This window comes from Bombina bombina, chromosome 5 (genome assembly GCF_027579735.1).
Source record: "Bombina bombina isolate aBomBom1 chromosome 5, aBomBom1.pri, whole genome shotgun sequence".
In the NCBI taxonomy this organism is placed as follows: Eukaryota; Metazoa; Chordata; class Amphibia; order Anura; family Bombinatoridae; genus Bombina; species Bombina bombina.
Window position 1 is genome coordinate 89,151,637 of NC_069503.1, and position 72,089 is coordinate 89,223,725.

Genomic DNA, 72,089 nt, shown 5'->3' on the forward strand with positions numbered 1-72,089 from the left:
CGGGATGCAGCGAAGGCAAACGTTGCATTAAAAAAAAAAAATGGCCACAATGAGTATAAAAAAAACAACAACCACACGCAATGAAAAAAACACCTAACTGCCCGCAATAAGTATTTATAAAATAAACCTAACCACCCGCACAAAGTATTAAGAAAAAAAACAACAACTACCTAATAAAATTATTAACCCCTAAATCCGCAAACTCCAACATCGCAAATTACCTAATACATCTATTAACCCCTAATCTGCCAACCCCCACAACGCATTAAACCTAATTTTCCTATTAACTCCTACACCGCCAACCCCCACAACGCAAAAAACGAATTTAATGAGTAAGCCCCGTAACTTAACACCCCCTACATTAACCTCTTAACTACAATAAAAAATAAATTACTACATTACAATAAAAAATACAATAAAATTACATTACATTAATGTAATTACAGAAAATAAAAAAACGCTAACATTACAGAAAATAATAAACAACACTATCCAAAATAAAAAAAATAAACCTAATCCCTATGAAAATAAAAAAGCCCTCCAAAATAAACCCCCCCACTAATCTAATGCTAAACTACTAATAGCCCTTAAAAGGGCTAGCTCTTTTACATTACAAATCAACCAAGTCCCCCCTAACAGTAAAATCCCCCCAACCACCAACCCCCCAAAATAAAAAAAACTAACACTACTAAACCTAATCTACCATTGCCATGAAAAGGGCATTTGTATGGACATTGCCCTTAAAAGGGCATTCAGCTCTTTTTCACTGCCCTTAAAAGGGCATTCAACTCTTTTGAGATTTGTCCCCAAAAAAAGCTAATTTTAAAAAAAAACAAAAAAAACAACTAACACTAAAGCCCCAAATAGGTACTCATGATTTTAGAAGTCCGACGAAGAATGTCTTCTTCCAGGCAGGTCCATCATCTTCATCCACAGCGAAGGTGGCGAGGAGCGGAGGTCCGGAGCGGTCTTCCCAGAAGTGGCGATCCTCTGCGGCAGTCATCGGCGGCGGTCCTCCGCAAAGGCGTGGCGGTTCCTCTTCATGCGATTGTCCGCCGCACACTGAAAAAAGAATTCAAGGTACCCAATATTTATTGGGGTACCTTGAATTCCTATTGGTTGAAATGTTCAAAATCAGCTAACAGGATGAGAGCTACTGAAATCTTATTGACTGATTTGAACAGCCAATAGGATTTCAGTAGCTCTCATTCTATTGGCTGTTTTGCAAAATTCAGGAGCCAATAGAATGAGAGCTATTGAAATCTTATTGGCTGATTTGAACAGCCAATAGGATTTTAGTAGCTCTAATCCTATTTGCTGTTTTGAAAAATTCAGCCAATAGGAATGCAAGGTACCCCAAATTGATTGCGGTACCTTGCATTCAATATTCAGTATACCACGGACATCGGATGAAGACTAGAGGAGCCTCCATGTCGCCGAGGACCGCTGCTGCCGAGGACCGCTGACTACGCCACAAATGAACACCGCCAAGGATCGCCACCTCTGGGAAGACCCCTTCAGACCTCTGCTCCGCGCTGCCTTCACTGTGGATGAAGATGATGGAACCGTCTGGAAGAAGACCTTCTCCGCCGGACTTCTGAAACCGTGAGTACCTATTTGGGGCTTTTTTTGTTACTTTTTTTTTCTTTTTTGGGGGGGTTGTTTTTTTAGATTAGGGATTTTGGGGGGCAAATCTCAAAAGAGCTGAATGCCCATACAAATGACCTTTTCAGGGTAATGGGTAGATTAGGTTTATTAGTGTTAGTTTTTTTTTATTTGGGGGGGTTTGGTGGGTGGGGGGTTTTACTGTTAAGGGGGACTATGTTTATTTTTAATGTAAAAGAGCTGTTAAACTTAGAGCAATGCCCTACAAAAAGCCATTTTAAGGGCTATTGGTAGTTTAATATTAGATTAGGAGGTGTTTTTATTTTGGGGGGGATTTTTTTATTTTAATAGGGGTATTAGTTTAGGTTTAATTTTATTATTTTTGATAGCTTTATTTTTTCTGTATTTCTATTTTTATTTTTTGTAGCTTTAGGGGGTTGTATTTTCAACCCATAGACTGCCCTCTGGGCAGGTTTATCAACTAGTTAATTTTAATTGTAATCAAAATAACATAGAATTATTCAGTGCAGAGATTAATAAAAGGGACATGAAACCCAAACATTTTCTTTCATGATTCAGATAGAGAATATAATTTTAAAAAAGTCCCCAATTTGCTTCTATTATTGAATTTGCTTTGTTCTCGTTTGCTGAAGAGATATGTAGATAGGTAGCGTGCATGTGTGTAGAGCACAACATGACAGGAAATGGTGCTGCTATCTAGTGCTCTTACTAATATATAATAGTGTTGCAAATCTGCTGCCGTATAGTGTTACAGACACGTGCACACTCCTGAGCTTTCCTTTCAGCTCTTCAACAAAGGATAGCAGGAAAACAAAAGAAATGGCAATAAAAGTAAATTGGAAAGTTGTTTAAAATGGTATGTTCCATCTGAAAGAACCATTTTAGGTTTTATGTCCCTTTGATAGTATTAGATGAGTGAAAAAGCTGCAAATCAATTGCTGTCTCTGGCGATGCCGAATAAATGATCTCTCATGATTTACTATGTTTTTATCAGGGAGCTAACATTCTGATTCCAGTAATAAAATAACGTCCGCGCTAACAGGAGGCTTAGCGCTCGGCTCCCAGAACCTGCACTAAAGCTGGCGCAGATCCTGGGAACCAAAAGCATTAAAGGGACACTGTACCCAAAAATTTTCTTTCGTGATTCAGACTGAGCATAAAATTTTAAGCAACTTTCTAATTTACTCCTATTATCAAATTTTCTTCATTCTCTTGGTATCTTTATTAGAAATGCAAGAATGTAAGTTTAGATGCCGGCCCATTTTTGGTGAACAACCTGGGTTGTCCTTGCCGATTGGTGGATACATTCATCCACCAATAAAGTCCAGAGTACTCAAACCAAAAAAAAGCTTAGATACCTTCTTTTTCAAATAATGATAGCAAGAGAACGAAGAAAAATTGATAATAGGAGTAAATTAGAAAGTTGCTTAAAATTGCATGCTCTTTCTGAATTACAAAAGAAAAAATTTGGATACAGTGTCCCTTTAAGCCAGGTGTAAGCACGTCCGAGGCAAGAAGAGTATCAGATTAGCGCACTCTAGAGCACACTAAAGTGCGTATTTGTAGCTACACCTGTAGCTTCGATAATTTACATTCATTTAACCAAAACGACTGTAAATGTTTAACAAAAAATTCCTTTTCGTTTTGATTTAAACAAAATAAAAACCAAATAGTTGAGGCAACGAATGTTCGGGAAAACAAATTTCCTTGAATATCCAAAATGAAAATATCATCTGAAACTACATTTTCTGGCCTCAACCTGTCTACAATATAATGCAAATTCTAACAAACAGAAATCTACACGCCTGTTTTTTGTGGGGTTTTTTGTTTGTTTTTTATAGATAATAAGTGTAAAATACTAGATTCAAGGGGGCCAATTTATCAAGAAGTTATGAAGCAGCGGTCTAAAAAACCTCTGCTCCATAACTTGTCCGCCTGCTCTGAGGCCGCGGACAGAAATCAACCCTATCGAATACGATTCGGTTGATTGACACCCCCTGCTAGCGGCCGCAAATCTGCAGGGGCAGCATTGCACCATCAGTTCACAAGAACTGCTGGTGCAATGATGAATGCCGACAGCGTATGCTGTCAGCATTTATCGATGTGCAGCGGACATTGTGCGCTACATCGTATTATGTCCGCTCGCACTATAGTAAATCTACCCGCAGGATTATTAGACAAAATGTCAGTGATTTGGGATTTTATATACAGTATCTTCATTCATGTATATGTAAATAAATGTTACACTTCTGGTGGGAGCCTCTTGTATTTTGCATGTTAAAAGTAGTGTGTGTGTCTACATACATATTTATGTATTTATATGTGTATATATGTATTTACAGAGTATAGCAGTTAATATTGGTATGCATGTATGTATATATACTGTATATTTACATGTTTGTACATAAGTATTTATGTATTTATATGTGTATATATGTATTTACAAAGTATAGCAGTTAATATTGGTATGCATGTATGTATATATACTGTATATTTACATGTTTGTACATAAGTATTTATGTATTTATATGTGTATATATGTATTTACAAAGTATAGCAGTTAATATTGGTATGCATGTATGTATATATACTGTATATTTACATGTTTGTACATAAGTATTTATGTATTTATATGTGTATATATGTATTTACAAAGTATAGCAGTTAATATTGGTATGCATGTATGTATATATACTATGTATATATACTGTATATTTACATGTTTGTACATAAGTATTTATGTATTTATATGTGTATATATGTATTTACAAAGTATAGCAGTTAATATTGGTATGCATGTATGTATATATACTGTATATTTACATGTTTGTACATAATTATTTATGTATTTATATGTGTATATATGTAGTTACAGACAAACAGTTAATTGCAGAGTATAGCAATTAATATGTGAATGTATATATATATATATATATATATATGAATGTACATACATATTAATGTATTTATATACTTATACATGTATTTAAAGACATAGGGATAGCATGCAAAGAGAAAACACACCAGCGCCTGAAATAGGCTGTTATACCCAAGGACCACAGAGTCAATATATAGATAAAGAAAAATATATATTTATTACTGGATTAATATGGGACAAAAATAAAAGAATTTAGATATCCTCCCTATATCTAAACGACTAAAATAGAAACAGGTTGGCCAACCTTTAAAACTAATATTTAAACAATTGATAAGAGTGTCTATAAGTTCATATATAAAACATATGTAAAAGCTATGTATAAAAGTTATCTAAGCATAAAGGAATGAATTTAAAGGGAATGAAATTTAGCAACACATAGCGATAAACCGTGATATAACATATAACTAAATATAGAGTAAAAATAGCTAAACAATCGATTCTGTGCACAGAACACTAACAGACCTAATAAAAATAATAATATATAACATCAACTTCTGATCGTGGGTTAATTCAATTCAGGATGAGAGTCTATAAGTCTGTATTGTTATTTGTTCAAGTAACAGATTACTTCAGTGAATGACAGACGGATTAAACCTGTTCGGTTCTTGTTAACCCGTATAAAGTGCAGCTGAAAGGTACCTTTTTTGTAGATTATCCAGTTATGGCAACAATGTATATCCTCTAATAGAGGCTAAGCAAGGGTGATCCTTCCAATTTCTCCGAAGAAAGCCGATCGTGAAGCCGGTTAGATCCTCTTGGCGTTCTCCCGCTGTGAACCTGCAGAGTGCGCGCCTTCTCCTGAAGGGGCTCTGATTGGTCCTGGCTATTTTGGGGGGAGTAACCGCTCCCGATCAGGATACCGGCTCTACGGCTACAGTGGTATGTGATGTCCAAGACGTCCTATGCGTCCAATGCAGTCTCCTTGGTTAAATTACCCAGAGTTAAATTCCAAACTCAAAGCTAAGTTACAAAAAATAAAAAAATAAGTTACAAACATTTTAAAAATATTACAACAATTTTAAGCTACTTACACCTAATCTAAGCCCCCTAATAAAATAACAAACCCCCCCAAAATAAAAAAATGCCCTACCCTATTCTAAATTAAATAAAGTTCAAAGCTCTTTTACCTTACCAGCCCTTAAAAGGGCCATTTGTGGGGGCATGCCCCAAAAAGTACAGCTCTTTTGCCTGTAAAAGAAAAATACAACCCCCCCAACATTAAAACCCACCACCCACATACCCCTAATTTAACCCAAACCCCCCTTACAAAAACCTAACACTAATCCCCTGAAGATCATCCTACCTTGTCTTCACTCAGCCGAGCAGCGATGGAACCGAAGTGGACATCCGGAGCGGAAGAAGTTAATCCTCCAAGCGGCGCTGAAGAAATCTTCCATCCGATGAAGTCATCATCCAGGCGGCGCTGAAGAAAAGTCTTCGATCCGGCCGATGTCATCTTCAAAGAGGTGCTGAAGAGGTCTTCTATCCGGGCGATGTCATCTTCCAAGCCGGGTCTTGAATCTTCCTCCCGCAGAACCTCCTTCTTCACCGACGGACTACGACGAATGAAGGCTCCTTTAAGGGACGTCATCCAAGATGGCGTCCCCTCAATTCCGATTGGCTGATAGGATTCTATCAGCCAATCGGAATTAAGGTAGGAAAAATCTGATTGGCTGATGGAATCAGCCAATCAGATTCAAGTTCAATCCGATTGGCTGATCCGATCAGCCAATCAGATTGAGCTCGCGTTCTATTGGCTGATCGGAACAGCCAATAGAATGCGAGCTCAATCTGATTGGCTGATTGGACTTGAATCTGATTGGCGGGAGGAAGATTCAAGACCCGGCTTGGAAGATGACATCGCCCGGATAGAAGACCTCTTCAGCGCCTCTTTGAAGATGACATCGGCCGGATCGAAAGACTTTTCTTCAGCGCCGTATTGGATGATGACTTCATCGGATGGAAGATTTCTTCAGCGCCGCTTGGAGGATTAACTTCTTCCGCTCCGGATGTCCACTTCGGTTCAATCGCTGCTCGGCTGAGTGAAGACAAGGTAGGATGATCTTCAGGGGATTAGTGTTAGGTTTTTGTAAGGGGGGTTTGGGTTAGATTAGGGGTATGTGGGTGGTGGGTTTTAATGTTGGGGGGGGTTGTTATTTTCTTTTACAGGCAAAAGAGCTGTACTTTTTGGGGCATGCCCCCACAAATGGCCCTTTTAAGGGCTGGTAAGGTAAAAGAGCTTTGAACTTTATTTAATTTAGAATAGGGTAGGGCATTTTTTTATTTTGGGGGGGTTTGTTATTTTATTAGGGGGCTTAGATTAGGTGTAAGTAGCTTAAAATTGTTGTAATATTTTTAAAATGTTTGTAACTTATTTTTTTATTTTTTGTAACTTAGCTTTTTTTATTTTTTTGTACTTTAGTTAGTTTATGTAATTGTATTTAATTGTAGTTATTTGTAGGTAGTTTATTTAATTAATTTAATGATAGTGTAGTATTAGGTTTAATTGTAACTTAGGTTAGGATTTATTTTACAGGTCATTTTGTATTTCTTTTAGCTAGGTAGTTATTAAATAGTTAATAACTATTTAATAACTATTCTAACTAGCTAAAATAAATACAAAGTTACCTGTAAAATAAATATAAATCCTAAGATAGCTACAATATAATTATTAATTATATTGTAGCTATATTAGGGTTTATTTTACAGGTAAGTATTTATTTTTAAATAGGAATAATTTATTAAAGTATAGTGTAGTGTTAGGTGTAATTGTAACTTAGGTTAGGATTTATTTTACAGGTAAATTTCAGTTTATTTTAGCTAGGTAAGCTATTAAATAGTTAATAACTATTTAATAGCTATTGTACCTAGTTAAAATAAATTGAAAGTTACCTGTAAAATTAAAATAAATCCTAAGATAGCTAGAATATAATAATTATTTATATTGTGGCTATATTAGGGTTTATTTTATAGGTAAGTATTTAGTTTTAAATAGGATTAATGTAGTTAATAATAAAAATATTATTTAGATTTATTTAATTAATATTTAAGTTAGGGGGGGCGTTAGGGTTAGACTTAGGTTTAGGGGTTAATAATTTTATTACAGTGGCGGCGGTGTAGTGGGGGGCAGGATAGGGGTTAATAAATTTATTATAGGGGGCGACAGTGTAGGGGAGGCAGATTATGGGTTAATAAATTTATTATAGGTGACGACGGTGTAGGGGGGCAGGATAGGGGTTAATAGGTTTAATATAGGTTGCGGCGGGTTCAGGGAGCGGCGGTTTAGGGGTTAAACTATTTATTTAGTTGCGGAGAGGTGCGGGATCAGCAGGATAGGGGTTAATAACTTTATTATAGAGGGCGACGGTGTAGGGGGGGCAGGATAGGGGTTACTAGGTATACTGTAGGTGGCAGCGGTGTCCGGGAGCGGCGGTTTAGGGGTTAATACATTTATAAGAGTTGCGGCAGGGTCTAGGAGCGGCGGTTTAGGGGTTAGTAACTTTATTGAGTTGCGGGAGGCTCCGGGGCGCCGGTATAGGGATAGAACAGTGTAGTTTAGTGTGAGTGCTTAGTGACAGGCTAGCAATAAAGCTGGGAAAAAGCCGAAGAGCAGCGAGATCGGATGAGTGATAACTGTCACAGTCCGCTGCTCATCGCCCCGCGGCTTTTTGACAGCTTTATTTGATAACTTAGGCATATTTTTTCAGGTCCGCGGCGGCGAAGGTAAGCGAGCTTAGGCGGGCGTATTGGGCCGGCGAAACCAGAAAAGTAGACGGCTTGATAACTACCCCCCATAGATTCAATATAACGATAGAGAGAAACACGAAGAGGACACAGTAGTGTCCTCTCCAAGGAAAGACAGGGATTTCAGCACTCCAATAAATAACTATTTATAAGAAATATAGAAAAAACATCTAAACAATTAATTAAGATCCCCAAATGCTTTACCATGGTAGCTGGAACCTTTTTTTTACTATATTGGTGCTACCCTCTGGTAGGGGTGTTGTTTATTAATACAAATGTGTAAATAAGTTTAACATGTTATTGATATTTCACATGTACTTTCTTTGTTTGTATGACTAGAAGTATTAGGCATAGATCCTCAGGTATTTTTCTCATGATAACACATTTCCAACTAGTTTGGGTTATCCTCTGAGGGAGGTGTTGCCAATACTATCTTGTTCTTTAGTTATTTTGCATGGATACCCTTTTTCTATCCATGGTAGCAGATTCCTGTGTAATCACAGGGCTACACACTGGTTGGAGTGTTGCTAAATAACTTTTTATTACCTCTATCTAAGGTTAATAACCTGCATCGTAAGTAACTATTGTGAGCTGGCCAGCTTTTTCTATGTGTTTTTTATACTTTGAAACACTTTATATTTAAATCTATTTGCACTTATAATAAAATTTATTAATTAACTCTATATGTGTGGTTTGATTTAGGGGACCTGGCCGCCGACTAGTTCACGCTGAAGTGGGGAACACCTATCTCCAATATATTTAATTAATTGTTTAGATGTTTTTTCTATATTTCTTATAAATAGTTATTTATTGGAGTGCTGAAATCCCTGTCTTTCCTTGGAGAGGACACTACTGTGTCCTCTTCATGTTTCTCTCTATTGGTATAGTGAATCTATATATATAGATACTTACATGTGTGTACATATGTATTTATATGCGTATATATTTATTTACAGATATACAGTCAATTGCAGAGTATAGCAGTTAATATGTGTGCGTGTATATGTGTATATGTGTATATATATATATATATACTTACATGTGTGTACATATGTATTTATATGCGTATATATGTATTTACAGACATACAGCTAATTGCAGAGTATAGTAGTTAATGTGTAAAAACATATTATTTATGCTAGAAAGATGAGTAAACAAACATATAATATAATTATTGCACAAACACTATGGGTCAGGTTACAAGTTGCGCGCTAACAGTTGTGCTTAAGAGAAATCAGGTTTATCGCGGCTGCGTGCATCGGAAGCAGCGCAGGTATTACAAGTTGAAAGTAAATACGAACGCTTAATCACAATAATTTAACACATGTTAGGGAAGCACAATCAGAGCTCTGGTTAACTGTTATGCTCGAATAAAAAGTGTCATAAAGCACATCAAAAATACATTTAAAAGTACAATTACACTCATAATAACACTGTCTAATATATATATATATATATATATATATATATATATATATATATATATATATATATATATATATATAGACTTCACAATAACAGCAAACAAACAGGATTTCTTTAAGTGAGTCAAATTTATTGACGTTTCGGGGAGAAAACTTCCCCTTCCTCAGAACAGGCACCTTTGTCCCAAAGGGTCTTAATACACAACTAGATTGGCACTGTTATTTGTAGTTAGCTAGCCTATCTACATATAGTTCCATATATTCCTTTATTTTATCATACATATAGATATATCTTACGCTAATAGGATTCTATAGTCTTCTCTATTCTATGTCTATATACTTATCACTGAAACATACAATTATATAACAGAGATATAGCAAGTTCAGGTTTCCTCTTTACCATGGATATATAACCTCTTTTCCTGTTCTTACAAACTCTAGGAGTATTACACTCAGGATAGTGATAGCTGCTATATGTATTCTGTATCGATAGACCCCATATAGTTTTTCTAAGTTTAGGTTATTATGACTCCACTTTTGATAATAGATATGTCATAGCCACAAATGTTTTTCTAATTAGCTTTAGGGCTAGTCATATAATATCTCTAGGGTCTGGTATATACTGCAAGTGTCATCCTATCTGATATATTCTGATTCTTATTTTTAACTTACACACTTACCATAATTCACATATAAGATATACACAACAAGATAGTAACTGTCAGGGTGCTTTAAGGTAATTGTAAAAAATGCAAAAAAGAAGCACTCACTGGTCCATCTCCAACTGTGACAAACGAATTTAATTTAGTTTTAGTGACGTTTCGGGACAACAACAGTCCGTTCCTCTGACAAGTTAACAATGTGCAAAATCAGCCTTTAAATAGGCCCCAGATAACACTCCCCTCAAATCAGCCAATCCAGGCCGAATAGTAATCGCACCCCTTCAGTGACCAATGAAAATCAGTGACAGATCTCTACATAGTTATACTGTGAACATATCAAACAAAAACCTAAATAAAATCATACCCAGAATAATCTCTCATAGAGGTGATCATGCTCAAATCAGATATATGTTGAATGGCATATTATCGAAATCATGTAAGAACAAAAAATAAGCAAAAAAGCAAAAAACTTAGTGTTAACCTAGTGGCCAATCAGCATCTGTATTGCATCTAGTTCTGACACGTCATGCAAAGCAACCATGGCTTACTCCCCCTGTCACTAAGGACGCCCGGAGGAACAACGAATCAGATCAACCCTCCTCAATGTAATAGAAATGTTCACTCGTCCGATCTGTAAATTGCCAACTGATCAAGACTATAAAATAAATCATTATTATCACAGACCAGCACCCTCCAATGTATCACATAAACCTATCAAGCTCTAATCCGTAAAAAATATTATAGGGATAAAAATTGTTTATAGCAATAGAGATTTATAACTGAGAGCCGACCTTGACTGTGCCTCCTTTTTAGCACCGCTAACCAAATGATAACACCAAAATGATGACACCAAAGTAGTGGCCGACAGAATACAACCAACAATACCGCATGCATGTATCACATAACATCAGTGGGTCATCACCACCCGTGGCTATTATGCCGATTCGGATATAAATAAACAAGGTGTCCATGGCAACCAGAATAATATGATAGGACGCTATTATGGAGTAGGCGTGTATAAAGGCGTGTCAACAGGATACACAAAACAAAACAAACATAGTGTAATTCATTAATTGGAAACATCATAACTAAATCCTACTAATTGAAATAATAAAAAATAAATAAAAGTAATGGACCATCTTGGAAGCGTACCTAGAGACAAAAACATCCGCACCATCCAGTGTAAAATAACCGCACCATCTGGTGTAAATAAATACTGCAACCAAGGCAACAGAGGTTTATAATGGTCACAAACAATGAATAAAGAAATTAATATAAAAATGACTCCACAGAATAATAAACCATAGCACTCGCATAACAACACAAAACTAATAATCCATGTATAAAGTGACACAATCTAAAACATCAAGGTAGCAAATAAAATAATTTAGATATATTACACACTGGACAAATACCAACCGTGCATAAGATAACCATTAACCCTTAAAGCACATAGTTCCAACACCAGAATGACATGAAATGGGCATTGAATGTACTGTCAGATGATAATCCCATATATCAAACCTCCATAGCAGGGCAAAGCCATAGAGAAATACAGTTTGTTCATATCAATAGGCCAGAATAAGCCCAATTACACAAACGTTAGTAGCCACCTTGTCATAATGTGAACAGTCAAAAGTAACACAAGGAGGGCTAGGAACTGCCAAATATATCAGAAGGAGGGTATGAAAACCCCCAGAGAGACTAAAGACTGGGTAACAACTATATATATAGAACAGGTGATAAGACATGTGTATTAAAAATTACAGAATATAACATTTAAAAACAATATTGGCACATTGAGGACTAGTAAAGACTAAATCTAAGATATATGACATGGTATTATACAATTTATTTTTTTAAGTTTACCAGAACATAAAGAGTTACATGTTAACAATTTAACTATAGAAGAAAAACAAGCTCTCCAAGAACTAACACAGTGGCCAGATACTCAGATTAAACAAAGTGATAAAGATAGCAACATTGTCCTGTGGCCTACCCCTATGTACATAGAAGAAGCTAAAAGACAACTTAACAATAATAAGAACTATCTTAACCTCTTCAGTAATCCTACAGAATGTTTTCTTAAGCAATACAATACACTTATTAGCTCAGCACTCTCTGAAGGTATAATTGATAATACATAGTTCAAATTCCTGGAGACTAAACAACCTAAAATAGCAACTCTATACCTATTACCCAAGATTCATAAAAACTTGTCATGTCCTCCGGGAAGACCAATTGTCTCGGGTATAGGATCTAACAGCAGGAGCGAGCTGCATTTAATGTTATTGCGCGGTCGGGCTGGGCTGTGACTAAACAGCTGGCTCGATGTGCTCTGAAGAAAAACCAGACCCGCTCAGTAGAGCACAGAGGGCGGGTCTGGAAAACCCTCTTAATTTATTAAAAATACCGGAGACGTTATATAATAAAAAACTTGCACTAATATAATGTTATATAATTCTGCCTATGTGCAGAATTATATAACATTATTTTTTTAGGTTTACTGGCCCTTTAAATATGTTAAAAAGCATCCAATTTGTCTTTGAAATGTTTGCATTTTTTTGTCTGATTGGCTGCTGCTTAACATGTGACTTCTCAGCATGTATTCTGGGAGATGTAGTTTAGTATTGAACTGACCTTTGTTCCTCCCATTTACTTCCTGACTGTGCAGCTACAGCTCCGTGGAGAAGGGTCTAGCTGCAGACTGGAGCTCCACTCTAGACAGGAAACATGTGATCTCCACTCAAAGCTTTTTTTTTTTTTTTTTTAAATCAACTTTAATGTAACAAACAACCTATAGACAATCATTCTGAAAATGAAACATTTTGCAGCTTTCTTGTTCTTCTTAATGTGCACTCACAGTGGTTACCTTATAAATGACAGTCAGCATAAACCACTGTGAGTGAACATTAAGAACAAGAAAGCTGCAAAATGTTTCGTTTTCAGAATGATTGTCTGTAGGTTGTTTGTTACATTAAAGTTGATTGAAAAAAAAAAAGCTTTGAGTGGAGGTCACATGTTTCCTGTCTATAGTCAGTGGAGGTCACATGTTTCCTGTCTAGAGTGGAGCTCCAGTCTGCAGCTAGACTACTTTGGTGAGTCAGGCTGTGTGTATTGTGTGATAAAACGTATTAGTGACTTTCTAGTCTGCTTTTTATTGTTCTTTTAATGCATGTTATTCATCTGCTTGTGCCAGGTAATGTAATAATAAGTGATGTTCAACTCTTTGTGTTAGTAAAGGGTTATTACACAGTGTGTAGTTCTCTGTGCTAGTGAAGGGTTAATACCCACTATAGATTTCATTGCTAGTGAAGGGGTTAATACCTACTGTGCAACTCTCTGAGCTAGTATAGGGTTAATAAACACTGGGCAGATCTCTGTGCTAGTGAAGGGGGTTAATATATAGTGGGCAGATTTTTGTGCTATTGAAGGGTTAATGCACACGGCTGCTTTTTGTGCTTAGTGAAGGGACTAATACAAGTTGCACATCACTGTGCTAATTAAGGGGTTAATTCACACTGGGCTGCTCTCTCTGCCTGGGAAGTAGGTTAATACACTGTGCTGCTCTCTGTGCTAGTGAAGGGTTAATACACAATGCGCAGCTCTCTGTGCTAGTGAAGGGTTAATACACAATGCGCAGCTCTCTGTGCTAGTGAAGGGTTAATACACAATGCGCAGCTCTCTGTGCTAGTGAAGGGTTAATACACACTGTGCTACTCTCTGTGCTAGTGAAGGGTTAATACACACTGTGCTGCTCTCTGTGCTAGTGAATGGTTAATATACACTGTTCTGCTCTGTGCCAGTGAAGGGTTAATACACACTGTGCTGCTCTCTGTGCTAGTGAAGGGTTAATACACACTGTGCTGCTCTCTGTGCTAGTGAAGGGTTAATACACAATGCGCAGCTCTCTGTGCTAGTGAAGGGTTAATACACTGTGCTGCTCTCTGTGCTAGTGAAGGGTTAATACACAATGCGCAGCTCTCTGTGCTAGTGAAGGGTTAATACACACTGTGCTGCTCTCTGTGCTAGTGAAGGGTTAATACACACTGTGCTGCTCTCTGTGCTAGTGAAGGGTTAATACACAATGTGCAGCTCTCTGTGCTAGTGAAGGGTTAATACACACTGTGCAGCTCTCTGTGCTAGTGAAGGGTTAATACACAATTTGCAGCTCTATGTGCTAGTGAAAGGTTAATACACACTGTGCTGCTCTCTGTGCTAGTGAAGGGTTAATACACACTGTGCAGCTCTCTGTGCTAGTGAAGGGTTAATACACAATTTGCAGCTCTATGTGCTAGTGAAGGGTTAATACACACTGTGCTACTCTCTGTGCTAGTGAAGGGTTAATACACACTGTGCTACTCTCTGTGCTAGTGAAGGGTTAATAATACACACTGTGCTGCTCTCTGTGCTAGTGAAGGGTTAATACACACTGTGCTGCTCTCTGTGCTAGTGAAGGCTTAGTACACACTGTGCTACTCTCTGTGCTAGTGAAGGGTTAATACACACTGTGCTGCTCTATGTGCTAGTGAAGGGTTAATACAAACTGTGCTCTCTGTGCCAGTGAAGGGTTAATACACACTGTGCTTCTCTCTGTGCTAGTGAAGGGTTAATACACACTGTGCTACTCTCTGTGCTAGTGAAGGGTTAATACACACTGTGCTACTCTCTGTGCTAGTGAAGGGTTAATAATACACACTGTGCTGCTCTCTGTGCTAGTGAAGGGTTAATACACACTGTGCTGCTCTCTGTGCTAGTGAAGGCTTAGTACACACTGTGCTACTCTCTGTGCTAGTGAAGGCTTAGTACACACTGTGCTACTCTCTGTGCTAGTGAAGGGTTAATACACACTGTGCTGCTCTCTGTGCTAGTGAAGGGTTAATACACACTGTGCAGCACTCTTTGCTAGTGAAGGGTTAATACATACTGTGCTGCTCTCTGTGCTAGTGAAGGGCTAATACACACTGTGCTGCTCTCTGTGCTAGTGAAGGGTTAATACACACTGTGCTGCTCTCTGTGCTAGTGAAGAGTTAAAACTGTGCAGCTCTCTGTGCTAGTGAAGGGTTAATGCACACTTTGCAGCTCTCTGTGCAGCTATTTGTGCAAGTGAAGGGTTAATACTCGCTGTGCTAGTGAAGGGTTAATACACACTGTGCAGCTCTCTGTGCCAGTGATGGGTTAATTCACACTGTGCTGCTCTCTGTGCCATTGAAGGGTTAATGCATACTGTGCAGCTCTCTGTGCGAGTGAAGGGTTAATACACACACTGCTGCTCACAGTATCTAGCGCAGAGGGGCGCACAGTATCTAGCGCAGAGGGGCGCACAGTATCTAGCGCAGAGGGGTGCACAGTAACTAGTAACCTCCCATAGTTTGCCTTATTTGTAGGAGCCAATTAGATCTTGTTACTGAGTAAACAGTGCGTTGTTGTGTTAATTTTTTTAGCAACACTTAAATTGTTTTACATGATCTTATCCGCTCTGCTAGGGGCAGATATGTAGCAGCGTCAAGTTTATGAAGCCTGTAGTGTAATTCTAATGATTGGAGAACCCACAATTTTCAGAATTTAAAGAACAGTATAGTCAAAATTAAAATTTCATGTTTCAGATAGGGCGTCATTTTTAACAACGTTCAATTCACTATTATCATAAAATTTGCTTTGTACTCCTGATATTCTTTATTGAAACTATTTCTAAGCCCTTGAAAGCTGCCTCTTATCTCAGTGCATTTATATAGGTTTTCACAGCAAGACACTGCTAGTTTGTGCGTGCCATATAGATAACACTCAGCACTGATTGGTTAAAATGCAAGTCTCTCAAACGATCTGAGGGGGTGTTCTGCAGAGGCTTAGATACAAGATAATCACAGAGGTGAAAAATATGGCATTAGATTTCTGTCAAAAAGGCAGGTGTGTGTGTGATTCTTTATCATTGTACATAAATTGTGACATAAAAAATTAAATGCAATAATTTTTTTCCTTCTTAAAGGGATGGTAAACTCCATATTATTCGTTTACAGGAATAGTCTTGTTGGATCACATTAATTATATACACTTAATTTAATATAATACAATATATTAAAAATAACTTACAATTCTTTTTATTATAAGTCCTTCTGATCCGTTTCAATTCCAGCCCACTGTGACGTCATATTGCTTGTTTATATTTTTAGACAAATCAGTAAGCCTGTCGCCCGCCAGGCTTACTTCAATGCAACCAGCTTTACGCATGCGCAATATAGCATTATTCACGCAGTTTGCCAATCCAATCAGGTGTCCTTCTGAACCGTTTCAATTCCAGCCCACTGTGACGTCATATTGCTTGTTTATATTTTTAGAAAAATCAGTAAGCCTGTCGCCCGCCAGGCTTACTTCAATGCAACCAGCTTTACGCATGCGCAATATAGCATTATTCACGCAGTTTGCCAATCCAATCAGGAGCCTTTAAATCGGCTGGCGAATTTGCGCGTTCATGTGTTGGTAACGCATGCGCTCATTCACACTTTCCACACGTAATATTTTCAAAATATGTCTTTGTATGGCATAACGATAGCTCTCAGATGTCTTTGTATGGCATAACGATAGCTCTCAGACTCGCTGTTATCTCTTTTTTTTACGTATAGCAAGTAAACATTGGATGTCATGACTAAATGTTTACTTGCTATACGTCATGTAACAAACTGCGCTTGCGCTATTTAGGAGCCGTGTCGGGATCGAGCAGAGGCTACAACGTATTTAGCGGGTGGGACCGCAATACACGTCACTTTGATTTTGCTATAGAAGTTAGATGGGCGGAGCTTAGACACGATAATACACATTTAGAAAACCATATAAATATAATGAAAGTAAGTATGAAATTATTTAATTTTATATGCGGTTTTCTTAATGCTATATTGAGGGATCTTAATATTATATTCAACATCATCCGAGTTTACCATCACTTTAATATAAGGAGAGTCCACAGCATCATTCCTTACTGTTGGGAAATACTAAAAGTGGCCAACAGAAGGAGGCAGACACCCCAGCCAAAGGCTTAAATACTCCTCCCACTTCCCTCACACCCCAGTCATTCTTTGCCTTTCGTCACAGGAGGTTGGGAGAGAAGTGTCAGAAGATTCAGAGTAGATACTTAGGAAGGGTATCTGACCTTCGTTATGGGACTGGAGTTTTAAGTAGTTTTGTCAGCCTCTCAGTGAGAGCATTGATGAACGTTAGAGTCTGGAAATGCAGGGAGAGTCTTTCTGCGAACCCATCCAGACTGCCTGCTAACAGCTTCTAAGCAATCAGTGTTGACGAGTTTCACTGCCTGCTTGTTCTCTCACTCAAGTCCATGTCAGGAGCAATGCTACATGACTGTGACACTTGAGAGGCTGTGTTTCTGTTCCACAGCATGGATTCCGGTAAGATTGTTTCAATTTTTATGTATGTTGATAATGCTAGAAGACAGGGTCACAGTGTGGCTCCTTTTATCTTAATGGAATCATGGGTTAATATCTCCTGAGGGGGACTATTGAACAGTGGGGATTAATCATTTGTGATACTTTGATTTTATGCTGCTTTATGTGTGAGAGGTTATTGGGCTCATATGCTGTGTTGGAACGTGCAGGTTTTTACTTTCACTTTGAGCATTGCGCAGATTTTAGCTTGGGGCACTTTTTCTCATACAAGGGGTGGTACTGCCTTGCGCACCATGTGACCGGGTGCAGTCACGCTTTCATTTACTTTTTTCTGACCGAGCTAGCTGTCGGAGAAGACGGTTTCTCTGTACTTCAAACAAAAAGCAAGGTGCAACAGCACTACACTTATAATACGGGATATGCCTATATTATTGAACGGTATTAACCTTTCATGGGCTGGAGTGCTGATGCATATACAGACTAGTGTGGGTTTGTCAAAAAAGGAATTTGGCAAAAAGATGCATCTAAATAGCACTTCACACTCCCTATTGTTTAAAATTTAACATTTATTGATCTTTATTAAAATCACTGAACACAAACAACATAAAGTTTAAAAACACATTTGAAATTTAGACCCATTGGGATACAGATTATCCAGTTGGTTGAATAAAGATGGTTGTTCTAACAGGATTGGATGGTTTCACAATCGAGTGGATGACAAAGTAATTCAATGTAGCACAGAATACTATAGAATTACAGTGAGGTCTATATATAAATAACGTTCTGTGTATAAATTAATAAGTGTCATTAATCACCGTTTGTGTGGAGGACAATAGATTGTATTGAAACAAATCTATCTAATTGCCCTAATAGTGTGGATATTGATATATCCAGATATTCTATAAATGATGAAAATGCACTTTGGGATACATTTGCCTGTTAGCAAATACAAGGTTAATTGTATCTTGGAATTAACCTAGTGTCTGTAAATATCTATTACACGAAATAGGTCAAATTGATGAGTATATGTGTATACGTATGAGTAAGAATAATATTAACAATGTTATACCAACTGTGTTAACATGGGTTTATAATATGGAATACTACTGAAATGGCATTGATTTCAGTTTATACTTAGGTGCCTTCTTGTGATTTAAAAGGTTAAACTCATTATACATAAATAGATACCACTGAACTGGTACTGATTTCAGTTTATACTTTGGTGCCTTCTTGTAATTTAAAAGGTTAATCTTGTAGTCTTATTGTACCAAAATTAGTTTTTATAATCCAATTTGAACTGGTTTTGTACAGATTTTGTCCCTTCTTATGATTTGAAGGATAATCACTTTGTCTAATTGTGCAAGGAATTTATTTTATCCACACATAGTTATAACTTGTAATATGTATTATTACTGTGATATTACAAAATTCTGTTAGTTCTAATACCTTGTATAACGCTTGAAAGAGTTAACACCATTATCTGGTTATATAGAGGTCAGTTTTTTGGGGCTTAGATTTTATACCTTATTGTAACTTAAAAAGGGGTTAATCTCATTTATATATTTATACATACAATTTGTGTAATTTGTGTCAGCCACTACTAGTTTTGGAATTGAGTTCAGTTGGATAGGATTGTGTCAAAACTTATAAAGATCTTATCATATGTGAATACTGTTATGTATATCAATAAGAACCATATAGACTGGCCGTGCTTAGCTGGATTTGGCCAACTGTTAATCAAAGGGTTAATAATCTGAGTTCATTAATCAGTGCTGAAATTGACTACTTACGCTGTAATAGTCCCCTAACCTGAGGATGTATATACTGTTAACGGTGTTGGCATGTGGATTCAGTGTAACATACTATGATACCTAAATTTTCTTGTCAGGGCTCATAAACACCTTCCTATTAATGATTTGATGTGACTTAGTCACAGTCTGTTCGAAGTTACTGGTATAAACATAAGATCTATTTGTTGGCTTGTGATATCATTGATTTACCCCTTACAAATGTAAAGATCAGTACTCGGACCTATCTAGCAACAAGTATTGTGCAGCTGATGTCTATTCTCAGCTGCTCGTATTAACAGTTAATTAATGTGACATAGTGTTGGTCCTGAAAATATTTATATGTTTGTTCACAGACAACTTTAGTTATAAGTTAACCAACATAACCGATTTTTATTCAAAGATAACCAACACAGGAGGTGTATGTTAATAAATAGTTACACACTCTTGCATAGTCACTATAAACACTGCCACAATCTCTTCAGCACTACTAGGATTAACTTATTAGATTTCTAGTTATATATTCTCCACTGTATATATGGATTAAATTGCAGGTATTTGGCATAAGACTAAATTAATACTGCACCAATCGTTAGTGTTCTACGGTAACCAACATAAAGTAGTAGATATAAATGAATAATTCCACCCTCTTTTAACCATCTATAAAGGTTACCACAGTTAGTTCGTGACTGTTAGTATAAGTTCCAAGTTCGTCAATTGACTTAGTTGTATTAATGCTCAAATTGTTACAACGTTCCCAAAGTAACCAACATAAAGTTGTTAATATAGATGAATGATTCCGCACTCTTTTAACCGTCTATAAAAGTTACCGCAGTCAGTTCATGACTGCTAATGAAAACTTAGTTTGTCAGTTGACTTAAAGGGACAGTCAACACCAGAATTTTTGTTGTTTAAAAAGATAGATAATCCCTTTATTACCCATTCCCCAGTTTTGCAAAACCAACATTGTTATATTAATATACTTTTTACTTCTGTGACTAACTTGTATCTAAGCATCTTCTGACCGCCCCATATCACCTGACTTTTAGTTATTACCTATTGACTTGCATTTTAGCCAATTAGTGCAGTGTCTGCCACTAGCCACGGGCGTGATCACAATGCTATCTATATGGCCTACAAGAGCTTGCTCTCCCCTGCTGTGAAAAGTAAATAAAATAGAGGCGGCCTTCAAGGTCTTAGAAATTATCATATGAGCCTTCCTAGGTTTGCTTTCAACTAAGAATACCAAGAGAACAAAGCAAAATTGTTGATAAAAGTAAATTGGAAAGTTGTTTAAAATTACATGCCATATTTGAAAAATGAAAGTTTTTTTTTGGACTTGGACTTGACTGTCCTTTTAAGGTTGTGTTAAATGCTTAAATTGTTACAAAGTTCCCACTATCATTGTGTACTATGAAGAATATCTTGATATACATTATATAACTTACAAATATTGTGTATTGATGTTATATTGTAGTTATATTATTGTTTGAAATGTATACAGCAATATAATGTACCTTTTAACACCAATGTGTATTAATTTGGTCTTGGATTACGTTTGGAGGTGGGGCATAGGTGATAAACACCGTGGACGCGGGTGCGCGTCACCTTTCGAAAAAGCCGCCACTTCGACGGCGAAACATGTCAGGGGAAGGTGTTGAATTCCTTTCAACCCTCATGTATTTTTAAATTTAGCATTTGAATTTAGACCGCTAACAGGCAATCAATGTAACCAGATCTCCTATCTTTAATACAGATCAATCCTCAATAATATATTATATATCGGTATAATTTTATGCCAAAATATATGATGCTTAAAGCATTTGGTTGAAATACAGGGTAATCAATTCACTTATAGTGCTCATAATAGCGATGAACAGTGTAAGCTGTGAACTGGGTACATGAGTATCAATAGTACACAATCATAGTGGGAACTTTGTAACATTTTAAGCATTTAACACAACCTTAAGTCAACTGACGAACTTTAAGTTTTCATTAGCAGTCATGAACTGACTGCAGTAACTTTTATAGACGGTTAAAAGAGGGCGGAATCATTCATCTATATTAACAACTTTATGTTGGTTACATTTGGGAACGTTTTAACAATTTGAGCATTAATACAACTTTAAGTCAATTGACGAACTTGGAACTTATACAACAGTCACAAACTAACTGTGTTAACCTTTTATAGACGGTTAAAAGAGGGTGGAATTATTCATTTATATCTACTACTTTATGTTGGTTACCGTAGAACACTAACGATTGGTGCAGTACGATTGGTGCAGTATTAATTTAGTCTTATGCCAAATACCTGCAATTTAATCCATATATACAGTGGAGAATATATAACTAGAAATCTAATAAGTTAATCCTAGTAGTGCTGAAGAGATTGTGGCAGTGTTTATAGTGACTATGCAAGAGTGTGTAACTATTTATTAACATACACCTCCTGTGTTGGTTATCTTTGAATAAAAATCGGTTATGTTGGTTAACTTATAACTAAAGTTGTCTGTGAACAAACATATAAATATTTTCAGGACCAACACTATGTCATATGAATTAACTGTTAATACGAGCAGCTGAGAATAGATATCAGCTGCACAATACTTGTTTATAGATAGGTCTGAGTACTGATCTTTACATTTTACCAACCTAATCACAAGCCAACAAATAGATCTTATATTTATACCAGTAACTTTGAACAGACTGTGACTAAGTCACATCAAATCATTAATGGGAAGGTGTTTTATTAGCCCTGACAAGAGAATTTAGGTATCATAGTATGTTACACTGAATCCACATGCCAACACCATTAACAGTATATACATCCTAAGGTTAGGGGACTATTACAGCGTAAGTAGTTAATTTCAGCACTGATTAATGGACTCAGATTATTAACCCTTTGATTAACAGTTGGCCAAATCCAGCTAAGCACGGCCAATCTATATAGTTCTTATTGATATACATAACAGTATTCACATCTGATAAGATCTTTATAAGTTTTGACATAATCCTATCCAACTGAACTCAATTCCAAAACTAGTAGTGGCTGACACAAATAAAACAAGTTGTATATATAAATATATAAATGAGATTAACCCCTTTTTTAAGTTACAAGAAGGTATAAAATCTAAGCCCCAAAAAACTGACCTCTATATAACCAGATAATGGTGTTAACTCTTTCAAGCGTTATACAAGGCATTAGAACTCACAGAATTTTGTAATATTACAGTATCAATACATATTACAAGTTATAACTATGTGTGGATAAAATAAATTCCTTGCACAATTAGACAAAGTGATTAATCCTTCAAATTATAAGAAGGGACAAAATCTGTGCAAAACCAGTTCAAATTGGAGTATAAAAACCAATTTTGGTACAATGAGACTACGAGATTAACCCTTTAAATTACAAGAAGGCACCAAAGTATAAACTGAAATCAGTACCATTTCAGTGGTATCTATTTAGGTATAATGAGATTAACCCTTTAAATCACAAGAAGGCACCTAAGTATAAACTGAAATCAGTACCATGTCAGTAGTATTCCATATTATAAACCCATGTTAACACAGTTGGTATAACATTGTTAATATTATTCTTACTCATATGTATACATATATACTCATCAATTTGACCTATTTCGTGTAATAGATATTTACAGACACTAGGTTAATTCCAAGATACAATTAGCATTTTCATCATTTATAGAATATCTGGATATATCAATATCCACACTAACTTAAGCCCAATATTAGGGCAATTAGATAGATTTGTTTCAATACAATCTATTGTCCTCCACACAAACGGTGATTAATGACGCTTATTAATTTATACACAGTTATTTATATATAGACCTCACTGTAATTCTACAGTATTCTGTGCTAAATTGAATTACTTTGTCATCCACTCGATTGTGAAACCATCCAATCCTGTTAGAACAACCATCTTTATTCAACCAACTGGCTAATCTGTATCCCAATGGTTTCTCTGTACTGTCTGGGTCATAGAAGGTATTGAGTGCCCCAGCCATTGGGTGTATAAAGGTGCTGGTTTTTTTGAGAAATAAAGATAATTTAATTTCTGTAGTACTGCTGTTATTGCACAAGCTATGGAGGACTCTGATGCATTAGAGGGTACTCCCTCTCTTCCAAATAGTAATACATGTTTATATTGTGAGGAGGCCTCGGTATATCCACCCTCTGTTATGTTCCACATGCCTTGACAAAGTTATTATATCAAAAAAGGTTAATATGTTTGATACCACTGAGTTGTCCACCTCTGAAGAATCTCCATCCCATGAGGTGCGTACCCTACATTCATCTCCCTCCACACATGCAGCTTCCCGTAGCACTCCTAATCCTCCATCTGGAGGGGGCCTTTTACCACCAGATTTTACCCGTGCAGTTACAAACGGCGGTATCTGCGGCTTCACCTCGCCCTGCTAAGTGCAAGCGAAAGGTTAAACATAGCTCTCCTGCCCCGGGTCATCATGTAATTTATTGGATTTAACTGCTCTCTGTTATCCGTGGATGAGGTACACTCTGAGGCTTCAGAGGATGAACTTTCTGGGACGGAGTCTACTGCCTCTAAACCTCCGGCTGCGGAGTAACCAGACTTTAGATTTAAGATTGAACATTTACGTTATCTTCTAAAGGAAGTTCTGTCTACATTAGAGGTTCCAGAGGCCAAGCTGCCTGATGAACCCCTGATTCCTAAATTAGACAGAGTTTACAAGAACAGGGTAGTGCCTTTAACTTTTCCTGTACCTGTAAAGTTGGCGAACATTATTAAGAACGAATGGGATAGGATTGGATTTTCCTTTTCCCTTTCGTCTTTTTAAGAAATTATTCCCGGTCCCGGACTCTCAATTGGAGTAGTGGGGTTCCGTCCCTAAAGGTGGATGGCGCTATCTTCACGTATGCCAAACGCACGACTATCCCGCTTGAGGATAGCTCATCGTTCAAAGAGCCCATGGATAAAAAGATGGAAACTCTGTTAAGAAAGATGTTTCAACATGCAGGATATTTGTTTCAACCGGCGGCGGCTGTTGCTGCGGTTGCTGAAGCGGCTACCTATTGGTGCGACTCCTTATCTGAAATGATCGAGGTGGAGAGTCCCCTCGAAGTTATCCAGGAAAGAATTAAGACCTTGAGGGTTGCTAATTCTTTTATCTGTGATGCAAATATGCAGAATATTTGCCTAAATGCTAAGGTTTCAGGTTTTTCTGTTCAAGCCCGTCGGGCTCTCTGGCTGAAGTCCTGGTCTGTAGATATGACTTCTAAGTCTAGACTTCTTTCTCTCCCCTTTAAGGGAAAGATTTTATTTGGTTCAGGCCTGAACTCCATTATCTCCACGGTTACAGGGGACAAGGGTGCCTTCCTACCGCAGGATAAAAAGAACAAGTCTAAGGGACAAGGTTTTAATTTTCGTTCCTTTCGGTCTAAGAACTCCCAGCAGTCAGCAGTCCTCCGTGAAGCCTGAGCAAACCAAGGGTACTTGGAAGCTGGCTCAGTCCTGGAATAAGTCCAAGCAGAGCAAGAAGCCCGCCGAGACTCAATCAGCATGAAGGGGCAGCCACCGAACCGGTTCTGGATCGCGTAGGGGCAGACTGTCACTCTTCAGACGCTTGGTTTGGGGAAGTGCAGGATCCATGAGTCCTGGAGGTCATAGCTCAGGGATACAAGATATGTTTCAAATCTCATCCACCCAGGGGCAGATTCCTTCTTTCAAACCTGTCTTACAGACTAGAAAAGAGGGAAGCCTTTCTGGGGAGCGTGGGGGATCTGTCCTCCCTAGGAGTCATTGTCCCAGTACCTATCACAGAAAGATGTTTGGGATACTATTCAAAACTTAATGTGGTCCCAAAGAAGGAGGGAACTTTCCTCCCAATTTTGGACCTAAAGTGCTTAAGCAAATTTCTAAATGTTCCATCATTCAAGATGGAGACGGTAAGGTCCATCCTTCCCTTAGTTCAGGAAGGACAGTTCATGACCAGTATAGACCTGAAGGATGCTTACCTTCACGTTCCAATCCACAAGGAACATTTCACGTTCCTAAGACTTGCATTCCTGGACCAGCATTTCCAGTTTATTGCACTTCCATTTGGTCTAGCTACTGCTCCGAGAATTTTTACAAAGGTTCTAGGGGCTCCTCTAGCCATTGCCAGAACCAGAGGTATAGCAGTAGCTTCCTACTTGGACGATATCCTGGTTCAAGCACCATCTTTTCTTCTGGCAGAAGACTATTGGGAATTTCTTCTGTTTCTTCTTCGATCTCATGTATGGAAGGTAAACTTAGAAAAGAGTTCTCTTGCTCCAAGTACCAGGGTGGAATTCCTGGGTACTATAATAGACTCCATATCCATAAGGATGTTTCTTATGGACCAGAGATGTTGCAAGCTAACTTCTGCATGTCTTGCCCTCCGGACCTCCTTAAGGCCCTCTGTGGATCAGTGTATGGAGGTGATTGGTCTGAAGGTGTGCAGCATGGACATCATTCCCTTTGCCAGGTTCCATCTCAGGCCGTTGCAACTGCGCATGTTGAGGCAGTGGAACTGCGATAATTCAGATCTGTCTCAACAGATTTCTGTGGACCACTGGTCGAGAGAATTGCTCTCTTGGTGGCTCTGTCCAAATAATCTGTACAAGGGACATCCTTCTCAAGACACCATCCTGGGAGATTGTGACTACGGAAGCAAGTCTGTCAGGATGGGGAGCTGTTTGGGGTGCCAGGAAGGCACAAAGCCTGTGGAATCAGGAGGAATGCTCCCTCCCAATCAACATTCTGGAACTTCAGGCAATCTTCAATGCTCTGAAGGCTTGGCCTCTTCTGGGTTCATCACAGTTTATCAGATTCCAATCAGACAATATAAACTCGGTGTCTTACATCAACCATCAGGGGGGAATGAGAAGCTCCCAAGCAATGAGAAAATTATCTCGGATTCTGGAGTGGGCGGAGGCCAACAGCTTTCGCTGTCGGCGATCCACTTTCCCGATGTGGACAACTGGGAAGCGGATTTTCTGAGCAAACTATCCTTTCCTTTTATCCGGGGGAATGGTCTCTCCATCCCGAGGTGTTTGCAGAGATTTGCAACAGGTGGGGGAAGCTGGAGATGGATCTCATGGTAACCCGTCTCAATACCAAGCTACCCAGATATGGGTCGAGGTCCAGGGATCCTCAGGTAGAGCTAATAGATGCATTAGCAGTGCCTTGTAGGTTCAGTCTAATTTACCTTTTTTCAACGTTACCACTCCTTCCTTGTGTAGTGGCCCACATTAATACTGATTGCTCAATCGTGGGCGTGAAGGATGTGATTAGCAGATCTGGTGTGGATGTCATCATCTCCTCCATGGAAATTACCTTGTCGCAGGGATCTGCTGGAACAAGGTCCTTTTGTTTATGAAAATCCTAGATTCTATGAGGCTGACTGCATGCAGATTGAACGCTTAGTCCTAGCCAAGAGAGATTTTTCTGAGAGAGTTATTGATACTCTCATTCAGGCTTGTAAACCGGTTACTCATCGCATCTATCATAAGGTGTGGAGAACTTACTTATTCTGGTGTGAAGAGCGGGGTTTGTCCTGGCATAAGGTTAAGGCTGCCAGGATTCTTTTGTTTCTCCAGAAGGGCCTTTCTGCTAGTTCCCTGGGGGGACAGATTTTGGCCCTGCCTGTTTTACTTCACAAGAGGCTTGCAAAGCTTCCAGATGTGCAGTCCTTTGTTAAGGCTCTGATTAGAATCAGACATGTTTTTAGATCTAATGATCCTCCTTGGAGTTTAAATCTTGTTCTTAATGTTTTGCAACGTGCTCTGTTTGAGCCTATGCATACAGTTGACATTAAATTGTTGTTCTGGAAAGTTCTTTTTCTACTGGCTATTGCTTCTGCGCACAGAGTATCTGAGATTGCTGCCTTGCAATGTGAGCCTCCTTATCTGTTGTTCCATTCTGATAAGTCTGTTCTACGTACCAGTTAAGGTTTTCTTCCTACGGTTGTGTCTGACCGCAACATCAATCAAGAGATTGTGGTTCTTTCCTTGTGTCTCAATCCTCCTCCTTCGAAGGAACGTTTACTTCACAACTTGGATATGGTTTGAGCCTTGAAGTTCTATCTTCAGGCTACTAAGGATTTTAGACAAACTTCTTGTTTGTTGTCTATTCTGGGAAGCGTAAGGGTCAGAAGGCTTCTTCGACTTCCTTATCTTTTTTGGTTAAGGAGTATTATTCGCTAATCTTTTGAGACAGCGGGACATAGACCTCCTCAGAGAATTACGACTCATTCCACTAGAGCAGTGGCTTCCTCTTGGGCCTTTAAGAACGAGGCCTCTATGGATCAGATTTGTAAGGCGGCTACCTGGTACTCCTTTTCTAAATTTTACAAGTTTGACGTGTTTGCTTCGGCTGAAGCAGCTTTTGGGAGAAAGGTTTTACATGTTGTGGTGCCCTCCGATTAAGGTCTGCCTCTCTTTTTGTCCCTCCCGTTATCATTCAGTGTCCTCTAGAGCTTGGATATAGTTTTCCTAACAGTAAGGAATGCTGCTGTGGACTCTCCTTATATTAAGAAGGAAACCATAAATTATGCTTACAAGATAATTTCCTTTCCTTCTGTATGAGGAGAGTCCACGGTCCCCGTCCATGTACTCCGATGGGCGGACCTAAATTATGTTTCTCTTTTGGCACCATTTATACCCTGATAATTCTCCTACTGTTCCTTGTTCCCTTGGCAGAATGACTGGGGTGTGAGGGAAGTGGGTGGAGTATTTAAGCCTTTGGCTAGGGTGTCTTTGCCTCCTCTTGGTGGCCAGGTTCAGTATTTCCCAACAGTAAGGAATGATGCCGTGGGCTCTCCTTATACAGAAGGAAAGGAAATTATCTGGTAAGCATAGTTTATATTTTTTTGGAAGTACAATCTTCTTATTTTTTAGAATTACACTTTTGTTTTGTTTTTGGAAATACAACACAATTTTTTTCTATTGGAATTATACTTCTTGCATGTGTCAAAATACTGTAAAAAAAATAAATATAGTTCCCATTTTGATAAAGGACTTGTGATGTCACAACATTCGTTTCAGTAGTTTGCCTGGGAACTATCAAAATATTAGAAAAAAAAAACAAACTACGTATGTAGTATATTTGATTAGCTGTGTCTGTGGGGTCCAATATGTGGGCCCCACGGGACATACCATTAGAAAACGGTGGAGTAAGCATGTTTATAATATTAAAAGGAAATTCCTGAAACATAGTCTCTCCAGACATTGCGCATATGCGCATAAAGGTAGTTCAAAATCACTTTCTATACTACCCATCGAACAGATATCTCGGAATAGCCATAATCCTATGTTGACTCTGCTTTCGCAGAGAGACCTATTGGATTCATAAATTACACACTCTAGCCCCCGATGGCCTTAATGAATGTGTCGATCTAGCTGCTTTTGATTTATGAGATATATCCCATTAAAATATATGATATCCATTACACTATGTGTATATCGATATCTACACCACTCAATAATTCTCTATTAATTATTTATTTATTTTATAGCCCCTTTCCTATCACTTAGCATTAATCTTGAGCCCCTACACATTATTTGCAGTACATTGCGAGTTCCATAATACCACTTAGCACATATCATATATAGTATGCGCACTTATATCACTATTACCCATGATCACTCATCTCCCTTGCCCCAAGTCCCATTTCATTATCATAGCACTGACTAATTAGTACACATTACACTTAGCATGTGCACTCTGATCATTAACACTCTTGATTACTCATCTGGTTTGTCTGTCCCTATCTGTTTTTAACTATTCATTATCTATCATATCTATATTACTTTATCACCCCTTATTCCTCACTTTTCCTTCCCTCATATGTGGATATTACATCTGAGACAAATACCCCTAGAAATCTCAGACCTACACCATCACTGATGTCACTACCCCAATTTAGTTAACGCACTTTAATCACACAAATATAATAGATATCACAATGAGATAGATATGTTTACTAGTTTAGATCCACATCACCATAATAGCCGAATGCCTTTATACTGTTATCACCTTCATCACACCCAATCTGGTTAGTTAGATGAGGAGTCCAGGCGGACTAGTGAAATCTATCTGTCCAGATCTGGCCATTTTTACTTTTTTATTTATAATCATATACTATCGTTGCCTTCCACTATTACAATTATTTTTCTAACAACCAATTACTATAGGATATATAGATATCAGAAATTCTGTCATCCTATGGTTCCTTTCCATATAATAGCAATGGAATAAAGGTCTTATTTGTTAGACTCTATTTATCCATTCATACACAGTTCTACACATTTATCCTAGCATGATCACCTTTGTCAATTGGCATAATATATACATTTATTACTAGTGAGCATTTTTACTTATATTCACTACATGAGGCTCTACTTCGTTAGGGTGAGAACCAGCCGTGATATGATTATACTCCCAGTCACTCACATACTTGTAATGTCATAGTTCCACTGCTTTTCACATAGGAATTACGCAGCTTAACTAGTTATTTTAATCAATAGACACCACATCAGCTTAGGATTGCTACTGCTCATTTATAATACTATATATATTTGTATCAATCACGTTTATTTCTTATCATATGCTACGAATAATACTGTGGTATTTGAGAATATGTCAATCTCTAACACGCCCATTTATGGTGTAAACAAACACTGTTGTCCAATTATCTAGTTTCACGTCCTGATAAACGTCAGAACCCTGGGCTGTTATCACATTCGGTCCGCCCCATCACGCCCACCTTTATTATAATGATTATCTGTGTCCAACCACCTAGCTAAACGTCAGAGTCAATGGGCTGACACAAAATTCTGTTAGCCGCTATAGGCTTAGAATGTTTTTAACCACCATATACAACGTCTAGAGGGATTTGAGTTGATCCGTAGAGTGGCGGTCCTGTGGTCAAGTTTATTAAAAATCAAACGTTAGTATTAATTTGGTGCACAGTTTGTGATGAGCTTGCGGACTGCCGACACGCTATAGTATAACTCACATCCCCTTTCACAAGCTCTATATACTAGGAGCCAATTACACAACAAAATCTTCTTTGAATGACATGTCTGATTAAGACATGCGCATTGCGTTTTTCAACACACTAACCACTTTGTTACTATTACTGCGCTATAATAGTTACAATGCTCGATTATTGCAATCTTGTATAGATTCTAGCTGTAACTAAGTGTTATACTATTTAAGAATTACACGATCTACAAAGGTTTGTTCCACTATGTTTTTTGAATTTGATCAATCCTGTTAACAAACACTGTGGGTGTTGTTTTGATAAAAATGCTTCTGCCTGAAATTTCATTGTTTATATATGAAATGGTGGGTCACCACTATGGTTACATATACTATGTATGTATATTTGTTCACATTTAGTTCTATGTATATGAATTTTATTCAGATCAATTGTTGCTGACTTTTAAATGCTAGCCACCAGTGAGATGCATGTTTAATCACTCATTTACTATCCATCAAATTTATTGAGATGTATTGTGTTGACTATCATAAGCAAGATGTTGATGAGATGCATGCTGACTTAGCTATTTATTTATTTACTTATTTTAACATATGGTAGAGGAGTAACCATGTTAAATATGATTGGCCAATAGGGCACCAATGGTCACTTAGGCCCCTCCTGTTACCATGTGATACTGAGTAAGACTAATTAGATGTTTGGTATATATAGCAAGTGTTCTCTAATGTTTTATGAAGCCTGATGAAACAGCTTAGAGCTGAGAAACGCGTCGCCTTGTTTTTATTATTATTATTTTTTTTTTTAATAATATTTATTTTATTGTTTTTATTATTTTAATAAAGCAATTTTATATTTTGAACACTTGCTACCATCTTTCTTGCCATTTTATCCCTCTGGCTGAGAGGGAATTCTCCTGGGTCTATCCTGACCATTGGTGTATCCTGGGTCTATTCTGACCATTGGTGTTTCCGGATTTCCATCTGTTTCCAGTTGGCCTTTGATTAAGTCTGGTGGGTGACTATATTGATTCCATCCTGCCTCTATAGCATCAAAGGAGATGCTACAACTATTGTGAGTACCATTCTCTTCTATCACATTGATTCACCTGTGTTAAGGCAATACTAGGCCATATAGGCACCTGTGTTTCTTTTTGTCGTTCTGATACAGACACCACATCATTACCGGCAGTTGGTCTCCTGGGTGACTGTAATAGATCCCAGAGTGTCTCCATAGCACTAATTGAGGTGCTTTCACAAATGTGAGTTCACTCCCTGTATACATATCAAATTTTTTTGGACCAAACAATATTGGGCCATGTGGCGCTTCTGTCTTCTCTTGTCTTTGTAGATAACTATCAAAATATAGATATTCATTATTGTATAAAACAAGGCAGATTAAGCACTTTAAGCATACAAATGTATATTCATCTCTATAGTGTTGTATTAATGAGAATAATAACTTCTGGCATGTTAAACCATGTTGTAGCTACATGATAAATGTTAAAAGGTTTACCTGGGATGTGGAAGTGCAGGGGTTGTCAGCTATTCTGCATCTAATTGAAAGCAAAAGAACAGCTAGTTCCCAAGCAAACTACTGAACTGAATGCTATGACATCACAAGTCCTTTAGCAAAATGGGAACTCTAATTTATGTTTGACAGTGTTTTGACAGATGCTAGAAGTGTAATTCCAAAAAAAGAACAATTGTATTTGTCATTAAAGATTTGTATCCCTATGTCACAATGTATATACAATGATAATGAATCACACACGCCTGCCCTTTTTCTTATTCCATAAAAAAAAGTAAATTAACAGAACTGAGTCGGTTGTGCCAAACTGGAGAATGGGTAATAAAGGGATTATCTATCTTTTTAAACATTAAAAATTCTGGAGTAAACTGTCCCTTCAAATTACAGGAAAAGGTAGCAAAATAAATAGAGCATATTGCAAAGGTTTTATTACTATTGATCACATTGTAAACTCATAGGGTTTTTGCACTTATTGCATTTAATGGGACAGTCAAGTCAAAACTAAACTTCAAAGGGACACTCAAGTCAAAAATAAACTCTCATGATTCAGACAGAGCAGCTGTTTTAAACAATTTTCTTTAATTAATTTAACAAAATGTGCACAGTCTTTTTTTATATTTATACTTTTTGAGTCACCGGCTAACACTGAGCATGTGCAAGAATTCACAGAATATACTTATATGCATTTGTGATTGGCTGCTGGCTGTCACATGAGGCAGTGGGAGTAGAAATAGAAATAACTAAATAAAATTGTCAGGGAAAAAAATCTACTACTCATTTGAAGTACAGACTACAGTGCTATTGCATTGTCTTTTTATTATGCATCTGTTGAATATGCAAACCTACTGTTTTTACTGCCCCTTTAATGATTCAGATAAGGTCACTGTCATTTTAAACAACTTTCCAGTTTAGTTTTATCATCAAATTTGCTTTGTTCTCTTGGTATTCTTAGTTGAAAGCTAAACATAGGTAGGCTCATATGCTCATTTCTAAGCACTTGAAGGCTGCCTCTTATATCAGTGAATTTCACACAGCTAGACAATGCTAGTTCATGTGTGCCATATAGATAACATTGTGCTCACTCCCTTCCCTATCTCCCTTCTTACTTTATCTACCTCACCTTCCCCAGCACCTATTCCTTCCAGTTACACAACACCTTGTGCTGATTGTCACATTCTCCCTTACCTATTTGTGTATTCTCAGATGATATTGTGTTTTGTTTTATATTATGTCTGTTATTAACTGTTTTATATCTCTTGTTACTTTACTGGTCTGTGTTTTATTAATATCTCTCTGTTTCCTCTTGTTATGTGTGTGTATATATATAACCCATTAGCAAAAATAACTTACTTTAACCCCTTAAGGACCGGGCATTTAAGACTTAGGGGCCAATTTATCAATGTCTGTCCGTCATAATACGCTGTAGCGTATCATATCCGACGGACATCGCTGAATGCCGACAGCATGCACTGTCAGAATTTAACATTGCACAAGATTTAACATTGCAGATTCGTGGCCAATCGGCCGCTAGCAGGGGATATCAATCAGCCTGACCGTATAGGATTGGGCAGATTGCAGGCCGCAGCCTCAGAGGCAGCAGATCAGTTATGGAACAGCGTTCTTTAGACCGCTGCTTCATAACTGCTGTTTCTGGTGAGCCTGAAGGCTCGAGCAGAATGGAGCTTGATAATTCGGCCCCTAAACCTTCCCCAAAAGACCAGAGCATTTTTACCATTTTTGCAATTACTCCATTTAAACAGAAATAGAGCCTTGTTTTTTTTCTTAACCTATTAAATCATAATAGCTTATTCTATGGCTAGTTACCACCCAAGAAGCTGCCTCTTTTTGCTCATCATGTGCCTTTCACAGAGAAGAACTTTCCTGAAGCATATCAGTCTGATCCTGACTTCACAGTACAGTCCAGCCCCGAAATACCAGGCAATCCCTCTCTGAACGAGAGAAACGGCAAAACCCCAGACGTACGTTTCAGCCTATTGTGGGCCTCGTCAGTGAGGTGCAGCCATATCCCTCTAGGCACACTGAGCAATGAGTCCACATCTGGATTCCCGCATCACACTTGGGGAGACTGCCCGATCCTATATGGTCAGGCTGATTGATACCCCCTGCTAGCGGTCGATTGGCCACAAATCTGCAATGTTAAATGCCAACAGTGTATGCTGTCGGCATTCAGCGATGTCTGTTGGATATGATATGCTACAGCGTATTATGTCGGACCGGCATTGATAAATTGGCCCCTAAGTCTTAAATTCCCGGACCTTAAGGGGTTAAAGTAAGTTTTTTTTCTAATGGATTATATATTCACATATACATACACATGACAATAGGAAACAGAGAGATATTAATAAAAAATGTTGAGCAAAAAGAGGCTGCTTCTCGGGTGGTAACTAGCCATAGAACAAGCTATTATTCGTTCCCAGGTTGAGCGCTTCTCTCTTTTTATTTATGCAAATTATGACACTTAGGGAAGTCTCCCTAAGTGTGATGCGGGAATCCAAACGTGGACCCGTTGCTCAGTGTGCCTAGAGGGATATATGGCTGCACCTCACTGACAAGGCCCACAATAGGCTGAAACGTACGTCTGGGGATTTGCTGTTTCTCTTGTTCAGAGAGGGATTGCCTGGTATTTTGGGCTGGACTGTACTGTGAAGTCAGGATCAGACTGATATGCTTCAGGAAAGTTCTTCTCTGTAAAAGGCACATGTTGAGCAAAAAGAGGCAGCTTCTTGGGTGATAACTAGCCATAGAACAAGCTATTATGCTATTGTTCGTTCCCAGGTTGAGCGCTTCTCTCTTTTTGATTTAACCCAAAGTATTGATCTAGGCCCATTTTGGTATATTTAATTCCACCATTTCACCCCCAAATGCGATTAAATAAAAAAAATCATTAACTTTTTCACAAACTTCATAGTTAAGGTTTTTCTTCTTAATATTATGAGAGTCCATGACATCATTCCTTACTGTTGGGAAATACTGAACCTGGCCACCAGGAGGAGGCAAAGACCCCACAGCCAAAGGCTTAAATACTCCTCCCACTTCCCTCACACCCCAGTCATTCTTTGCCTTTTGTCACAGGAGGCTGGCAGAGAAGTGTCAGAAGATTCGGGGGAGTAGTTCCTTAGGAAGGGTATCTGCCCTTCATCATGGGACTGGAGTTTTATGTAGTCTTGTCAGCCTCTCAGTGAGAGCATTGACAAAAGTTTGAGTCTGGAGATGCAGGGAGAGTCTTTCTGCGAACCCATCCCATGCTTACTAACAGCTCACTCTCGTGAGTGCAAGGCTTCCAGGCAATGTGAATGGGAGGTTGCGTTCGCATTACAACTAATTTGTAATTTGCATATACTGGTTATATTCCTAAAAGCGCAAATTTGTGCTCCACTCGTTATCTAAGCCAAAGTTGGATGCCTGGGATTCTACTTCATTAGTTTAGTGGAATTGGGATGGCTCTGCTGAGGAGCATTGAGCTGTCATTGTAAAGGGAGCAGTGTAATTGTAATGTAAATTGTATGTTACTGTGTATGTGTGTTTTATCTTTGTGTGTGTGTGACTGTGTATGTGTGTTTATCTTTGTGTGTGTGACTGTGCATGTGTGTTTATCTTTGTGTGTGTGTGACTGTGTATGTGTGTTTTATCTTTGTGTGTGTGACTGTGCATGTGTGTTTATCTTTGTGTGTGTGTGACTGTGCATGTGTGTTTATCTTTGTGTGTGTGTGACTGTGTATGTGTGTTTTATCTTTGTGTGTGTGACTGTGCATGTGTGTTTATCTTTGTGTGTGTGTGACTGTGTATGTGTGTTTTATCTTTGTGTGTGTGACTGTGCATGTGTGTTTATCTTTGTGTGTGTGACTGTGCATGTGTGTTTATCTTTGTGTGTGTGTGACTGTGTATGTGTGTTTTATCTTTGTGTGTGTGACTGTGCATGTGTGTTTATCTTTGTGTGTGTGTGACTGTGTATGTGTGTTTTATCTTTGTGTGTGTGACTGTGCATGTGTGTTTATCTTTGTGTGTGTGACTGTGCATGTGTGTTTATCTTTGTGTGTGTGTGACTGTGTATGTGTGTTTATATTTGTGTGTGTGACTGTGTATGTGTGTTTATATTTATGTGTGTGTGACTGTATGTTTGTTTATATTTATGTGTGTTTATATTTGTGTATGTGCAACTGTGTATGTGGGTTTATATTTGTGTGTATGACTGTGTATGTGGGTTTATATTTGTGTGTGTTTATATTTGTGTATGTGTGTTTATAGTTGTGTGTGTGACTGTGTATGTGTGTTTATATTTATGTGTATGTGTGTTTATATGTATGTGTGACTGTATGTGTGTTTATATTGGTGTATGTGTGTTTATAGTTGTGTGTTTATATTTATGTTTGTGACTGTGTATGTGCATTTATATCTGTGTATGTGTGTTTATATTTGTGTGTGTGACTGTGTATGTGTTTATATTTGTGTGTGTGTGTGACTGTGTATGTGTTTATATTTGTGTGTGTGTGTGACTGTGTATGTGTTTATATTTGTGTGTGTGTGTGACTGTGTATGTGTGTTTATATTTGTGTGTGTGTGACTGTGTATGTGTGTTTATGTAAGCATATGTGTATACGTGCATGTGTTTTTGTATATGTGTGTAGTATATATTATGTGTGTGTATATACAGTATCTCACAAAAGTGAGTACACCCCTCACATTTTTGTAAATATTTTATTATATCAAAATGACACCTTGCTACAATGTAAAGTAGTGGGTGTGCAGCCTGTATAACGGTGTAAATTTGCTGTCCCCTCAAAATAACTCAACACATAACCATTAATGTCTAAACCGTTGGCAACAAAAGTGAGTACACCCCTAAGTGTCCGAATTGGGCCCCAAAATGTCAATATTTTGTGTGACCACCATTATTTTCCAGCACTACCTTAACCCTCTTGGGCATGGAGTTCACCAGAGCTTCACAGGTTGCCACTGGAGTCCTCTGCCACTCCTCCATGATGACATCACAGAGCTGGTGGATGTTAGAGACCTTGTGCTCCCCCACCTTCCGTTTGAGGAAGCCCCACAGATGCTCCATAGGGTTTAGGTCTGGAGAAATGCTTGGCCAGTCCATCACCTTTAACCTCAGCTTATTTAGCAAGGCAGTGGTCGTCTTGGAAGTGTTTGGGGTCGTTATCATGTTGGAATACTGCCCTGAGGACCAGTCTCCGAAGAAAGGGGGATCATGCTCTGCTTCAGTATGCCACAGTACATATTGGCATTCATGATTCCCTCAATGAACTGTAGCTCCCTAGTGCCGGCAGCACTCACGCAGGCCCAGACCATGACACTCCCACCACCATACATGACTGTAGTCAAGACACACATATCTTTGTACTCCTCACCTTGTTGCCACCTCACACGCTTGACACCATCTGAACCAAATAAGTTTATGTTGGTCTCATCGGACCACAGGACATGGTTCTAGTAATTCATGTCCTTAGTCTGCTTGTCTTCAGCAAACTGCTTGTTTTCTTGTGCATCAACTTTAGAAGAGGTTTCCTTCTGGGACGACAGCCATGCAGACCAATTTGATGCAGTGTGCAGTGTATGGTCTGAGCACTGACGGGCTGACCCCCCACCCCTTCAACCTCTGCAGCAATGCTGGCAGAACTCATACTTCTATTTCCCAAAGACAATCTCTGGATATGACGCTGAGCACGTGCACTCAACTTCTATGGTCGAGGCCTGTTCTGAGTGGAACCTGTCCTGTGAAACTGCTGTATGGTCTTGCCCACCGTGCTGCGGCTCAGTTTCAGGGTCTTGGCAATCTTCTTATAGCCTAGGTCATCTTTATGTAGAGCAAAAAAAAAAATGTTTAGCTCCTCAGAGAGTTCTTTGCCATGAGGTGTCATGTTGAACTTACAGTGACTAGTTTGAGATAGTGTGAGAGCGATAACACCAAATTTAACAAACCTGCTCACCATTCATACCTGAGACCTTGTAAGACTAATGCGACACATGACACCAGGGAGGGAAAATAGCTAATTGGGCCCAATTTGGACATTTCCACTTTGTTGTGTACTCACTTTTGTTGCCAACAGTTTAGACATTAATGGCTGTGTGTTGAGTTATTTTGAGGGGACAGCAAATTTACACTGTTATACAGGCTGTACACTCACTACTTTACATTGTAGCAAAGTGTAATTTCTTCAGTGTTATCACATGAAAATATATAATAAAATATTTACAAAAATGTGAGGGTGTACTCACTTTTGTGAGATACTGTGTGTATGTATATATATATATATATATATATATATATATATATATATATATATATACATATATATATTCTGTATATAAATGAAAGTCAAAAATAAAGGACCAATCAATGCAGTACAACTGCATAATTAACAAGTGCATAATAAAGAGACAATACCACCTACTCTGAATTTCAAATAAGCAGTAGAGTTTTTTTCTGACAAATATTTTTTTTCTCCCATTTTCCGGCCCCCTATCATGTGACAGACATCAACAAATCACAAGCTAGCACTGTATATGTATAGCCTGTGAGCTTATGCACATGCTCAGTAGCACTTTGTTCCCCAGAAGGTGTATATAAAAATATTGTGCAAAATTTGATAATGGAAGTAAAGTGTCTATAAACTGCAGGTTCTTTCTGAATCATAAAAGTTTATTTGACTTGAGTGCCCCTTTAAACATTCATGATGCAGATAGAGCATTTCTTTTTATAACACTTTAAATTAACTTCTTTTATCGGATGTGCTTTGTTTTCTTTGTATCGCTTGTTTAAAAAGAATATGCACATATCCTACACTAGTGGGAGCTAGCTGCTGATTGGTGCCTGCACACATTTATCTCTTGTAATTAGATAACTAGATGTGCTCAGCTAGCTCCCAGTAGTGTATTGCTGCTCCTATATATGTATCTCATATGTATCTAATAACAGGTTAATATTATAAATCTGTTTGCAACTCAGTTCTGTTAAAATAACAATTTCCATTAATAAAAACATTATATAATGCTGTATCCTGAGATATTTCAGGACACAACAGAAAAATCTCTCACATTTAAATAAACAGTTAGTTTCCTCCTTACTTATCCATATGATAATCACACCCTGAGGGGGAGGCAGGGACTCTGTATTCATGTGACACCAGAGGTGACAATAGACATCTATATGAGAACAAAAGTCCAGGTGTGACCCTCTCATTGTCTCCCAACTGACAAGTTGTACGCATGTGAGTCACACAGAGAAAGGTGACACTCTCACATTAGTATAAATATCTGTGTAACACTCAATGATATCACAGGAGGAACCAGAGAGACTTCATACTTACAGAGCTTCTGCTAAACGGTAATATGCAAACCCTGATATAAATCTTTATTAACAGCCTCACACTGTTGTGTTTTATATAATGATGAGAAAATGTTGTTCTGCACAGGTGGCCCTCGGTTTACAACGGTTCAATTTGCACCGTTTCAGAATAGCAACCTTTTTCTTTCATGTAATTAGCAAGAGTCCATGAGCTAGTGACGTATGGGATATACATTCCTACCAGGAGGGGCAAAGTTTCCCAAACCTCAAAATGCCTACAAATACACCCCTCACCACACCCACAATTCAGTTTTACAAACTTTGCCTCCGATGGAGGTGGTGAAGTAAGTTTGTGCTAGATTCTACGTTGATATGCGCTCCGCAGCAAGTTGGAGCCCGGTTTTCCTCTCAGCGTGCAGTGAATGTCAGAGGGATGTGAGGAGAGTATTGCCTATTTGAATGCAGTGATCTCCTTCTATGGGGTCTATTTCATAGGTTCTCTGTTATCGGTCGTAGAGATTCATCTCTTACCTCCCTTTTCAGATCGACGATATACTCTTATATATACCATTACCTCTGCTGATTCTCGTTTCAGTACTGGTTTGGCTTTCTACAAACATGTAGATGAGTGTCCTGGGGTAAGTAAATCTTATTTTCTGTGACACTCTAAGCTATGGTTGGGCACTTTGTTTATAAAGTTCTAAATATATGTATTCAAACATTTATTTGCCTTGACTCAGAATGTTCAACTTTCCTTATTTTTCAGACAGTCAGTTTCATATTTGGGATAATGCATTTGATTTAATCATTTTTTCTTACCTTCAAAAATTTGACTCTTTTTCCCTGTCGGCTGTTAGGCTCGCGGGGGCTGAAAATGCTTTATTTTATTGCGTCATTCTTGGCGCGGACTTTTTTGGCGCAAAAATTCTTTTCCGTTTCCGGCGTCATACGTGTCGCCGGAAGTTGCGTCATTTTTTTGACGTTATTTTGCGCCAAAAATGTCGGTGTTCCGGATGTGGGCGTCGCTTTTGTCTCCACATTATTTAAGTCTCATTTTTCATTGCTTCTGGTTGCTAGAAGCTTGTTCTTTGGCATTTTTTCCCATTCCTGAAACTGTCATTTAAGGAATTTGATCAATTTTGCTTTATATGTTGTTTTTTCTCTTACATATTGCAAGATGTCTCACGTTGCATCTGAGTCAGAAGATACTACAGGAAAATCGCTGTCTAGTGCTGGATCTACCAAAGCTAAGTGTATCTGCTGTAAACTTTTGGTAGCTATTCCTCCAGCTGTTGTTTGTATTGATTGTCATGACAAACTTGTTAATGCAGATAATATTTCCTTTAGTAAAGTACCATTGCCTGTTGCAGTTCCTTCAACATCTAAGGTGTAGAATGTTCCTGATAACATAAGAGATTTTGTTTCTGAATCCATAAAGAAGGCTATGTCTGTTATTTCTCCTTCTAGTAAACGTAAAAAATCTTTTAAAACTTCTCTCCCTACAGATGAATTTTTAAATGAACATCATCATTCTGATTCTGATGACTCTTCTGGTTCAGAGGATTCTGTCTCAGAGGTTGATGCTGATAAATCTTCATATTTATTTAAAATGGAATTTATTCGTTCTTTACTTAAAGAAGTTCTAATTGCTTTAGAAATAGAGGATTCTGGTCCTCTTGATACTAATTCTAAACGTTTGGATAAGGTATTTAAATCTCCTGTGGTTATTCCAGAAGTTTTTCCTGTTCCTAATGCTATTTCTGCAGTAATTTCCAAAGAATGGGATAAATTGGGTAATTCATTTACTCCTTCTAAACGTTTTAAGCAATTATATCCTATGCCGTCTGACAGATTAGAATTTTGGGACAAAATCCCTAAAGTTGATGGGGCTATTTCTACCCTTGCTAAACGTACTACTATTCCTACGTCAGATGGTACTTCGTTTAAGGATCCTTTAGATAGGAAAATTGAATCCTTTCTAAGAAAAGCTTATCTGTGTTCAGGTAATCTTCTTAGACCTGCTATATCTTTGGCTGATGTTGCTGCAGCTTCAACTTTTTGGTTGGAAACTTTAGCGCAACAAGTAACACATCATGATTCTCATGATATTATTATTCTTCTTCAGCATGCTAATAATTTTATCTGTGATGCCATCTTTGATATTATCAGAGTTGATGTCAGGTTTATGTCTCTAGCTATTTTAGCTAGAAGAGCTTTATGGCTTAAGACTTGGAATGCTGATATGGCTTCTAAATCAACTCTACTTTCCATTTCTTTCCAGGGTAACAAATTATTTGGTTCTCAGTTGGATTCTATTATTTCAACTGTTACTGGTGGGAAAGGAACTTTTTTACCACAGGATAAAAAATCTAAAGGTAAAAACAGGGCTAATAATCGTTTTCGTTCCTTTCGTTTCAACAAAGAACAAAAGTCTGATCCTTCATCCTCAGGAGCAGTTTCAGTTTGGAAACCATCTCCAATCTGGAATAAATCCAAGCCAGCCAGAAAGGCAAAGCCTGCTTCTAAGTCCACATGAAGGTGCGGCCCTCATTCCAGCTCAGCTGGTAGGGGGCAGGTTACGTTTTTTCAAGGAAATTTGGATCAATTCTGTTCACAATCTTTGGATTCAGAACATTGTTTCAGAAGGGTACAGAATTGGTTTCAAGATGAGACCTGCAAAGAGATTTTTTCTTTCCCGTGTCCCAGTAACTCCAGTAAAAGCTCAAGCATTTCTGAATTGTGTTTCAGATCTAGAGTTGACTGGAGTAATTATGCCAGTTCCAGTTCAGGAACAGGGGATGGGGTTTTATTCAAATCTCTTCATTGTACCAAAGAAGGAGAATTCCTTCAGACCAGTTCTGGATCTAAAAATATTGAATCGTTATGTAAGGATACCAACGTTCAAGATGGTAACTGTAAGGACTATCTTGCCTTTTGTTCAGCAAGGGAATTATATGTCCACAATAGATTTACATGATGCATATCTGCATATTCCGATTCATCCAGATCATTATCAGTTCCTGAGATTCTCTTTTCTGGACAAGCATTACCAGTTTGTGGCTCTGCCGTTTGGCCTAGCTACAGCTCCAAGAATTTTTACAAAGGTTCTCGGTGCCCTTCTGTCTGTAATCAGAGAACAGGGTATTGTGGTATTTCCTTATTTGGACGATATCTTGGTACTTGCTCAGTCTTTACATTTAGCAGAATTTCATACGAATCTACTTGTGTTGTTTCTTCAAGATCATGGTTGGAGGATCAATTTACCAAAAAGTTCATTGATTCCTCAGACAAGGGTAACCTTTCTGGGTTTCCAGATAGATTCAGTGTCCATGACTCTGTCTTTAACAGACGAGACGTCTAAAACTGATTGCAGCTTGTCGAAACCTTCAGTCACAATCATTCCCTTCGGTAGCCTTATGCATGGAAATTCTAGGTCTTATGACTGCTGCATCGGACGCGATCCCCTTTGCTCGTTTTCACATGCGACCTCTTCAGCTTTGTATGCTGAATCAATGGTGCAAGGATTACACAAAGATATCTCAATTAATATCTTTAAAACCGATTGTTCGACACTCTCTAACGTGGTGGACAGATGACCATCGTTTAATTCAGGGGGCTTCTTTTGTGCTTCCGACCTGGACTGTAATTTCAACAGATGCAAGTCTCACAGGTTGGGGAGCTGTGTGGGGATCTCTGACGGCACAAGGAGTTTGGGAATCTCAGGAGGTGAGATTACCGATCAATATTTTGGAACTCCGTGCAATTTTCAGAGCTCTTCAGTTTTGGCCTCTTCTGAAGAGAGAATCGTTCATTTGTTTTCAGACAGACAATGTCACAACTGTGGCATACATCAATCATCAAGGAGGGACTCACAGTCCTCTGGCTATGAAAGAAGTATCTCGAATTTTGGTTTGGGCGGAATCCAGCTCCTGTCTAATCTCTGCGGTTCATATCCCAGGTGTAGACAATTGGGAAGCGGATTATCTCAGTCGCCAAACGTTGCATCCGGGCGAATGGTCTCTTCACCCAGAGGTATTTCTTCAGATTGTTCAAATGTGGGAACTTCCAGAAATAGATTTGATGGCGTCCCATCTAAACAAGAAACTTCCCAGGTATCTGTCCAGATCCCGGGATCCTCAGGCGGAGGCAGTGGATGCATTATCACTTCCTTGGAAGTATCATCCTGCCTATATCTTTCCGCCTCTAGTTCTTCTTCCAAGAGTAATCTCCAAGATTCTGAAGGAATGCTCGTTTGTTCTGCTGGTAGCTCTGGCATGGCCTCACAGGTTTTGGTATGCGGATCTTGTCCGGATGGCCTCTTGCCAACCGTGGACTCTTCCGTTAAGACCAGACCTTCTGTCACAAGGTCCTTTTTTCCATCAGGATCTGAAATCCTTAAATTTAAAGGTATGGAGATTGAACGCTTGATTCTTGGTCAAAGAGGTTTCTCTGACTCTGTGATTAATACTATGTTACAGGCTCGTATATCTGTATCTAGAGAGATATATTATAGAGTCTGGAAGACTTATATTTCTTGGTGTATTTCTCATCATTTTTCTTGGCATTCTTTTAGAATACCGAGAATTTTACAGTTTCTTCAGGATGGTTTAGATAAAGGTTTGTCCGCAAGTTCCTTGAAAGGACAAATCTCTGCTCTTTCTGTTCTTTTTCACAGAAAGATTGCTATTCTTCCTGATATTCATTGTTTTGTACAAGCTTTGGTTCGTATAAAACCTGTCATTAAGTCAATTTCTCCTCCTTGGAGTTTGAATTTGGTTCTGGGGGCTCTTCAAGCTCCTCCGTTTGAACCTATGCATTCATTGGACATTAAATTACTTTCTTGGAAAGTTTTGTTCCTTTTGGCCATCTCTTCTGCCAGAAGAGTTTCTGAATTATCTGCTCTTTCTTGTGAGTCTCCTTTTCTGATTTTTCATCAGGATAAGGCGGTGTTGCGAACTTCTTTTGAATTTTTACCTAAAGTTGTGAATTCCAACAACATTAGTAGAGAAATTGTGGTTCCTTCATTATGTCCTAATCCTAAGAATTCTAAGGAGAAATCGTTGCATTCTTTGGATGTTGTTAGAGCTTTGAAATATTATGTTGAAGCTACTAAATCTTTCCGAAAGACTTCTAGTCTATTTGTTATCTTTTCCGGTTCTAGAAAAGGCCAGAAAGCTTCTGCCATTTCTTTGGCATCTTGGTTGAAATCTTTAATTCATCTTGCCTATGTTGAGTCGGGTAAAACTCCGCCTCAGAGAATCACAGCTCATTCTACTAGGTCAGTTTCTACTTCCTGGGCGTTTAGGAATGAAGCTTCGGTTGATCAGATTTGCAAAGCAGCAACTTGGTCCTCTTTGCATACTTTTACTAAATTCTACCATTTTGATGTATTTTCTTCTTCTGAAGCAGTTTTTGGTAGAAAAGTACTTCAGGCAGCGGTTTCAGTTTGAATCTTCTGCTTATGTTTTTCGTTAAACTTTATTTTGGGTGTGGATTATTTTCAGCAGGAATTGGCTGTCTTTATTTTATCCCTCCCTCTCTAGTGACTCTTGTGTGGAAAGATCCACATCTTGGGTAGTCATTATCCCATACGTCACTAGCTCATGGACTCTTGCTAATTACATGAAAGAAAACATAATTTATGTAAGAACTTACCTGATAAATTCATTTCTTTCATATTAGCAAGAGTCCATGAGGCCCGCCCTTTTTTTGTGGTGGTTATGATTTTGTATAAAGCACAATTATTCCAATTCCTTATTTTATATGCTTTCGCACTTTTTTATCACCCCACTTCTTGGCTATTCGTTAAACTGAATTGTGGGTGTGGTGAGGGGTGTATTTGTAGGCATTTTGAGGTTTGGGAAACTTTGCCCCTCCTGGTAGGAATGTATATCCCATACGTCACTAGCTCATGGACTCTTGCTAATATGAAAGAAATGAATTTATCAGGTAAGTTCTTACATAAATTATGTTTTTTTCCAGTCATGTGACTGCTATTGAAAAGCATTGAGAAGCAGTGCATTGATTAAAATAGCCAGTAGGTGGAGCTGTCCGCTTGTGGTGCAGCAAAGATATGCAAGCCAAGCAAGCTGAAATTAATCAGTTTAACCAGACCTGAGCTATCGAGCAGCTTGCAAAGGAACAAGATCTTCCTGTCTATAAATCAGTCCAGATTGGAATGCATAGACAGAACTGCTTGCAGAAAAATGCAAGTAAAGTCTGTGTTGTGTGATTATTTTATTAGGTTTATAATGCTGTTTAGCAAATGTTTTTGTTCATTTAACTTAGTTTAATTATATATTCTGTGTTATGTGATGTTTTTATTAGGTTTATAATGCTGTTTAGCATTTAAAGTCTTCATTTCAAAGCTTTAAATATAATGTATTAGGTGTTACTTATGCCAATTTTGAGAGGGGCCTGGAACCTAACTCCCTCACTTCCCATTGACTTACATTATAAACTGGGTTTCAATTTACAACGGTTTTGATTTACAACCATTCCTTCTGGAACCTAACCCCGGCGTAAACTGAGGGCTACCTGTTTTTTTGTTATGATAAAGATAAATATTTCACTTCATATAAGAAACTGAGTTTAAATAAAAAACTCAACAGTACTTATTTAATTTGTTTTCTATATTTTTCATGCTGTGTTAATGAATTTATTGTTTAGTTTATTCCATTAAAAAGCCCAATTTAATACATAATAATTTATAGCATTTTGTAAAATGAATGTTTGTAGCAGAACCAAACCATATTTTGAAGCATGAGGAAGTCTGCCCAATAATACATTTGTGGGTGTTGTTCCTGTTATCCAATGAGCAATATATTTTTAAGTATCAGCCAATTAGAATCCTGTATTTCCCTATAGGTTTATAACTAACTGTAGAGCCCAGATAAACCATTTTCATTTAATATTAGTCTGATGCTGCTATTTGCTCCAGTAATAAATATCACTCAGCTTATGGCCCTGTTGTATCAGTCTAATCATAAATATCTTGTGATCTGCATATTATTTTATTTCTAATGAGGTTATTTTATAATACATTTCTTATTTCTATTAGCTGTACCTGTTTATCATCAGAATGTTTATCCCACTGATCTGTGACTGATTCTTGTTGTTAGTAAAGACCTTAGTGAGTGTATTCTGCACCTTCAGCTGCTGCTGTTTATGTCACATGATCACAGACTTAAAGGGACAGTGTCCTGTACATTTGGTTTTTGCTTAAAAGAACAAGGAAATTCAAATGTATCTCATTATTTAATTAGAACATATTTTAAACAACTTTCCATTTTACTTCTATTTGCATCATTCTCTAGATATCCTTTATTGAAGCAGCAGCAATGCACTACTGGGAGCTAGCTGATCACATAAGGTGAGCCAATGACAAGAGGCTTGTATGTGGGACCACTAATCAGCACCTTTGCCACAAAGGTCTCCAAGGGAATAAAGCAGATTTGATAATAGAAGGAAATTGGAAAGTTGTTTAAATTTGAATCATAAAAGTGTAATTGTGACTTTGCTGTCCCTTTAATGTGTTTCTAATGACTTGTTTTACCGGTGTATAAAATAGTATAAAGTGTATGGGAAATTTCACCTTTAGCTTTAGTTTTTATGAAAAATAACTGTTTGCTGTTTGTAATTTATTTTCATTATTAAATTGTACACAGCCTTTAAATGACTTGAGGCAGCGGCTCCTACTTAGCATATGCAGGAGTTCATATTATCTAAAAATATGAGTCTGTTATTGGCTGATAGCTGTCACATGGTACAGGTGCAGAACTACATTTATCAGAAAACAATCTACTGCTCTTTTTAAATTCATAGTACGTTTTATTGCATTGTATTTTTATTATGCATCTGTGGTTTTGTAATTCTATATGTTATAGTCCTTTTTAAATGGACTGAATTTGCCAAAATAACATATCTCATTATATTATTACTCTATGTAAACACAAACACTTCCTTTTCTTTTCTATATCTAAGATAGCAATTGAAATGAACATTTTAGTGCCTATCTCTCTTATACCCAATTGCAGTGGGATTTAAGACAACACAGTATTGACCAAGATAAGTTAAAGGACTGGGGCACATGCCAAATACAAAATGTCTGATAGTGAGAATTAGTAGGAAGTACAATACCAATACTGCATTATCCAATTTAACTTATATTTAAACAAATTATATTTAACATTTATTTCAGGAGAAAATATTGTTTCATATAAATGACAGAAAACAAAGATTATAATATATTTGTAAAGTTGTGATATGGTCTCACTCATTAATAGATTTTCTACCATTATGTTGTATAGATCTGGGAAGATTCATATTTAAAGTGATAGTAAACACCCGAAATGTTATTGTTTAATAAAATAGATAATCCATTTATGTACTATTCCCTAGTTGTGCATAACCAACACTGTTATAGAAATATACTTTTTACCGCTGTAATTACCTTGTATCTAAGTTTCTGCAGACTGCCTCCTTATCTCAGATCTTTTGACAGACTTGCATTTCAGGCAATTTGTGCTGACTCCTAAATAACTCCACGTGCATGAGCACAATGTTATTTATATGAAACACATGAACACCCTCTAGCTGTGAAAAAAATGTCAAATGCATTTAGATAAGAGGCAGCCTTCTAGGGCTTAGAAATTAGCATAGGAGCCTCCTAGGATTAGCTTTCAACTAAGAATACCAATAGAACAAAGCAAATTTGATGATTAAAATAAATTAGAAAGTTGTTTAAAATGACATGCCCTATCTGAATCATAAACTATTAATTTGGACTTTAATGTCCCTTTTAAGGGGCAATTATAACACACTGTGGGGCCCATTTATCAAGCTCCGTATGGAGCTTGAGGGCCCGTGTTTCTGGTGAGCCTTCAGACTCGCCAGAAACACAAATTATGGAGCATCGGTCTAAAGACCTCTGCTCCATATCCTGTCCGCCTGCTCTGAGGAGGCGGATAGACAATGCTGCAATTTAACCCGATCGGGTTGATTGATACCTCCCTGCTAACGGCCGATTGGCCGCGAATCTGCAGGGGGCGGCGTTGCACCAGCAATTCACAAGAGTTGATGGTGCAATGCTGAATGTGGAGAGCATATTGCTGTCCGCATTCAGCGAGATCTGTCGGACATGATCCGCAATGTCGGATCATGTCCGACAGGCCTTTCATAAATAGGCCCCACAGAGCTAACTGTACTAAATGCTTGTGGCGAATCAACATCACATATGTAATACCCTAATCAGCTGATCTGTATCACATGAATTGTTATGTGTGCCATTAATTATACCATACGTACAGCTAATCAGAACCATTATTTATTATTATCTATTTAAACCATTTAATATACTTTTTACAGACACGGCCAGAGCACTGAGAGATACCAGGTATTGATGTAACTGGAGTGAATAAGGGAACCTTCTTCCTGAGCACAGACATTGGAGCCTGTTATCAGCATGAACTCATATGTGTTAGGTGAGTAAAATAGATATTATGCTGACTTTAATTACTGGTAAAATAGAATAGATCACTCATTAAACAAATATAAACTATTATATTTATATCTGCATCTATTAAGAACATTTGTGTCAGTGACGGTTATAAAGAAGGAGCAACATCCATTGGGATGAGGATCAGGGTAAAACTACTACTCCCCCCTCTGTCCTTTTAGACAGATCATGTCTAACTACTGCCTAACCTCGCCCTCAGACTTCTGTACTCTGAACACCTGCAACTACACCTTCCCCTGCCCTGACCTCGCTCATGGAACACCCATAACTACACTTAAATGACTACCTTGTTCCAAGTGAGTGTTTCCAACACCAGAACCGCCCCTGATTTGTGTGCTTAAAGGGACACTGAACCCAAATTTTTTCTCTCATGATTCAGATAGAGCAGGCAATTTTAAGCAACTTTCTAATTTACTCCTATTATCAAATTTTCTTCATTCTCTTGGTATCTTTATTTGAAATGCAAGAATATAAGTTTAGATGCCGGCCCATTTTTGGTGAACAACCTGGGTTGTCTTTGCTGATTGGTGGATAAATTAATCCACAAATAAAAAAAAGTGCTGCCCAGAGTACTGAACCAAAAAAGCTCTTAGATGCCTTCTTTTTCAAATAAAGATAGCAAGAGAACGAATAAAATTTGTTAATAGGAGTAAATTAGAAAGTTGCTTAAAATTGGATGCTCTATCTGAATCACAAAAGAAAAAATTTGGGTTCAGTTTCCCTTTAATATTGCAGTAAATATTATTAAACTAATAACGTTTTTGGCTGTTTATATAAATTAAACAACCACAGCTGAAAGCTTGAAAGTATTGTAAAATCACTGCTTCTTACCCTCTCAAAACATCTCAAACTGATTAATAGTCTGTAATGATAAAGACATCATGTTCTCGCCCAACTTGTTGAGCGTGAGCTGTGCAGGACTGCATGTGCACTTGCTTGTGCATTGTTAAATGAGGATGGTGGATGCCGCCTCTCTTGCCCAGAATACAGATGTACTTGTTCCCTGGCTGAGAACATTATGCAAAAAATGTTGTAAATTTTTTTGTGATTTACAGGTAAATAAATGTAAAAATAAACACAAAATGGAAGGCATTGTGTTGCGTATTAAAGAATAATATGATTTTTTATTTAAATGGATTATATTATAAAGAATAAATATTGTTATTTTTCTTTATTTCATTTCTTTTTATGTAGACAAACACATGAATAGTTCATATCCATTCTTTACTACAGGAAGCATCAGAATGATACCACAGACTCCAACATTTTTAGACACTAATGACTATTCACAAACATTGGGGATATCACAGCAGATATTTAAAGAACATGGTGAATTGTCAGGAACTGGGCAGCAATCATTATGTACAGAGAGTGATTTAGTCATCAAACAAGAGGACAACATTTATGAGTTTTCTAGTGAAATTATTATCCCAGAGGATAAACCACACACATTTGCTGAGTTTTCAAAACATATTAAAGAAGAGAAAAGTCTACAGTCTAGCCAAATGATTCATACAAAAGACAAACCTTTCAAATGTACAGAATGTGAGAAAAGCTTTAGATATAAGTCTCATCTTCTAGAACACCACACAATTCTCACAGATGAGAAGCCTCACACATGTCCTGAGTGTGGCAAATGTTTTATACAAATGACAAAACTTATAGCTTATGGAAGGACCCACACAGGGGAGAAACCATTTAGCTGTACAGAGTGTGGAAAAAGTTTTACACGAATGTATAATCTGAAAACTCATAAAAAGAATCACAGAGGAGAAAAGCCTTTCACGTGTACAGAGTGTGGAAAAAGTTTTACACAAAAGAGTGATCTGAAAAAGCATGAAAGGATTCACACAGGAGAAAAACCTTTCACATGTACAGAGTGTGGAGAAAGTTTTACACAAAAGAGTGATCTGAAAAAGCATGAAAGGATTCACACAGGAGAAAAACCTTTCACATGTGCAGAGTGTGGAAAAAGTTTTACAGAAAAAAGTAATCTGAGAAAACATGAAAGGATTCACACAGGAGAAAAGCCTTTCACATGTACAGAGTGTGGAAAATGTTTTACAGAAAAAAGTAATCTGAGAAAACATGAAAGGAGTCACACAGGAGAAAAGCCTTTCACATGTACAGAGTGTGGAAGAAGTTTTATACAAAAGAGTGATCTGAAAAAGCATGAAAGGATTCACACAGGAGAAAAGCTGTTCACATGTACAGCGTGTGGGAAAAGTTTTACACGAATAAGTAGTCTGAAAAATCATGAAAGGATTCACACAGGAGAAAAGCCATTCACATGTACAGAGTGTGGAAAAAGTTTTACAGATAAGGGTAATCTGAGAAAACATGAAAGGAGTCACAAGGGAAGAAACCTTTCACATGTTTAGAAAGTGGAAAAAGGGTTTATTGAAATCAGGTATCACAAAACACCAAATATTTACACACAAATAAACTTTATATACACCGTGTACAACCTTTTTACAATTATCCTAAAAAAGACAAACTCTCTAAACAATAACATCAAAAGAGATGTTATTGTAGATAATATTTACTAAATCCCAGTTACAGAAGCCTCAGATTGGAAGTGCTCTCCTGCTGTCCTTTTGTTCCTCTATATACAGTTGTGCTCATAAGTTTACATACCCTGGCAGAATTTATGATTTTTTGGCCATTTTTCAGAGAATATGAATGATAACACAAAAACTTTTCTTTCACTCATGGTTAGTTTTTGGCTGAAGCCATTTATTATGAATCAACTGTGTTTACTCTTTTTTAAATCATAATGACAACAGAAACTCCCCAAATGACCCTGATCAAAGGTTTACATACCCTGGTAATTTTGGCCTGATAACATGCACACACAAGTTGACACAAAGGGGTTTAAATGGCTATTAAATGTAACCATCCTCACCTGTGATCTGTTTGCGTGTAATTAGTGTGTGTGTATAAAAGGTCAATGAGTTTCTGGACTCCTGACAGACCCTTGCATCTTTCATCCAGTGCTGCACTGACGATTCTGAGTCATGGGAAAAGCAAACAAATTGTCAAAGGATCTGTGGGAAAAGGTAGTTGAACTGTATAAAACAGGAAAGGGATATAAAAAGATATCCAAGGAATTGAGAATGCAGATCAGCAGTGTTCAAACTCTAATAAAGAAGTGGAAAATGAGGGGTTCTGTTGAAACCAAACCACGGTCAGGTAGACCAACTAAAATGTCAGCCACAACTGCCAGGAAAATTGTTTGGGATGAAAAGACAAACCCACAAATAACTTCAGGTGAAATACAGGACATGTGGTGTTGCTGTTTCAAGATGCACAATAAGGAGGCACTTGAAGAAAGATGGGCTGCATGGTCGAGTAGCCGGAAGAAAGCCATTACTATGCAAATGTCACAAAGTATCCCGCTTACAATACGCCAAACAGCACAGAGACAAGCCTCAAACCTTCTGGCACAAAGTAATTTGGAGTGATCAGACCAAAATTGAGCTTTCTTTCATGTAATTAGCAAGAGTCCATGAGCTAGTGACGTATGGGATATACAGTCCTACCAGGAGGGGCAAAGTTTCCCAAACCTCAAAATGCCTATAAATACACCCCTCACCACACCCACAATTCAGTTTTACAAACTTTGCCTCCGATGGAGGTGGTGAAGTAAGTTTGTGCTAGATTCTACGTTGATATGCGCTCCGCAGCAAGTTGGAGCCCGGTTTTCCTCTCAGCGTGCAGTGAATGTCAGAGGGATGTGAGGAGAGTATTGCCTATTTGAATGCAGTGATCTCCTTCTACGGGGTCTATTTCATAGGTTCTCTGTTATCGGTCGTAGAGATTCATCTCTTACCTCCCTTTTCAGATCGACGATATACTCTTATATATACCATTACCTCTACTGATTCTCGTTTCAGTACTGGTTTGGCTATCTGCTATATGTAGATGAGTGTCCTGGGGTAAGTAAGTCTTATTTTCTGTGACACTCCAAGCTATGGTTGGGCACTTTGTTTATAAAGTTCTAAATATATGTATTCAAACATTTATTTGCCTTGACTCAGAATGTTCAACTTTCCTTATTTTCAGACAGTCAGTTTCATATTTGGGATAATGCATTTAATAATTTTTTTCTTACCTTCAAAAAATTTTTTGACTCTTCCCTGTGGGCTGTTAGGCTCGCGGGGGCTGAAAATGCTTCATTTTATTGCGTCATTCTTGGCGCGGACTCTTTTGGCGCAAAAGTTCTATTTCCGTTTCCGGCGTCATACGTGTCGCCGGAAGTTGCGTCATTTTTTTGACGTTATTTTGCGCCAAAAATGTCGGCGTTCCGGATGTGGCGTCATTTTTGGCGCCAAAAGCATTTAGGCGCCAAATAATGTGGGCGTCTTATTTGGCGCGTAAAAATATGGGCGTCACTTTTGTCTCCACATTATTTTAGTCTCATTTTTTATTGCTTCTGGTTGCTAGAAGCTTGTTCTTTGGCATTTTTTCCCATTCCTGAAACTGTCTTTTAAGGAATTTGATTAATTTTGCTTTATATATGTTGTTTTTTCTCTTACATATTGCAAGATGTCCCACGTTGCATCTGAGTCAGAAGATACTACAGGAAAATCGCTGTCAAGTGCTGAATCTACCAAAGCTAAGTGTATCTGCTGTAAACTTTTGGTAGCTATTCCTCCAGCTGTTGTTTGTATTGATTGTCATGACAAACTTGTTAAAGCAGATAATATTTCCTTTAGTAAAGTACCATTGCCTGTTGCAGTTCCTTCAACATCTAAGGTGCAGAATGTTCCTGATAATATAAGAGATTTTGTTTCAGAATCCATTAAGAAGGCTATGTCTGTTATTTTTCCTTCTAGTAAACGTAAAAAATCTTTTAAACTTCTCTCCCTACAGATGAATTTTTAAATGAAGATCATCATTCTGATTCTGATGATTCCTCTGGTTCAGAGGATTCTGTCTCAGAGGTTGATGCTGATAAATCTTCATATTTATTTAAAATGGAATTTATTCGTTCTTTACTTAAAGAAGTACTAATTGCTTTAGAAATAGAGGATTCGGGTCCTCTTGATGTTAATTCTAAACGTTTGGATAAGGTATTTAAAGCTCCTGTGGTTTTTCCAGAAGTTTTTCCTGTTCCTAATGCTATTTCTGCAGTAATTTCCAAGGAATGGGATAAATTGGGTAATTCATTTACTCCTTCTAAACGTTTTAAGCATTTATATCCTGTGCCGTCTGACAGATTAGAATTTTGGGACAAGATCCCTAAAGTTGATGGGGCTATTTCTACCCTTGCTAAACGTACTACTATTCCTACGTCAGATGGTACTTCGTTTAAAGATCCTCTAGATAGGAAAATTGAATCCTTTCTAAGAAAAGCTTATCTGTGTTCAGGTAATCTTCTTAGACCTGCTATATCTTTGGCTGATGTTGCTGCAGCTTCAACTTTTTGGTTGGAAACTTTAGCGCAACAAGTAACACATTGTGATTCTCATGATATTATTATTCTTCTTCAGCATGCTAATAATTTTATCTGTGATGCTATTTTTGATATTATCAGAGTTGATGTCAGGTTTATGTCTCTAGCTATCTTAGCTAGAAGAGCTTTATGGCTTAAAACTTGGAATGCTGATATGGCTTCTAAATCAACTTTGCTTTCCATTTCTTTCCAGGGTAACAAATTATTTGGTTCTCAGTTGGATTCCATTATTTCAACTGTTACTGGTGGGAAAGGAACTTTTTTACCACAGGATAAAAAATCTAAAGGTAAAAACAGGGCTAATAATCGTTTTCGTTCCTTTCGTTTCAACAAAGAACAAAAGCCTGATCCTTCATCCTCAGGAGCAGTTTCGGTTTGGAAACCTTCTCCAGTCTGGAATAAATCCAAGCCAGCTAGAAAGGCAAAGCCTGCTTCTAAGTCCACATGAAGGTGCGGCCCTCATTCCAGCTCAGCTGGTAGGGGGCAGGTTACGTTTTTTCAAGGAAATTTGGATCAATTCTGTTCACAATCTTTGGATTCAGAGCATTGTTTCAGAAGGGTACAGAATTGGTTTCAAGATGAGACCTCCTGCAAAGAGATTTTTTCTTTCCCGTGTCCCAGTAAATCCAGTAAAAGCTCAAGCATTTCTGAATTGTGTTTCAGATCTAGAGTTGTCTGGAGTAATTATGCCAGTTCCAGTTCCGGAACAGGGGATGGGGTTTTATTCAAATCTCTTCATTGTACCAAAGAAGGAGAATTCCTTCAGAGCAGTTCTGGATCTAAAAATATTGAATCATTATGTAAGGATACCAACGTTCAAGATGGTAACTGTAAGGACTATATTGCCTTTTGTTCAGCAAGGGAATTATATGTCCACAATAGATTTACAGGATGCATATCTGCATATTCCGATTCATCCAGATCATTATCAGTTCCTGAGATTCTCTTTTCTGGACAAGCATTACCAGTTTGTGGCTCTGCCGTTTGGCCTAGCTACAGCTCCAAGAATTTTTACAAAGGTTCTCGGTGCCCTTCTGTCTGTAATCAGAGAACAGGGTATTGTGGTATTTCCTTATTTGGACGATATCTTGGTACTTGCTCAGTCTTTACATTTAGCAGAATCTCATACGAATCGACTTGTGTTGTTTCTTCAAGATCATGGTTGGAGGATCAATTTACCAAAAAGTTCTTTGATTCCTCAGACAAGAGTAACCTTTCTGGGTTTCCAGATGGATTCAGTATCCATGACTCTGTCTTTAACAGACAAGAGACGTCTAAAATTGATTGCAGCTTGTCGAAACCTTCAGTCACAATCATTCCCTTCGGTAGCCTTATGCATGGAAATTCTAGGTCTTATGACTGCTGCATCGGACGCGATCCCCTTTGCTCGTTTTCACATGCGACCTCTTCAGCTCTGTATGCTGAAGCAATGGTGCAAGGATTACACGAAGATTTCTCAAATAATATCTTTAAAACCGATTGTTCGACACTCTCTAACATGGTGGACAGATCACCATCGTTTAATTCAGGGGGCTTCTTTTGTGCTTCCGACCTGGACTGTAATTTCAACAGATGCAAGTCTCACAGGTTGGGGAGCTGTGTGGGGATATCTGACAGCACAAGGAGTTTGGGAATCTCAGGAGGTGAGATTACCGATCAATATTTTGGAACTCCGTGCAATTTTCAGAGCTCTTCAGTTTTGGCCTCTTCTGAAGAGAGAATCGTTCATTTGTTTTCAGACGGACAATGTCACAACTGTGGCATACATCAATCATCAAGGAGGGACTCACAGTCCTCTGGCTATGAAAGAAGTATCTCGAATTTTGGTTTGGGCGGAATCCAGCTCCTGTCTAATCTCTGCGGTTCATATTCCAGGTATAGACAATTGGGAAGCGGATTATCTCAGTCGCCAAACGTTACATCCGGGCGAATGGTCTCTTCACCCAGAGGTATTTCTTCAGATTGTTCAAATGTGGGAACTTCCAGAAATAGATCTGATGGCGTCCCATCTAAACAAGAAACTTCCCAGGTATCTGTCCAGATCCCGGGATCCTCAGGCGGAGGCAGTGGATGCATTATCACTTCCTTGGAGGTATCATCCTGCCTATATCTTTCCGCCTCTAGTTCTTCTTCCAAGAGTAATATCCAAGATTCTGAAGGAATGCTCGTTTGTTCTGCTGGTAGCTCCGGCATGGCCTCACAGGTTTTGGTATGCGGATCTTGTCCGGATGGCCTCTTGCCAACCGTGGACTCTTCCGTTAAGACCAGACCTTCTGTCACAAGGTCCTTTTTTCCATCAGGATCTGAAATCCTTAAATTTAAAGGTATGGAGATTGAACGCTTGATTCTTGGTCAAAGAGGTTTCTCTGACTCCGTGATTAATACTATGTTACAGGCTCGTAAGTCTGTATCTCGAGAGATATATTATAGAGTCTGGAAGACTTATATTTCTTGGTGTCTTTCTCATCATTTTTCTTGGCATTCTTTTAGAATACCGAGAATTTTACAGTTTCTTCAGGATGGTTTAGATAAGGGTTTGTCCGCAAGTTCTTTGAAAGGACAAATCTCTGCTCTTTCTGTTCTTTTTCACAGAAAGATTGCTATTCTTCCTGATATTCATTGTTTTGTACAAGCTTTGGTTCGTATAAAACCTGTCTTTAAGTCAATTTCTCCTCCTTGGAGTTTGAATCTGGTTCTGGGAGCTCTTCAAGCTCCTCTGTTTGAACCTATGCATTCATTGGACATTAAATTGCTTTCTTGGAAAGTTTTGTTCCTTTTGGCCATCTCTTCTGTTAGAAGAGTTTCTAAATTATCTGCTCTTTCTTGTGAGTCTCCTTTTCTGATTTTTCACCAGGATAAGGCGGTGTTGCGAACTTCTTTTGAATTTTTACCTAAAGTTGTGAATTCCAACAACATTAGTAGAGAAATTGTGGTTCCTTCATTATGTCCTAATCCTAAGAATTCTAAGGAGAAATCGTTGCATTCTTTGGATGTTGTTAGAGCTTTGAAATATTATGTTGAAGCTACGAAATCTTTCCGTAAGACTTCTAGTCTATTTGTTATCTTTTCCGGTTCTAGAAAAGGCCAGAAAGCTTCTGCCATTTCTTCGGCATCTTGGTTGAAATCTTTAATTCATCTTGCCTATGTTGAGTCGGGTAAAACTCCGCCTCAGAGAATTACAGCTCATTCTACTAGGTCAGTTTCTACTTCCTGGGCGTTTAGGAATGAAGCTTCGGTTGACCAGATTTGCAAAGCAGCAACTTGGTCCTCTTTGCATACTTTTACTAAATTCTACCATTTTGATGTATTTTCTTCTTCTGAAGCAGTTTTTGGTAGAAAAGTACTTCAGGCAGCGGTTTCAGTTTTGAATCTTCTGCTTATGTTTTTCGTTAAACTTTATTTTGGGTGTGGATTATTTTCAGCAGGAATTGGCTGTCTTTATTTTATCCCTCCCTCTCTAGTGACTCTTGCGTGGAAAGATCCACATCTTGGGTAGTCATTATCCCATACGTCACTAGCTCATGGACTCTTGCTAATTACATGAAAGAAAACATAATTTATGTAAGAACTTACCTGATAAATTCATTTCTTTCATATTAGCAAGAGTCCATGAGGCCCACCCTTTTTTGTGGTGGTTATGATTTTGTATAAAGCACAATTTATTCCAATTCCTTATTTTATATGCTTTCGCACTTTTTTATCACCCCACTTCTTGGCTATTCGTTAAACTGAATTGTGGGTGTGGTGAGGGGTGTATTTATAGGCATTTTGAGGTTTGGGAAACTTTGCCCCTCCTGGTAGGAATGTATATCCCATACGTCACTAGCTCATGGACTCTTGCTAATATGAAAGAAATGAATTTATCAGGTAAGTTCTTACATAAATTATGTTTTTTGGCCACAACCATAAACACTACATTTGGAGAGGAGTCAACAAGGCCTATGATGAAAGGTACACCATTCCTACTGTGAAACACGGAGGTGGATCGCTGATGTTTTGGGGATGTGTGAGCTACAAAGGCACAGGAAATTTGGTCAGAATTGATGGTAAGATGAATGCAGTATGTTATTAAAAAGAACGCCTCATTTTCCACTTCTTGATTAGAGTTTGAACACTGCTGATTTGCATTCTCAATTCTTTGGATATCTTTTTATATCCCTTTCCTGTTTTATACAGTTCAACTACCTTTTTCCCATAGATCTTTTGACAATTCTTTTTCTTTCCCCATGACTCAGAATCCAGAAACGTCAGTGCAGCACTGGATGAAAGATGCAAGGGTATACTAAAGAATTTATTTCTTCTGTTGTAGGACAAATGTATACTATAAAATAATCCCATAAAGTGTAGAATAATCTTCCATTCCCTGCTTCCTACACCCTGGTGGTATGTGGGGGGCGTAGTTTGTCACTGCTGGATGTCTCTTGGTCTTGTGCAGAGCTTTGGGGCGGGGTTATAATAACGTCCCTCCCAGGCCAAATGGACACAGTGCGTGCAAAAGCACTGACTGGTCTGTGCATGGACATGCGCTCCTGCATGCTACTGAATACCGCCTCTTGCATGATAGATCTAACAGAAAAAAACAGTTGATCTAACCTGATCTAACGTATATCTATCAAATTCAATACAATTTGGTCCAGATTTCAGTTGAGGGGGGAGCTAACCTGGGATCACCCCTCCCCTGCACACAATAGGATTGTGAAAACCGCCTCTTGCGTGATAGATCTAATGAAAAAATAGATGATCTAACCTGATCTAACATATATCTATCAAAATCAATAAAATTTGGTCCAGATTTCAGTTGAGGGGGGGGCTAACCCGGGATCACCCCTCCCCCGCACACAAAATAGGATTTTGAATACCGCCTCTTGCGTGATAGATCTAACAAAAAAAATAGTTGATCTAACGTATATCTATTAAAATCAATAAAATGTGGTCCAGATTTCAGTTGAGGGGGGCTAGTCCAGTGATCACTCCTCCCCCGCACACAAACTAGGATTGTGAATACCGCCGCTTGCATGATAGATCTAACGAAAAAATAGTTGATCTAACCTGATCCAATGTTTATCTATAAAAATCAATAAAATTTGGTCCAGATTTCAGTTGAGGGGGGGGGGGGGCTAGCCCCCCCCCTCATTAAAAATGCAATATCTCAGTAATTAGACTAGATCTAACAAAACTTTTAGCTGATCAAACCTGATCTAACGTAGAGATATCATAATCAATATAATTTTGTCAACATTGTTGAGGGGGGCTGGCTACGGGTTAGCCCCCCTGAAAAAGATTGTTAATATTTCATATTTTAGAGTAGATCTAACGAAAAAAACAGTTGATCTAACCTGATCTTACAAATGGAATGATCGTTTGTTAAAATTTTAAATATGGGGGGGGCTAACCCGGGTGAGGTCATATACACACATGCACATATAAATATACATATATACACATGTACATACACACAAACATAAATATACACACATGTACATACACACAAACATAAATATACACACATGCACATACATACATGCACAAGCATGCACATACACACACACACACAAGCATGCACATATAAACATACATATATACACATGTACATACACACAAATATACACACATACACAAGCATACATATACACACATACACAAGCTCTTCCCTCCTGACCTGCGCGCTACCTGCCATATGTTGGGATGCAGTGAAGTTATCAGGGTGATCACTTCCTCCCAGCGATTGGCTGCAGTACAACAGGAGCCGGGGACAGTTCAACTGGAGACGGGGACATTTCCTGGGACATAATTTTTCCGGGGACAGTCTCCTCAATCCGGGGACTGTCCCCATCTGGTCACCCTAAATTAACCCCTTCACTGCTGGGCATAATACAAGTGAGGTGCGCAGCGGCATTTAGCGGCCTTCTAATTACCAAAAAGCAATGCCAAAGCCATATATGTCTGCTATTTCTGAACAAAGGGGATCCCAGAGAAGCATTTACAACCATTTGTGCCATTATTGCACAAGCTGTTTGTAAATAATTTCAGTGAGAAACCTAAAATTTGTAAAAAAAAAAAAAAGTGAATGATTTGTTTTTTATTTGATCTCATTTGGCGGTGAAATGGTGGCATTAAACATACAAAAATGGGCCTAGATGAATATTTTGAGTTGTCTACTAAAAAAAATATATACATGTCAAGGGATATTCAGGGATTCCTGACAGATATCAGTGTTCCAATGTAACTATCGCTAATTTTGAAAAAAAAATGGTTTGGAAATAGCAAAGTGCTATTTGTATTTATTGCCCTATAACTTGCAAAGAACATGTAAACATTTGGTATTTCTAAACTCAGAACAAAATTTAGAAACTATAGCACACAGAGAAAGTCTAGCACTCACTCACAAGCTCTCAACTAAGATAAAAAGCAGCAATGGAAGAGTTAGTTACCACATCTGGCCAAATGGGAAAAGCCCAGGTACCTCGTCAAGGTCTCTTCCAAAAACCTGGGTCCCTAAACAGCCACACAATGCAGGCTCACATTGAAACAACTGTGGAAAAAAAAAAGTTAAGGGAAGGTTGATGTTGTGTTTTTTCAACCTTGTACTTTTTTAAATGTAGCAAACTAATTGAACACCATTATAATGAATAATTTTCAAACATAGAATTAGTACTGGGTATAGATATCTTAAAATATATATAGAATATCTTAGAACCACAAGCACGTATTCAGTATATGGGTAATCCTCATGCTCATAGTAACAGAAAATAAGTACCAGCGTAACGGTCAAATTTAAACTGTCTCCTGTCCGTATTCGGAGAAACTTCAAGAGTCTTAGGCATTTAAGCTAACAGCTTAGCATTTACCAGCTTTTAACCTATAACTAAATTGAGCTGTTACAGCTAATAGTATTTACACTGCCTAGCGGTAAGTCTAATATACACAGCCATACAAATTAAGTCTTTTTACAACGGCTTCACATTTCGAATTTTGAAATCCTGGGAAAAACTAGATAAAATATTTACAAATTAGATATTTAGCGGACCAATTCTTACAGACTTTGACGCTCATACAAGGATAATCTATAGTATCACTTGTGTTAACGTTATACTTAAACATTTTGACAACACACACTGATTTTGTAGGGCAAATGCTGTTCATAACGCTGTAACTCAGACCGCTTTATTCAGCATAAATTGTAATAAACTGTGACTACCTCATATTGCAGCAGGTTTAGAAACCTTAAGAACAAAATTTCAATAAAACGGTCACCTCAGTAATGGTCCGCATATTTAATACTGCCTGTCATATATTTGAATAGTTAACCCCCAATCGACCACACACAAATTCAAAACAACAGTTCAGCCAACTCAAATGAAAGCAGCTACATAACGTATGACCTGAAGATTTCTTAAGCTATTTATATAACCTTAAGAGCTAAACTTTATATACAAATGGTATTTTAAAACTTATTATTATTTAAAATATTATTATCAATACCATAATATAAAAACAATAGGAATAATCCTCTTAAAGAGACAGTACATACACCAACAGAGCCATCGTTGTAAAAGGATTAAGCCTGTGTGCACCCTCCATTTTTTCATAGTTGTTTGAATGTGAGCCTGCATTGTGTGGCTGTTTAGGGACCCAGGTTTTTGGAAGAGACCTTGACGAGGTACCTGGGCTTTTCCCATTTGGCCAGATGCGGTAACTAACTCTTCCATTGCTGCGTTTTATCTTAGTTGAGAGCTTGTGAGTGAGTGCTGGACTTTCTCTGTGTGCTATATTAATGTATTATTTTTTTGTAATTTTCCCTGTTTGGGCCTTGCATCCAGGCCTGTCTGGGGTTAACTGCCTGTGACTCTGGTGACAGTGCAGCTTCCTGAGAGTGTTGTCTTGCACCCAGGGCTGTGCATGTTACAGGGTCATAGGATGTGTACCTGGTCCGGCCTGAGAGTGCTGACCCCACCCGTGTTTTGAAAATTTAGAAACTATTTAGCATGGTTGTTTTTTGGTGGTTGTCGATGTGTAACAGATTTTGGGGGTCAAAGTTAAAAAAAGGTTTTTTTTTTCATCATATTTTATAATTGTTTTATAGTAAATTATAAGATATGATAAAAAATAATGATATCTTTAGAAAGTCCATTTAATGGTGAGAAAAACGGTATATAATATGTGTGGGTACAGTAAATGAGTAAGAGGAAAATTACAGCTAAACACAAACGCCTAGATTTGGAGTTTTGTCGGTAAAGCCGTGCAGTGCTAACAAGCCTTTTTTTTCCAGCGCACCCTTAAGCCAACGCTGGTATTTTGAGTTTTCTGAATGGCTGCGTTAGCCTCAGAAAAGTGAGCGTTGAGCCAAATTTAGCTCCACTTCAACCCTCAATACCAGTGTTGCTTACGGTAGCGGTAAGCTGGAAAAACGTGCTCGTGCACGATTTCCCCATAGGATACAATGGGGCTGAGCTGGCTAAAAAAAAAACTAACACCTGCAAAAAAGCAGCGTTCAGCTCCTAACGCAGCCCCATTGTTTCCTATGGGGAAAGAAAATTTACGTCTGCACCTAACACCCTAACATGAACCCTGAGTCTAAACACCCCTAATCTTACACTTATTAACCCCTAATCTGCCGCTCTGGAAACCGCTGCCACCTACATTATAGCTATGAACCCCTAATCTGCTGTCCCTAACATCGCCGACACCTATATTATATTTATTAACCCCTAATCTGCCCCCCCAATGTCGCCGCCACCTACCTACACTTATTAACCCCTAATCTGCCGACCGGACATCGCTGCCACTATAAATGTATTAACCCCTAAACCGCTGCACTCCCGCCTCGCAAACACTATAATAAATTTTATTAACCCCTAATCTGCCCTCCCTAACATCGCAGCCACCTAACTACAATTAATAACCCCTAATCTGCCCCCCCAACATCGCCGCTACTATAATAAAGTTATTAACCCCTAAATCTAAGTCTAACCCTAACACGCCCCTAACTTAAATATAATTTAAATAAAACGAAATAAATTTACTATAATTAAATATATTAATCCTATTTAAAAATAAATACTTACCTGTAAAATAAACAATATAGCTACAATATAACTAATAATTACATTGTAGCTAGTTTAGGATTTATATTTATTTTACAGGCAACTTTGTATTTATTTTAACTAGGTACAATAGCTATTAAATAGTTAATAACTATTTAATAGCTACCTAGTTAAAATAATTACAAAATTACCTGGAAAATAAATCCTAACCTAAGCTACAAATACTCCTAACACTACACTATCAATACATTAATTAAATAAATTACCTACAATTATCTAAACTAAAATACAATTAAATAAACTAAACCATAGTACAAAAAAAACAAACACTAAATTACAAAAAATAAAAAAATATTACAAGAATTTTAATCTAATTACACCTAATCTAAGCCCCCTAATAAAATAAAAAAGTCCCCCAAAATAATAAAATTCCCTACCCTATACTAAATTACAAAAGTAATCAGCCCTTAAAAGGGCTTTTTGCGGGGCATTGCCCCAAAGTAATCAGCTCTTACAAAATACAAGACCCCCCAACATTACAACCCACCACCCACACACCCCTACTCTAAAACCCACCCGACCCCCCCTTAAAAAAACCTAACACTACCCCATTGAAGATCATCCTACCTTGAGCCGTGTTCACCCAGCCGGGCACCACTGGTCATCTGATCCGTCCAGAAGTCTTCATCCGATGGGGCAGAAGAGGACATCCGGACCGGGAGAAGGCTTCATCCAAGCGGCATCTTCTATCTTCATCCATCCAGCACGGAGCGGGTCCATCTTCAAGACATCCGACGCGGAGCATCCTCTTCTTTCCACGGACGACGACTGAATGAAGGTTCCTTTAAATGACGTCATCCAAGATGACGTTCCTCGAATTCCGATTGGCTGATAGGATTCTATCAGCCAATCGGAATTAGGGTAGGAAAAATCTGATTGGTTGATTGGATCAGCCAATAGAATGCAAGGTCAATTCTATTGGCTGATCCAATCAGCTAATCGGATTGAACTTCATTTATTATAGTGGCGGCGATGTCCAGTCGGCAGATTAGGGGTTAATAAGTGTAGGTAGGTGGTGGCGGCGACGTTGTGGGGGACAGATTAGGGGTTAACAAATATAATATAGGTGACAGCAGATTAGGGGTTCATAGCTATAATGTAGGTGGCGGCGGTGTCCGGTTGGCAGATTAGGGGTTAAATAATTTTATTATAGGGTTTGCGATGTGGGGGGGGGCCTCGGTTTAGGGGTTCATAGGTAGTTTATGGATGTTAGTGTACTTTGTAGCGCTGTAGTTAAGAGCTTTATGTTCCGGCGTTAGCCCATAAAACTCTTAACTACTGACTTTTTTATGCGGTAGGAGTCTTGGAGATAGAGGCTGTACCGCTCACTTCTTCCAAGATTCATAATACCGGCGTTAGGCAAATCCCATTAAAAAGATAGGATACGCAATTGACGTAAGGGGATTTGCGGTAGCCTCGAGTCGCTGAAAAAAAGTGAGCGGTACACCTGTACCTGCCAAACTCTAAATACCAGCGGGCGTTAAAAAGCAGTGTTAGGACCCCTTAACGCTGCTTTTTAAGGCTAACGCAGAACTCTAAATCTAGGTGAAACACAGCAGAAATGTAAAAATAGCCCTGGTCTCAAACGGTCAGAAATGAACTAGTACTGCCTAACTGTGAAAAACTTTCAAAATACACTGAGCTAAGTGGCGCTTTTCAATGGTTTAGAAATCAGTTTCAGGTTACCTAGGTTTAGCTTTTCAAAAATGCCACCAAGGGAACAAAGCAAATTTAATCATAAAAGTCAATTGGAAAGTTGTTTAAAATTGCATGCCCTATCTGAGTCATGAAAGTTTATTTTTGACTAGACTGTCGCTTTAAATAAATCTGTTTACTTCTGATACCATAAAGGTCTCCTGTTATAAAATGCACAGAACTCATGAATGCACCATTGTTCAACTTCAAGAACTTTTTATTAACTGAAGATAACACACCCATTTCACTGTTATACCACATGCTTGTCCCTAGTGTTAGAATATATGAACTGCAACAAATATAAACAGCAACAACTGGAAGAAACCATTATGATATATTCATTACACACTACATTATATTTTACGGGCAATTGGTGGACATTTTTAAAATTAACCAGAGGTCTGACCCCTGGTTAATTTTCAGAGCGCTTATTGCTACTGAGAGCTTATAGTAGCATTAGCCAGCCACTTGCAATGGCTGGTTATTTAATCCAGTGGCGGCTGGTGACTTTTGAAGATGGGGGAGCACTAGCCCCGCCCCTCAGATGGCTCCGTCCATTTTATTGTGTGTGTATGTATATATATATATATATATATATATATATATATACATACACATACACACTATGCCAGTTACCTTAACACATTCTTGTACAAGGTGAGGGCAGTGTGTTATGTGTATTACTGTGTGTTGTATGTACATAACTAACCTGAAAGACAAGAGCACCACATACACCCTGCAGTTACTATATATATATATATATATATATATATATATATATATATATATATATATATATATATATATATATATATACATATACATACACTGGGTACAAGAGTCCTGTTACTGGGGCAGTATAAGGACATATATATATATATTTATATTTATAAAGTCCTTATACTGCCCCAGTGACAGGACTCTTGTACCCAGTATATATATATATATACACCCAGAGACAAGCAGAATACACTTTTTAATAATGTTTAATACACACACTGTCCTGTCTGACACTAAAGTAGCCAGCCATCATAAGAAGCCACTATCCTGACACCCAGAGACAAGCAGACAGTATATGTATTACACATTATTAAAACATGTATTCTGTTTGTCTCTGGGTGTCAGGATAGTGGCTTGCTATGGCTGGCTACTTTAGTGTCAGACAGTGTATGTATTAAACAACAGCATGCTGCTTACTTTCCATCTGTCTGTTCTGAATACTTTCTCTCTCCCCTTGCCATAGAAACCCAGATCTGCAATTAAAGGTAAAGAAAAAAAAAGAAACTGCTTGTTGAACTGTTTACTGCGGCAATATCATGAGGGCTGGAGCACTGTAATCCGTTCAACAAGCAGTTTCTTTTTTTTTCTTTACCTTTAATTCCAGATCTGTGTTTCTAGGACAAGGGGAGAGAGATAGTATTCAGAACAGACAGATGAAAAGTAAGCAGCATGCTGTACTGAACGGTAGCACTAGTTTTTCCCTGAAATCTGAGCCTTGCTAGCACTTACCCTCCCTGTGCTGCTGCTGCCCCCCTCACTGACTGTTCTCTCCCCGGGCCGGGCTGGACAAATGCCTCTCACTGAGCTCCTCTCAGCTCAACGACCATCTCCGCAATGAGATTTTGCGCCGTTGAGCTGGGAGGAGCTTGTTAAGCGTCATCACGTAACTGTGAGTGATGACGCTCTTCTGTGTCACTGGCTGCTGCCTGTCTCTCTCGGTAACACCTCCCACAGCTCACACAGGCTGAAGTGTGCGATCAGCAGAGTATGGGGATGGGGAGGCTGGGAGCTGCGCAGCAGGCAAATTTAGTATGCGCATAGACACACTGCCACAGTTTAGCTACCGCACGTGCGGTTGTACTGTCTACTGTGTAATAATAAAAAAATATTTTTTTAACATTATTAAAAACTGTTTGGATTTTATTGTTTTCTGGGGGTCAAAAAAAAATATAATTTTCCCAGTAGGGGGCTATTGGAAAAATTATATTTTTTTTCTTCTGTTTTTTTTTTTCTTTTGTTTTTTTTTTCCCTTTCTTCTCTGGGCTGCTGGGGGGGGCATGTACGAGTGTGCTCAAATGGAGGAGCCTCCACTGAATGTGCGCCAGTATACAGGTGATTTTGCCTGCTTAAAGCAGCACGTTAAATTAGCGCTCCACTTGTAATCTAGCCCTTAGTGTTTAACGTCTCTTTAAATGAAAACCAAATTTACAGGACACTGTCCCTTTAGGTCTGGGATATGTGACAAACAGCAGCAGCTGAAGGTGCAAAATACACTTACTAAGGTCTTTACTAACAAGAATCAGTCACAGATCAGTGATGATAAACAGGTGCAGCTAATAGAAATAAGAAATGAATTATAAAATAAAGTCACCAAATGATAACCATACAAATGATGGTAGCAAAGGACAAAGGCGCCCTCCACAGGCTATCGTTGATGGTAGACGGTCACCAAGGTCAGCTCTTTTTAAATACAGATGGTCATTCTAAACATAAAAACAAAAAGAAGGTGCAGTATGTTACAACAGATAGGTTCCATATTCCCAAAGACACCCTCTCTAAAAGCAGGTACTCACAATGGGGTCGATCCGATATAAATCGTCGCCCGCAAAAGCCGGCAACGCCAATATTTGCGCGGGTTTGGTATCACATATACGGCGTAACCTAGAAGTTACGCGCGTATATTTCTGCCGTCACCCGTAGTTTTTTGGGCCATAGGCAGGTATACCAAACCCGCGCAGTTTGGTATCCAATATGCAGCGTAAGGACTTACGTGGCGAAAATGGAGAAAACTTACTCCATTTTCACCTCGCCACAAAAAGCAGCCGTAAGAAGCCTTACGCTGACTATTGGAGACCCGTAACTTCCTAAACTGGCTGCTAAAATAAACCTAACACCTAACGCATGCGCAATGTCTACCTGTCAACCGCGATCCCCCCCCCCCCGAAATCCCTAATAAAGTTATTAACCCCTAAACCGCCGCCATCTACATAAACTAACCCCCTACTGTGAGCCCCTAAAACCGCCGCCATCTACCTTATCTATCCCCTAATCTGACCCCTTACACCGCCGCCACCTATATAAAAATTATTAACCCCTAATCTAATCCCCCTATACCGCCGCCAGCTATATTAATATTATTAACCCCTAATGTAAGCCCCTTACACCGCCGCCATCTCTATTAAAATGATTAACCCCTAATTTAATCTACCTACCCCGCCGCCAGCTATATTATCTATATTAACCCTAAGTATATTATAGTTAATATAGGTATTACATTATATATATTAACTATATTAACCCTAATTATATTAGGGTTAATATAGTTAATATAGTTACTATAGTATTTATATTAACTATATTAACTCTATCTAACCCTAACACCCCTAACTAAATTTATATTAAATTAATCTAATTCATTTATAAACTAAAATATTCCTATTTAAATCTAAATACTTACCTATAAAATAAACCCTAAGATAGCTACAATATAATTAATAATTACATTGTAGCTATGTTAGAGTTAATATTTATTTTACAGGTAAATTGTTAATTATTTTAACTAGGTATAATAGATATTAAATAGTTATTAACTATTTAATATCTACCTAGTTAAAATAATTACCCAATTACCTGTAAAATAAATCCTAACCTAAGTTACAAATACACCTACACTATCAATAAATTTAATAAACTACAAACATCTATCTAAAAATACAATTAAATTAACTAAACTAAATTACAAAAAAAAACAAACACTAAATTACAAAAAATAAAAAAAAGATTACAAGATTTTTAAGCTAATTACACCTATTCTAAGCCCCCTAATAAAATAATAAACCCCCAAAATAAAAAAAATTCCCTGCCCTATTCTAAATTAAACAAATTTCAAAGCTCTTTACCTTACCAGCCCTTAAAAGGGCCTTTTGTGGGGCATGCCCCAAAGAATTCAGCTCTTTTGCATACAACAAATACAATCCCCCCCCCATTACAACCCACCACCCACATACCCCTATTCTAAAACCACCCAAACCCCCCTTAAAAAAGCCTAACACTACCCCCCTGAAGATCTCCCTACCTTGTCTTCACCACACCGGGCCGAACTCCTGATCCGATCCGGGCGATGTCTTCCTCCAAGCGGCAAAGAAGAATTCTTCCTCCGGCGACGTCTTCCTCCAAGCGGCAGCAAAGTCTTCATTCTTCCGGCGGCATCTTCAATCTTCTTTCTTCGCTCCGCCGCCGCGGAGCATCCATCCCGGCCGACTGCTGTACTACGAATGAGGTACCTTTAAATGACGTCATCCAAGATGGCGTCCGCCGAATTCCGATTGGCTGATAGGATTCTATCAGCCAATCGGAATTAAGTTAGAAAAATCTGATTGGCTGATTGAATCAGCCAATCAGATTCAAGTTCAATCCGATTGGCTGATCCAATCAGCCAATCAGATTGAGCTCGCATTCTATTGGCTGTTCCGATCAGCCAATAGAATGCGAGCTCAATCTGATTGGCTGATTGGATCAGCCAATCGGATTGAACTTGAATCTGATTGGCTGATTCAATCAGCCAATCAGATTTTTCTAACTTAATTCCGATTGGCTGATAGAATCCTATCAGCCAATCGGAATTCGGCGGACGCCATCTTGGATGACGTCATTTAAAGGTACCTCATTCGTAGTACAGCAGTCGGCCGGGATGGATGCTCCGCGGCGGCAGAGCGAAGAAAGAAGATTGAAGATGCCGCCGGAAGAATGAAGACTTTGCTGCCGCTTGGAGGAAGACGTCGCCGGAGGAAGAATTCTTCTTTGCCGCTTGGAGGAAGACATCGCCCGGATCGGATCAGGAGTTCGGCCCGGTGTGGTGAAGACAAGGTAGGGAGATCTTCAGGGGGGTAGTGTTAGGCTTTTTTAAGGGGGGTTTGGGTGGTTTTAGAATAGGGGTATGTGGGTGGTGGGTTGTAATGGGGGGGGGGGATTGTATTTGTTGTATGCAAAAGAGCTGAATTCTTTGGGGCATGCCCCACAAAAGGCCCTTTTAAGGGCTGGTAAGGTAAAGAGCTTTGAAATTTGTTTAATTTAGAATAGGGCAGGGAATTTTTTTTATTTTGGGGGTTTATTATTTTATTAGGGGGCTTAGAATAGGTGTAATTAGCTTAAAAATCTTGTAATTTTTTTTTTTTTTTTGTAATTTAGTGTTTGTTTTTTTTTGTAATTTAGTTTAGTTAATTTAATTGTATTTTTAGATAGATGTTTGTAGTTTATTAAATTTATTGATAGTGTAGGTGTATTTGTAACTTAGGTTAGGATTTATTTTACAGGTAATTGGGTAATTATTTTAACTAGGTAGATATTAAATAGTTAATAACTATTTAATATCTATTATACCTAGTTAAAATAATTAACAATTTACCTGTAAAATAAATATTAACCCTAACATAGCTACAATGTAATTATTAATTATATTGTAGCTATCTTAGGGTTTATTTTATAGGTAAGTATTTAGATTTAAATAGGAATATTTTAGTTTATAAATGAATTAGATTAATTTAATATAAATTTAGTTAGGGGTGTTAGGGTTAGATAGAGTTAATATAGTTAATATAAATACTATAGTAACTATATTAACCCTAATATAATTAGGGTTAATATAGTTAATATATATAATGTAATACCTATATTAACTATAATATACTTAGGGTTAATATAGATAATATAGCTGGCGGCGGGGTAGGTAGATTAAATTAGGGGTTAATCATTTTAATAGAGATGGCGGCGGTGTAAGGGGCTTACATTAGGGGTTAATAATTTTAATATAGATGGCGGCGGTGTTAGGGGCTCACTTTAGGGGGTTATAGATATAATATAGCTGGCGGCGGGGTACGGGAGCGGCGGTTTAGGGGTTAATAACTTTATTAGGTTGCGGCGGGGTACGGGAGCGGCGGTTTAGGGGTTAATAGCTTTTTTATTGTTAGGATAGTGAGGGGGGATAGCGGATAGAGGGTTAGACGTGTCGGGCTATGTTAGGGAGGCGTGTTAGACAGTGCGGGCTATGTTAGGGAGGCGTGTTAGACAGTGCGGGTGTTTTAGACTTTAGTCAGGTTTTAGAGGCGCCGGCAGTTTCTAACGTGGCGCAAGTCACTGGCGACTCCAAAAATCTGTACTTACGCAGATTTCTGGACATCGCTGGTTTGTCAGACTTACGGCACGTTAGCATCTGACGGCGACTTATATGGGATAGCTCGAGTTGCGAGCTGAAACTGCGGGCGACGCCGGTTCCCTCGCTTGCGCCGCAAACTGCGATCTATATCGGATCGCGCCCAAAGAGAGAGCACTATAATGCAGTGCTATTCCAACAGGCTGGATTGAGCAGAGCCCACCAGATAGCTCACATAGGATCCAATGTACCCTCGACTCTGTAGTAGTAGGAGAGAAAAATGGGGGGAGGGAAAAGCACTCCAATAGTGCAGATGGTCTCTTTTAAAGGAACAATGCTCCCAGTAATAAATCCCCACTGAGATTGAATACTCGCATACAATGCACACTTTAATGCAGTGCAAGTTGATCAGGCTGGTATATCTGAGCCCACCAGCTGGCTCACTCCAGTACACAGGAACCAATATATATGCAAGAAATAGGTCCACAGAAGGAATATATCCCTCAAAAGAAGCTCACAAATCATAAAAGATAAATATCACAAAACATGGGATATAGTTTATTAAAAAATGGAATTAAAATCAATACAAACAATCTGCTACGTGTTTCAAGGTGCTAATGTTACCCTTTCATCAGACAGCGATAAGTGAGCTATAAAATACACAACATATATATAGAGCATAACATTATACAATAATTAGAATAACATTAAGAG

At 38.2% G+C, this 72,089-nt stretch overlaps 1 protein-coding gene across 3 annotated transcripts; it reads left to right on the forward strand.

Annotated features, from left to right (window-relative positions):
* Positions 1–13,464: 13,464 nt before the first annotated feature.
* Positions 13,465–51,881, forward strand: LOC128659230 (gastrula zinc finger protein XlCGF8.2DB-like). 3 transcript variants are annotated; one of them, XM_053712909.1, is made up of 3 exons: positions 13,465–13,492; positions 48,820–48,935; positions 50,165–51,881. In XM_053712909.1, exons 2-3 carry the CDS (start codon positions 48,917–48,919, stop codon positions 51,349–51,351), a joined length of 1,206 nt encoding a protein of 401 aa, XP_053568884.1. In that variant the 5' UTR covers positions 13,465–13,492; positions 48,820–48,916; the 3' UTR covers positions 51,352–51,881. The 3 variants fall into 3 exon arrangements, with proteins under 3 accessions (XP_053568884.1, XP_053568886.1, XP_053568885.1); XM_053712911.1 differs by having other exon boundaries at positions 50,204–51,881; XM_053712910.1 differs by lacking the exon at positions 13,465–13,492 and adding an exon at positions 31,604–31,860.
* Positions 51,882–72,089: the final 20,208 nt, after the last annotated feature.